This window comes from Triticum aestivum, chromosome 3B, assembly GCF_018294505.1.
Source record: "Triticum aestivum cultivar Chinese Spring chromosome 3B, IWGSC CS RefSeq v2.1, whole genome shotgun sequence".
In the NCBI taxonomy this organism is placed as follows: Eukaryota; Viridiplantae; Streptophyta; class Magnoliopsida; order Poales; family Poaceae; genus Triticum; species Triticum aestivum.
In genome coordinates this window covers 398,542,503-398,614,591 of record NC_057801.1, presented here as the reverse complement: position 1 = coordinate 398,614,591, position 72,089 = coordinate 398,542,503, and the positions used below count along the sequence as shown (strand labels likewise).

At 45.3% G+C, this 72,089-nt stretch overlaps 1 protein-coding gene and 1 long non-coding RNA gene across 21 annotated transcripts; one reads left to right on the top strand and one right to left on the bottom strand.

Moving 5' to 3' along the window:
- Positions 1–24,606: 24,606 nt before the first annotated feature.
- Positions 24,607–26,979, top strand: LOC123070051 (pentatricopeptide repeat-containing protein At3g49240, mitochondrial). Of its 2 annotated transcripts, XM_044493066.1 has the most exons (2): positions 24,607–26,535; positions 26,611–26,979. In XM_044493066.1, exons 1-2 carry the CDS (start codon positions 24,672–24,674, stop codon positions 26,682–26,684), a joined length of 1,938 nt encoding a protein of 645 aa, XP_044349001.1. In that variant the 5' UTR covers positions 24,607–24,671; the 3' UTR covers positions 26,685–26,979. The 2 variants fall into 2 exon arrangements, with proteins under 2 accessions (XP_044349001.1, XP_044349000.1); XM_044493065.1 differs by having other exon boundaries at positions 24,609–26,979.
- A 1,469-nt stretch (positions 26,980–28,448) lies between these two features.
- LOC123070052 (uncharacterized) lies at positions 28,449–37,032 on the bottom strand. 19 transcript variants are annotated; one of them, XR_006433317.1, is made up of 15 exons: positions 36,475–37,029; positions 35,818–36,337; positions 34,623–35,666; positions 34,136–34,223; positions 33,858–34,006; positions 33,511–33,644; positions 33,371–33,400; positions 32,953–33,245; positions 32,701–32,795; positions 32,542–32,603; positions 30,768–30,896; positions 30,209–30,567; positions 29,294–29,763; positions 28,822–28,917; positions 28,449–28,749 (listed from the first exon to the last, which is right to left on the bottom strand). It is a non-coding gene; the product is annotated as an uncharacterized lncRNA (long non-coding RNA). The 19 variants fall into 19 exon arrangements; XR_006433318.1 differs by having other exon boundaries at positions 29,657–29,763; positions 36,475–37,028; XR_006433316.1 differs by lacking the exon at positions 29,294–29,763 and having other exon boundaries at positions 36,475–37,027.
- Positions 37,033–72,089: the final 35,057 nt, after the last annotated feature.

The window sequence follows — 72,089 nt, the reverse complement described above, 5'->3', positions numbered from 1 at the left end:
AACATGTATAAGTCATGAAGAAAGCAACAGCAACATACTAAACGATCAAGTGCTAAGCTAACGGAATGGGTCAAGTCAATCACATCATTCTCCTAATGATGTGATCCCGTTAATCAAATGACAACTCTTTTGTCCATGGTTAGGAAACATAACCATCTTTGATAAACGAGCTAGTCAAGTAGAGGCATACTAGTGACACTATGTTTGTCTATGTATTCACACATGTATTATGTTTCTGGTTAATACAATTTTAGCATGAATAATAAACATTTATCATGATATAAGGAAATAAATAATAACTTTATTATTGCCTCTAGGGCATATTTCCTTCAGGGGAAACCCGATCCCACGGACGAAATGGGGAAGGAACACGACTCTCTCATGAGATTCCAGAGTAGGGACGACCTCTCCCGTCGGGGGAAGACGGTGGCCGATCTTCTGGGCCAGATACCCGGCTCGCCGGAGCTTCTTGATGTCCTTCTCTTGGACAGTTGAGGCCATCCATTTGCCTCCTCCTCCAGATCTTTAGAAAACTTCCCTTCGGTGGGGGAGAAGAGTGCTTGGGCGTTAGGGATCGCACAAAAGGGATTGAGCTAGCAGGAGAAGGAGGCGTGGGTAGAAGAGAAAGGAACCCGACTTCCTTATAAAGGCGATAAAGGTCTTTTTTGTGCTTCCCCGCTTGCCTGGTGGAACCCGTTCGCCTCCCACTCGCTGCGATTAGCGGCACGGTTAGATTACCCATGCCCGTATTGATGAGAATCCCGTAATAAGGGGACACGATCTCTGCCTTGACAAGGCGTGTCACAGAAACCGCCTCGTGATATGTGTTGTAGCTGGTTGTGTGGAAACGGTTCGAATAATGGATCCGATCGTAATAACGTGTCACGTCATCGGGAAAAGTTGTCAGCAGATTGCATTTGTGAAATGTCATTCTCTCTACGGTGGTATGCGAAGATCATTTTTTCAGATCTGGACACGATTGGAGTGTTCAATGATTACTTTGGAGTATTCGGGGGAGGAACCCGCCTTGCAATGCCGAAGACAATACTGCACGCCGGACTCATCGTCACTGAAGCCTGGTTCAGGGGCTACTGAGGGAGTCCTGGATTAGGGGATATCCGGACAGCCGGACTGTGTACAACGTCCGGACTATTGAAGCGTGAAGATACAGGACTCAAGACTTCGGCCCGTGTCCAGATGGGACTTTCCTTGGCGTGGGAGGCAAGCTTGGCGATCCGGATATTATATTTCCTTCTCTATAACCGACTCCATGTTAACCCAATCCCTCTCCAGTGTCTATATAAACCGGATAGGTTGGTCCTTAGAAGGTCGATCACAATTACATTCATACCATCATAGGCTAGCTCCTAAGGTTTAGCCTCTACGATCTCGTGGTAGATCTACTCTTGTACTACCCATATCATCAATATTAGTCAAGCAGGAAGTAGGGTTTTACCTCCATCGAGAGGGCCCGAACCTAGATAAACATCTGTGTCCCTTACTTCTTGTTACCATCAGCCTTGATGCACAGATCGGGACCCCCTACCCGAGATCCGCCGGTTTTGACACCGACAGTCATCACTAACCATATGATCAATATGAAATCTTTTATTCTTTCTACTTTGTCAAGATCATAGCAACATAGAAAAGCCCTTGACTCAACACTAATATTTATTATAGATAGCTCACGGACTCGATTACAAAAAGAGATCACAAAGCAGAACTCAAAACTACTTGATATCAAAACTTTAATCTACTAGATTAAGATACTACTAAAAGGATCGAACTAAATAAAACGGTAAAGATAGGAGTGTGATGGTGATACGATACCGAGGCACCTCCCCCAAGCTTGGCATTTGCCAAGGGAGTGCCCATACCCATGTGATTATGTCTCCTTCTTCACGGTTGGTGTTATGATCTTCTTGGCAATGATGCCCTTCAGGATACGATTCTCCTCCTCGAGCTTATTGATTTGTTGTTTGAGGTCCATAACTTCTTTGCGGAGCTTGCCCGTAACGGCTAAAGCTCCCTTTACCCAAGAATGTTGCATAGCTTCTGGAGAACAAGTGACGCTCTTTTTCATATTTTCATAAGAAAGAAATCTAAAGTTGGAAGGGATAAGCGAATTTGGAATAGCCGGGCTCTGTAGTTCCCCCATCATGGATTCTGCTTGGAGACGAGAGGTGACTTCTTGATCTTCCTCCATGGCATCTATCCTTTTCAAGTCAGCCTCCATCTCATCCTCCATTGATATTCCAAAGTGATAAGCGTCGCTACTTGCTCCTGGACCTGGTGTTGGGTGAGACACCCGACTCTCCCCGACTGACTCTTGAGAAGAAATCTTGCTCTTAATCTGCAACAGGAATAGCTTGAAACGAAAAACAGAGGATATTCGCGTGATACGATGGTCAAAACCTTCGGGAGTATATATAATGAATTTTTACTGACCAAAATATGTAACATGCAAGAAAACGGAGTCCGGGAGGCACACGGGGTGTCCACGAGACAGGGGGGTGCACCCGGTAAGGGTGGGCGCGCCCTCCACTCTCGTGGGGGCCTCGTGCTCCTCTCGGACTACTTCTTTCTTCCTAAAATTCTTAAATATTCCAAAACTGATAAAAAATGCCATTGGAGTTGTTTTGGAGTCGGTTTACTTACCGTACCACATACCTATTCCTTTTCGGAGTCTGGAACGTTCTGGAAAGTTTCCCTTATGTATTCCTCCGGGGTTACGGTTTCAATAATATTAGTTTCAACATTGATAGGATTACCTGAAATATAATGTTTAATTCTTTGACCGTTCACCACCCTCGGACTTGTGTCTTCGAAGTTGTTGATTTTTATGGCACCAAAACGTTAGACCTCCTCGATAACGTAAGGACCTTCCCATTTAGAGAGAAGTTTTCCTGCAAAAAATCTTAAACAAGAGTTGAATAATAACACATAATCTCCTACGTTAAACTCACGCTTTTGTATCCTTTTGTCATGCCAGCGTTTGACTTTTTCTTTAAATAGCTTGGCATTCTCATAGGCTTGGGTTCTCCATTCATCAAGTGAGCTAATGTCAAACAACCTCTTCTCACCGGCAAGTTTGAAGTCATAGTTGAGCTCTTTAATAGCCCAATATGCTTTATGTTCAAGTTCAAGAGGTAAATGACAAGCTTTTCCATAAACCATCTTATAAGGAGACATACCCATAGGATTTTTGTATGTAGTTCTATAGGCCCATAATGCATCATCAAGTTTTTTGGACTAATTCTTTCTAGATCTATTGACAGTCTTTTGCAAAATTAATTTGAGCTCTCTATTGCTCAACTCCACTTCACCACTAGACTGCGGATGATAAGGGGATGCGATTCTATGATTAACATCATAGTTAGCAAGCATGTTACGGAAAGCACCATGAATAAAATGTGAACCACCATCAGTCATAAGATATCTAGGGACTCCAAACCTCGGGAAGATAACTTCTTTAAGCATTTTAATAGAAGTGTTATGATCAGCACTACTAGTTGAATAGCTTCTACCCACTTAGTAACGTAATGAACAACAATTAAAATATGAGTGTAACCATTAGAGGCAGGAAAAGGTCCCATATAATCAAAGCCCCAAACATCAAACAGTTCAATAACAAGAGAATAATTCATAGGCATTTCTTGACATCTACTAATATTACCAATTCTTTGACATTCATCACAAGATAAGACAAACTTACGAGCATCTTTGAAAAGAGTAGGCCAATAAAAACCAGATTGCAGTACCTTGTGTGCAGTTCTATCTCCAGTGTGGTGTCCTCCATATGATTCAGAGTGACACTTGCGTAGGATCTGTTCTTGTTCATGCTCAGGCACACAACGTCTAATAACACCATCTACTCCTTCTTTATAAAGGTGTGGGTCATCCCAGAAGTAATGTCTTAAATCATAAAAGAACTTTTTCTTTTGCTGGTATGTGAAACTAGGAGGTATAAATTTAGCAACAATGTAATTAGCATAGTCAGCATACCAAGGAGCAGTACGAGAAGCATTAACGACCGCTAATTGTTCATCAGGAAAGCTATCATCAATAGGCAGTGGGTCATCAAGAACATTCTCTAACCTAGACAAGTTGTCTGCGACGGGGTTCTCAGCTCCCTTTCTATCAACAATATGCAAATCAAATTCTTGGAGCAAGAGAACCCATCTAATGAGTCTAGGCTTAGCATCTTTCTTTTCCATAAGATATTTAATAGCAGCATGATCAATGTGAATAGTAACTTTGGAATCAACAATATAAGGTCTAAACTTATCACATGCAAACACAACTGCTAAGAATTCTTTTTCAGTAGTAGCATAATTTCTCTGGGCAGTATCAAGGGTCTTACTAGCATACTGGATAACATTCAATTTCTTATCAACTCTTTGCCCTAGAACAGCACCTACAGCATAATCACTAGCATCACACATAATTTCAAAAGGTAAATTCCAATCAGGTGGCTAAACAATAGGTGCAGTGATCAAAGCTTTCTTAAGTATTTCAAATGCTTCTACACAATCATCATCAAAGACAAAAGGAATATCTTTTTGCAATAAATTAGTCAGAGGCCTAGAGATTTTAGAAAAGTCCTTAATGAACCTCCTATAAAAACCGGCATGGCCAAGGAAACTTCTTATACCTTTTATGTCCTTGGGACATGGCATCTTTTCAATAGCATCAACTTTAGCTTTATCAACTTCGATACCTCTCTCCGAGATCTTGTGCCCTAAAACAATGCCTTCATTCACCATAAAGTGGCACTTTTCCCAATTCAGGACGAGACTAGTGTCTTCACATCTCTGCAAAACTCGATCAAGGTTGCTCAAGCAATCATCAAAAGAGGATCCATAAACGAAGAAATCATCCATGAATACCTCACAAATCTTTTCACAAAAGTCAGAGAATATAGCCATCATGCATCTTTGAAAGGTAGCAGGTGCATTACATAAACCAAAAGGCATACGTCTATAAGCAAAAGTACCGAAAGGGCAAGTAAAAGTAGTTTTAGATTGACCCCCCACTGACATAGCTATTTTGAGAGAAACCAGAATAACCATCTAGAAAGCAGAAGTGTGTGTGTTTGGACAGTCTTTCTAGCATTTGATCAATAAAAGGTAAAGGGTAATGATCTTTCTTAGTAGCCTTATTTAATTTACGGAAATCAATTACCATCCTATAACCTGTAATAATTCTTTGCAGGATCAATTCATCTTTATCATTAGGAACAACGGTAATACCTCCCTTTTTAGGTACACAATGGATAGGGCTTACCAATTCACTATCAGCAATGGGATAAATTATACCTGCCTCAAGGAGCTTTAGTATCTCCTTTCTTACCAGTTCTTTCATATTGGGATTCAGTCGTCATTGAGGATCTCTAACTAGTTTGGCATCTTTCTCCACTGTAATTTTGTGTTGGCATAACGTGGGACTAATGCCCTTAAGATCATCCAGAGTATATCCAATAGCTGCTCGGTGCTTCTTCAGAGTTTTCAATAATCTTTCTTCTTCTTGCTCTGAAAGGTTAGCACTAATAATAACAGGATATATCTTCTTTTCATCAAGATAAGCATACTTAAGATTATCAGGTAATGGTTTGAGATCAAACACGGGATCACCCTTGGGTGGAGGGGGATCCCCAAGAATTTCAACGGGAAGGTTATGTTTCAGCATAGGTTCCTGTTTAAGGAACACTTCATCTATTTCCCTTCTTTCCTTCATAAACATATCATTTTCGTGGTCTAGCAAATATTGTTCTAACGGATCAGTAGGAGGTACAGCAATGGAAGCAAGACCAATAATCTCATCCTTACTAGGTGATTCTCTATCACGAGGTTGTCTATGAATTTTAGCAAAATTAAACTCATGAGATTAAGCCAATTGTGACAATATCCTTTTCACAACCAATTTTAGCATTAACAATATTTAAGAAGGGTCTACCAAAAATAATGGGACAAAAGTCATCTTGTGGGGAACTAAGAACAAGAAAATCAGTAGGGTATTTAACCTTCCCACACAAGACTTCAACATCTCTAACAATCCCAACTGGTGAAATAGTATCCCTATTGGCAAGCTTGATAGTAACATCAATACCTTCCAACTCAACGGGTGCAATATCATGCATAATTTCTTTATATAAGTCATAGGGTATTGCAGTAGCATTAGCACCCATATCACATAAGCCATGATAACAATGATCTCCTATTTTAACAGAAATAACAGGCATGCCTACCAAAGGTCTATGTATCTTAGTATCTGGTCTAACAATATTAGCAGTCTCACCATAGAAATAAATAACATGCCCATCTAAATCATCATCCAAGAGATCTTTAACCATAGCAATACTAGGTTCAACTTTGATTTGCTTAGGAGGTGTATAAGTCCTAGTATTACTCTTATGAATAGCAGTCGAAGTTTTAGCATGATCCTTTATCCTAACAGGAAAAGGAGGTTTCTCAACATAAGTAGTAGGAATAATAGGATCACTATAGGTGATAGTCTTTTCTTCAACTGTAATAGGTGCAACTCCTTTTACTTCAACGGGATGATTATATTTAAACCACTTCTCTTTAGGGAGATGAACGTGAGTAGCAAAAGATTCACAGAAAGAAGCTACTATCTCAGAGTCAAGTCCATACTTAGCGCTAAATCCACGGAAAGCATCGGTATCCATAAAAGATTTAACACAATCGGACTTAGGTGTCATACCTGACTCCTTACCATCGTCGGAACCCCAATCTTCAGAGTTGCGTTTAATTCTTTCCAATAAGTCCCATTTGAAATCAATAGTCTTCAGCATATAAGAACCAGCACAGGAAGTATCGAGCAGGTTGCGATCATTAAGAGAAAGCCGAGCATAAAATTTTTGAATAATCATTTCCCGGGAGAGCTCATGATTAGGGCATGAATATAACATTGACTTAAGCCTCCCCCAAGCTTGAGCGATGCTTTCTCCTTCGCGAGGCCAGAAATTATATATGTAATTACGATCATGATGAACTAGATGCATAGGATAGAACTTCTGGTGAAATTCCAACTTCAATCGTTTATAATTCCAAGATCTCGTATCATCACATAGCCTATACCATATCAATGCATCTCCCTTCAAAGATAAAGGGAAGACCTTCCTTTTGACCACATCATCAGGAATACCTGCAAGCTTAAATAATCCACAAAATTCATCCACAAAAATAAGGTGTAAATCGGGATGCAATGTTCCATCTCCTGCAAATGGATTAGCTAGCAGTTTCTCTATCATACCCAAAGGAATCTCAAAGTAAGTATTTTCAAAAAGTTCGGTAGTTTGAGGAGCAACTCTTTTCTCTTCTGGTCGGGGTGAAGATACCCCGAACAAGCACCTCAAAGGATTAGTTTCCATAGTGACAAGTAACAGAAAATTTTAGCACACTATATAAATGTTTCCTTACCAAGTTCCACTCACCAAAAGCGCTACACTCCCCGGCAACGGCACCAGAAAAGAGTCTTCATGACCCACAAGTGTAGGGGATCTATCGTAGTCCTTTCGATAAGTAAGAGTGTCGATTCCAACGAGGAGCTGAAGGAAATGATAAGCGGTTTTCAGTAAGGTTTTCTCTGCAAGCACTGAAATTGTAGGTAATAGATAGTTTTGTGATAGGATAAATTGTAACGAGCAACAAGTAAATAAAGTGCAGCAAGGTGGCCCAATCCTTTATGTAGCAAAGGATAAGCCTGGACAATTTATTATAATGAGGAAGGAGCTCCCGAGGACACATGGGAATTATCGTCAAGCTAGTTTTCATCACGCTCATATGATTCGCGTTCGGTACTTTGATAATTTGATATGTGGGTGGACCGGTGCTTGGGTACTGCCCTTACTTGGACAAGCATCCCACTTATGATTAACCCCTATTGCAACCGTCCGCAACTACAAAAGAAGTATTAAGGTAAACCTAACCATAGCATTAAACATATGGATCCAAATCAGCCCCTAACGAAGCAACGCATAAACTAGGGTTTAAGCTTATGTCACTCTAGCAACCCATCATCTACTTATTACTTCCCTATGCCTTCCTCTAGGCCCAAATAATGGTGAAGTGTCATGTAGTCGATGTTCACATAACACCACTAGAGGAAAAGACAACATACATCTCATCGAAATATCAAATGAAAACCAAATTCACATGACTACCAATAGCAAGACTTCACCCATGTCCTCAGGAACAAAAGTAACTACTCACAAAGCATATTAATGTTCATAATCGGAGGAGTAATAATATGCATTAAGGATCTGAACATATGATCTTCCACCAAGTAAACCAATTAGCATCAACTACAAGGAGTAATCAACACTACTAGCAACCCACAGGTACCAATTTGTGGTTTTGGATACAAGATTGGATACAAGAGATGAACTAGGGTTTTGAGAGGAGATGGTGCTGGTGAAGATGTTGATGGAGATTGACCCCCTCCCGATGAGAGGATCGTTGGTGATGATGATGGTGATGATTTACCCCTCCCGGAGGGAAGTGTCCCCGGCAGAACAGCTCTGCCGGAGCTCTAGATTGGTTCCGCCAAGATTCCACCTCATGGCTGCGGAGTTTTGTCCCGTAAGCTTGCCCATGATTTTTTCCAGGGTAAAAGCCCTCATATAGCAGAAGATGGACACCGGGGGGCCACCAGGGGGCCCAGGAGATAGGGGCGCACCCAGTAGGGGTGGGGGCGCCCCCACCCTCCTGGCCAGGGTGTGGGCCCCCTGATGTATTTCTTTTTCTCAATAATTCTTATTAACTCCAAAAACATGTTTCATGGAGTTTCAAGACTTTTGGAGCAGTGCAGAATAGGTTTCCAATGTTTGCTCCTTTTCCAGTCAGAATTCCATCTGCCGGCATTCCCCCTCTTCATGGTAAACCTTGTAAATAAGAGAGAATAGCCATAAGTATTGAGATATAATGTGTAATAACAGCCCATAATGCAATAAATATTGATATAAAAGCAAGATGCAAAATGGACGTATCAGACATGCATAAAAAATATGAACGGTGGCCAAGCCACAAATACTATGCCAACTACATGATCATGCAAAGCAATATGACAATGATGGTATTTTTCATAATAAACGGAACAGTGGAGGTTGCATGACAATATATCTCGGAATGGATATGGAAATGTCATAATAGGTAGGTATGGTGTCTATTTTGAGGAAGGGTATATGGTGGGTTTAATGCACCGACGAAAGTTGTGTGGTACTAGAGAGGCTAGCAATGGTGGAAGGGGGAGAGTGCCTATAATCCATGGAGTCAACATTAGTCATAAAAAACTCACATATTTATTGTAAACATTTATTAGCCATCAAAGAAAAGTACTAATACGCATGCTCCAAGGGGAGAGGTTGGTAGGAGTTAACCATCGCGCGCTCCCGACCACCACACAAAGGATGACAATCAATAATAAATCATGCGCTAACTTCATCGCATAACAATAGACAATACGTGCATGCTTCGGGAATCACAAAATTTAACACAAGTATTTATACTAGTCCACAATTACTCTTTTAGCATGACTATAATTTCACCATCTCTATATCTCAAAACAAATGCAAGGAATCAAACTTCTCATATATTCAATGCTCTTTATGAATTTTTTTATTATACCCCTCTTGGATGCCCATCATATTAGGACCAAATTTATAACCTAAGCAAATTGTCCTACTATTTTCAAGACTCCCAAAATAATATAAGTGAAGCATGAGAGTTCATCAATTTCTACAAAATAAAACCACTGCCGTGCTCTAAAAAGATATAAGTGAAGCAACAGAGCAACTACCTAGCTCAAAAGATATAAGTGAAGCACATAAAGTATTCTAATAAATTCATGATTAATGTGCATCCCTCTCAAAAGGTGTGTGCATAAAGGATGATTGTGGCAAACTAAAAAGCAAAGACTCATATAATACAATACGCTCCAAGCAAAACACATATCATGTGGTGAATAAAAATATAGCCTCAAGTAAATTTACCGATGGATTGAAGACAAAAGAGGGGATGCCATCTGGGGCATCCCCAAGCTTAGATGCTTGGTTGTCCTTGAATATTACGTTGGGGTGCCTTGGGAATCCCCAAGCTTAGGCTCTTGTCGTCCATCAAAACTTTACCCAAAACTTGAAAACTTCACAACACAAACTCAACAGAAAACTCATAAGTTCCTCTGTATAATAAACCAAATCAGCACTTTAGGTACTGTTGTGAACTCACTCTAAATTTATATTTGTGTTATATCTACTATATTACAACTACTCCATGGTTCATACCCCCCGATACTACCCATAGATTCATCAAAATAAGCAAACAACGCAAAGAAAATAGAATCTGTCAAAAATGGAACAATCTGTAGTAATATGGACATCTCGTATATTTCTATAACTCCAAAAATTCTGAAACATTAGGACAATCTAGCAAATTTGTATATAAATCTTGTGTAAAAAATTCAAATCAAAAGCACGCTTTTGTTATTTTATAAAATTCCAGCAGTGAGCGCAAAAGTTTCTGTTTTTCAGCAAGATCAAATCAACTATCATCATAGACCATCCCAAAGGTCTTACTTGACTCAAACACTAGTTAAAATACTAAGACACATTTAATACAAAAGTAATATTGTGTATTTATTCAAGAACATAAGCAAAAACAAAAAACACAAAATAAAATTGGGTTGCGTCCCAACAAGCGCTATTGTTTAAGGCCCCTAACTAGGCATATTACATAGATCTAGATATTGTAATCTTTGGTATTTAATCCATAAGTAGCCCTCATAATAGATTCACTTGATAACCTAATTTTATTTCTTGGAAAGTGTTCCATGCCCTTGAAGGAAATATGCCCTAGAGGCAATAATAAAGTTATTATTTATTTCCTCATATCATGATAAATGTTTATTATTCATGCTAGAATTGTATTAACCGGAAACATAATACATGTGTGAATACATAGACAAACTTAACGTCACTAGTATGCCTCTACTTGACTAGGTCATTAATCAAAGATGGTTGTGTTTCCTAACCATAGACATGTGTTGTCATTTGATTAACGGGATCACATCATTAGAAGAATGATGTGATTGACTTGACCCATTCCGTTAGCTTAGCACTTGATCGTTTAGTATATTGCTATTGCTTTCTTCATGACTTATACTAAGTTCCTATAACTATGAGATTATGCAACTCCCGTTTACCGGAGGAACACCTTGTGTGCTACCAAATGTCACAACATAACTGGGTGATTATAAAGGAGCTCTACAGGTGTCTCCAAAGGTACATGTTGAGTTGGCGTATTTCGAGATTAGGTTTTGTCACTTCGATTGTCGGAGAGGTATCTCTGGGCCCTCTCGGTAATGCACATCACTATAAGCCTTGCAAGCAATATAACTAATGAGTTAGTTACGGAATGATGCATTACGTAACGAGTAAAGAGACTTGCCGGTAACAAGATTGAACTAGGTATTGGATACCGACGATCAAATCTCGGGCAAGTAACATACCGATGACAAAGGGAACAATGTATGTTGTTATGCGGTTTGACCGATAAAGAACTTCGTAGAATATGTAGGAGCCAATATGAGCATCAAGGTTCCGCTATTAGTTATTGACCGGAAATAGTTCTAGGTCATGTCTACATAGTTCTCGAACCCGTAGGGTCCGCACGCTTAAGGTTTCGATGACAGTTATATTATGAGTTTATGAGTTTTGATGTACCGAAGTTTGTTCAGAGTCCCGAATGAGATTACGGACATGACGAGGAGTCTCGAAATGGTAGAGACATGAAGATTGATATACTGGAAGCCTATATTTGGATATCGGAAGTGTTCCAGGTGAAATCGGGATTTTACCGGAGTACCGGGAGGTTACCGGAACCCCCCGGGGGCTTAATGGGCCTACATGGGCCCTAGTGGAGAGGGAGAGAGGAGGCAAGGGGCTGGCCGCACCCCCTTCCCCCTAGTCCGAATAGGACAAGGAGAGGGAGGCGGCGCCCCCCCCCCCCTTTCCTTCCCCTCTTCCTCCTCATTCCCCCCTTCTCTTCTCCAACTAGGAAAGAAGGGAGTCCTACTCCCGATGGGAGTAGGACTCCCCCTTGGTGCGCCCTCCTTGGCCGGCCACCCCCTCCCCCTTGGCTCCTTTATATACGGGGGCAGGGGGGCACCTCTAAGAGACAACAATTGATCTCAAAGATCTCTTAGCCGTGTGCGGTGCCCCCCTCCACCATAGTCCTCGATAATATCGTAGCGGTGCTTACGCAAAGCCCTGCGACGGTAGAACATCAAGATCGTCACCACGCCATCGTGCTGACGGAACTCTTCCCCGACACCCTGCTGGATCGGAGTCCGGTGATCGTCATCGAGCTGAATGTGTGCTAGAACTCGGAGGTGCCGTAGTTTCGGTGCTTGATCGGTCGGGCCGTGAAGACATACGACTACATCAACCGCATTGTTCTAACTCTTCCGCTTTTGGTCTACGAGGGTACGTGGACAACACTCTCCCCTCTCGTTGCTATGCATCACCATGATCTTGCGTGTGCGTAGGAATTTTTTTGAAATTACTACATTCCCCAACAGTGGCATCTGAGCCTGGTTTTATGCGTAGATGTCATCTGCATGAGTAGAACACAAGTGAGTTGTGGGCGATACAAGTCATACTGCTTACCAGCATGTCATACTTTGGTTCAGCGGTATTGTGAGATGAAGCGGCTCGGACCGACATTACGCGTACGCTTACGCGAGACTGGTTTCACCGTTACGAGAACTCGTGCTTAAAGGTGACTGGCGGGTGTCTGTCTCTCTCACTTTAGTTGAACCGAGTGTGGCTACACCCGGTCCTTGCGAAGGTTAAAACAACACTAACTTGATGAACTATCGTTGTGGTTTTGATGCGTAGGTAAGAACGGTTCTTGCTCAGCCCGTAGCAGCCACGTAAAATTTGCAACAACAAAGTAGAGGACATCTAACTTGTTTTTGCAGGGCATGTTGTGATATGATATGGTCAAGACGTGATGCTATATTGTATGAGATGATCATATTTTGTAACCGAAGTTATCCGCAACTGGCAGGAGCCATATGGTTGTCGCTTTATTGTATGAAATGCAAACACCCTGTAATTGCTTTACTTTATCACTAAGCGGTAGCGATAGTCATAGAAGCAATAGATGACGTAAACGACAACGATGCTACGATGGAGATCAAGGTGTCGCACCGGTGATGATGGTGATCAGGACGGTGCTTCGGAGATGGAGATCACAAGCACAAGATGATGATGGCCATATCATATCACTTATATTGATTGCATGTGATGTTTATCCTTTATGCATCTTATCTTGCTTTGATTAACGGTACCATTTTAAGATGATCTCTCACTAATTATCAAGAAGTGTTCTCCCTGAGTATGCACCGTTGCGAAAGTTCTTCGTGCTGAGACACCACGTGATGATCGGGTGTGATAGGCTCTACGTTCAAATACAACGGGTGCAAAACAGTTGCACACGCAGAATAGTCAGGTTAAACTTGACGAGCCTAGCATATACAGATATGGCCTCGGAACACGAAGACCGAAAGGTCGAACGTGAATCATATAGTAGATATGATCAACATAGTGATGTTCACCATTGAAACTACTCCATCTCACGTGATGATCGGACATGGTTTAGTTGATATGGATCACGTGATCACTTAGATGACTAGAGAGATGGCTGTCTAAGTGGGAGTTCTTAAGTAATATGATTAATTGAACTTTAATTCATCATGAACTTAGTACCTGATAGTATTTTTCTTGTCTATGTTTGTTGTAGATAGATGGCTCGTGCTGTTGTTCCATTGAATTTTAATGCGTTCCTTGAGAAAGCTAAGTTGAAAGATGATGGTAGCAACTACACGGACTGGGTCCGTAACTTGAGGATTATCCTCATTGCTGCACAGAAGAATTATGTCCTGGAAGCACCGCTAGGTGCCAGGCCTGCTGCAGATGCAACTGACGACGTTAAGAATGTCTGGCAGAGCAAAGCTGATGACTACTCGATAGTTCAGTGTGCCATGCTTTATGGCTTGGAACCGGGTCTTCAACGATGTTTTGAACGTCATGGAGCATATGAGATGTTCCAGGAGTTGAAGTTAATATTTCAAGCAAATGCCCGGATTGAGAGATATGAAGTCTCCAATAAGTTCTATAGCTGTAAGATGGAGGAGAATAGTTCTGTCAGTGAACACATACTCAAAATGTCTGGGTATAATAATCACTTGATTCAACTGGGAGTTAATCTTCCTGATGATAGTGTCATTGACAGAATTCTTCAATCACTGCCACCAAGCTACAAGAGCTTCGTGATGAACTATAATATGCAAGGGATGGACAAGACTATTCCCGAGCTCTTCGCAATGCTAAAGGCTGCGGAGGTAGAAATCAAGAAGGAGCATCAAGTGTTGATGGTCAATAAGACCACCAGTTTCAAGAAAAAGGGCAAAGGGAAGAAGAAGGGGAACTTCAAGAAGAACAGCAAACAAGTTGCTGCTCAAGAGAAGAAACCCAAGTCTGGACCTAAGCCTGAGACTGAGTGCTTCTACTGCAAGCAGACTGGACACTGGAAGCGGAACTGCCCCAAGTATTTGGCGGATAAGAAGGATGGCAAAGTGAACAAAGGTATATGTGATATACATGTTATTGATGTGTACCTTACTAATGCTCGCAGTAGCACCTGGGTATTTGATACTGGTTCTGTTGCTAATATTTGCAACTCGAAACAGGGACTACGGATTAAGCGAAGATTGGCTAAGGACGAGGTGACGATGCGCGTGGGAAATGGTTCCAAAGTCGATGTGATCGCGGTCGGCACGCTACCTCTACATCTACCATCGGGATTAGTTTTAGACCTAAATAATTGTTATTTGGTGCCAGCGTTGAGCATGAACATTATATCTGGATCTTGTTTGATGCGAGACGGTTATTCATTTAAATCAGAGAATAATGGTTGTTCTATTTATATGAGTAATATCTTTTATGGTCATGCACCCTTGAAGAGTGGTCTATTTTTATTGAATCTCGATAGTAGTGATACACATATTCATAATGTTGAAGCCAAAAGATGCAGAGTTGATAATGATAGTGCAACTTATTTGTGGCACTGCCGTTTGGGTCATATTGGTGTAAAGCGCATGAAGAAACTCCATACTGATGGACTTCTGGAATCACTTGATTATGAATCACTTGGTACTTGCGAACCGTGCCTCATGGGCAAGATGACTAAAACGCCGTTCTCCGGAACTATGGAGCGAGCAACTGATTTGTTGGAAATCATACATACTGATGTATGTGGTCCAATGAATATTGAGGCTCGCGGCGGGTATCGTTATTTTCTCACCTTCACAGATGATTTGAGCAGATATGGGTATATCTACTTGATGAAACACAAGTCTGAAACATTTGAAAAGTTCAAAGAATTTCAGAGTGAAGTGGAAAATCATCGTAACAAGAAAATAAAATTTCTACGATCTGATCGTGGAGGAGAATATTTGAGTTACGAGTTTGGTTTACATTTGAAACAATGCGGAATAGTTTCGCAACTCACGCCACCCGGAACACCACAACGAAATGGTGTGTCCGAACGTCGTAATCGTACTTTACTAGATATGGTGCGATCTATGATGTCTCTTACTGATTTACCGCTATCATTTTGGGGTTATGCTTTAGAGACGGCCGCATTCACGTTAAATAGGGCACCATCAAAATCCGTTGAGACGACGCCTTATGAACTATGGTTTGGCAAGAAACCAAAGTTGTCGTTTCTTAAAGTTTGGGGCTGCGATGCTTATGTGAAGAAACTTCAACCAGATAAGCTCGAACCCAAATCAGAGAAATGTGTCTTCATAGGATACCCAAAAGAGACTATTGGGTACACCTTCTATCACCGATCTGAGGGCAAGATTTTTGTTGCTAACTTCGGATCCTTTCTAGAGAAGGAGTTTCTCTCGAAAGAAGTGAGTGGGAGGAAAGTAGAACTTTATGAGGTAACTATACCTGCTCCCTTATTGGAAAGTAGTTCATCACAAGAACCGGTTCCTGTGACAACTACACCAATCAGTGAGGAAGCTAATGAAATTGATCATGAAACTTCAGATCAAGTTACTACCGAACCTCCTAGGTCTACCAGAGTAAGATCCGCACCAGAGTGGTACGATAATCCTATTCTGGAAGTCATGTTACTTGACCATGGCGAACCTACGAACTATGAGGAAGCGATGATGAGCCCAGATTCCGCAAAATGGCTTGAGGCCATGAAATCTGAGATGGGATCCATGTATGAGAACAAAGTATGGACTTTGGTTGACTTACCCGATGATCGGCAAGCCATCGAAAATAAATGGATCTTCAAGAAGAAGACTGACGCTGATGGTAATGTAACTGTCTACAAAGCTCGACTTGTTGCGAAAGGTTTTCGACAAGTTCAAGGAGTTGACTACGATGAGACTTTCTCACCCGTAGCGATGCTTAAGTCTGTCCGAATCATGTTAGCAATTGCCGCATTTTATGATTATGAAATTTGGCAAATGGATGTCAAAACTGCATTCCTGAATGGATTTCTGGAAGAAGAGTTGTATATGATGCAACCGGAAGGTTTTGTCGATCCAAAAGGTGCTAACAAAGTGTGCAAGCTCCAGCGATCCATTTATGGACTGGTGCAAGCATCTCGGAGTTGGAATAAATGCTTTGATAGTGTGATCAAAGCATATGGTTTTATACAGACTTTTGGAGAAGCCTGTATTTACAAGAAAGTGAGTGGGAGCTCTGTAGCATTTCTGATATTATATGTAGATGACATATTGTTAATTGTAAATGATATAGAATTTCTGGATAGCATAAAGGGATACTTGAATAAAAGTTTTTCAATGAAAGACCTCGGTGAAGCTGCTTACATATTGGGCATCAAGATCTATAGAGATAGATCAAGACGCTTAATTGGACTTTCACAAAGCACATACCTTGATAAAGTTTTGAAAAAGTTCAAAATGGATCAGGCAAAGAAAGGGTTCTTGCCTGTATTACAAGGTGTGAAGTTGAGTCGGACTCAATGCCCGACCACAACAGAAGATAGAGAGAAAATGAAAGATGTTCCCTATGCTTCAGCCATAGGCTCTATCATGTATGCAATGCTGTGTACCAGACCTGATGTATGCTTAACAATAAGCTTGGCAGGTAGGTACCAAAGTAATCCAGGAGTGGATCACTGGACAGCGGTCAAGAATATCCTGAAATACCTGAAAAGGACTAAGGATATGTTTCTCGTTTATGGAGGTGACAAAGAGCTAGTCGTAAATGGTTACGTCGATGCAAGCTTTGACACTGATCCGGACGATTCTAAATCGCAAACCGGATACGTGTTTTTATTAAACGGTGGAGCTGTAAGTTGGTGCAGTTCTAAACAAAGCGTCGTGGCGGGATCTACATGCGAAGCGGAGTACATAGCTGCTTCGGAAGCAGCAAATGAAGGAGTCTGGATGAAGGAGTTCATTTCCGATCTAGGTGTCATACCTAGTGCATCGGGACCAATGAAGATCTTCTGTGACAATACTGGTGCAATTGCCTTGGCAAAGGAATCCAGATTTCACAAGAGGACCAAGCACATCAAGAGACGCTTCAATTCCATCCGGGACCAAGTCCAGGTGGGAGACATAGAGATTTGCAAGATACATACGGATCTGAATGTTGCAGACCCGTTGACTAAGCCTCTTCCACGAGCAAAACATGATCAGCACCAAGACTCCATGGGTGTTAGAATCATTACTGTGTAATCTAGATTATTGACTCTAGTGCAAGTGGGAGACTGAAGGAAATATGCCCTAGAGGCAATAATAAAGTTATTATTTATTTCCTCATATCATGATAAATGTTTATTATTCATGCTAGAATTGTATTAACCGGAAACATGATACATGTGTGAATACATAGACAAACTTAACGTCACTAGTATGCCTCTACTTGACTAGCTCATTAATCAAAGATGGTTGTGTTTCCTAACCATAGACATGTGTTGTCATTTGATTAACGGGATCACATCATTAGGAGAATGATGTGATTGACTTGACCCATTCCGTTAGCTTAGCACTTGATCGTTTAGTATGTTGCTATTGCTTTCTTCATGACTTATACAAGTTCCTATAACTATGAGATTATGCAACTCCCGTTTACCGGAGGAACACTTTGTGTGCTACCAAACGTCACAACGTAACTGGGTGATTATAAAGGAGCTCTACAGGTGTCTCCAAAGGTACATGTTGAGTTGGCGTATTTCGAGATTAGGTTTTGTCACTCCGATTGTCGGAGAGGTATCTCTGGGCCCTCTCGGTAATGCACATCACTATAAGCCTTGCAAGCAATATAACTAATGAGTTAGTTATGGAATGATGCATTACGTAACGAGTAAAGAGACTTGCTGGTAACGAGATTGAACTAGGTATTGGATACTGACGATGGAATCTCGGGCAAGTAACATACCGATGACAAAGGGAACAATGTATGTTGTTATTGACCGATAAAGATCTTCGTAGAATATGTAGGAGCCAATATGAGCATCCAGGTTCCGCTATTGGTTATTGATCGGAAATAGTTCTAGGTCATGTCTACATAGTTCTCGAACCCGTAGGGTCCGCACGCTTAAGGTTTTGATGACAGTTATATTATGAGTTTATGAGTTTTGATGTACCGAAGTTTGTTCGGAGTCCCGAATGAGATTACGAACATGACGAGGAGTCTCAAAATGGTCGAGACATGAAGATTGATATATTGGAAGCCTATATTTGGATATCGGAAGTGTTCCAGGTGAAATCGGGATTTTACCGGAGTACCGGGAGGTTACCGGAACCCCCCGGGGGCTTAATGGGCCTACATGGGCCCTAGTGGAGAGGAAGAGAGGAGGCAAGGGGCTGGCCGCGCCCCCTCCCCCTAGTCCGAATAGGACAAGGAGAGGGGGGCGGCGCCCCCCCCCCTTTCCTTCCCCTCTTCCTCCTCCTTCCCCCCTTCTCCTTCTCCAACTACGAAAGAAGGGAGCCCTACTCCCGGTGGGAGTAGGACTCCCCCTTGGCGCGCCCTCCTTGGCCGGCCGCCCCCTCCCCCTTGGCTCCTTTATATACGGGGGCAGGGGGGCACCTCTAAGAGACAACAATTGATCTCCAAGATCTCTTAGCCGTGTGCGGTCCCCCCCTCCACCATAGTCCTCGATAATATTGTAGCGGTTCTTAGGCGAAGCCCTGCGACGGTAGAACATCAAGATCGTCACCATGTCGTCGTGCTGATGGAACTCTTCCCTGACACCCTGCTGGATCGGAGTCCGGGGATCGTCATCGAGCTGAACGTGTGCTAGAACTCGGAGGTGTCGTAGTTTCGGTGCTTGATCGGTCGGGCCGTGAAGACGTACGACTACATCAACCGCGTTGTTCTAACGCTTCCGCTTTCGGTCTACGAGGGTACGTGGACAACACTCTCCCCTCTCGTTGCTATGCATCACCATGATCTTGCATGTGCGTAGGAATTTTTTTGAAATTACTACGTTCCCCAACAACCCTTCCTTAATGGAAATTGAAATCTAATGTTTCCTTCTTTCATATCAATACTTGCACCAATCGTTCTAAGGAAATGTCTACCAAGTATAATAGGCCATGAATGATTGCAATCTATATCAAGCACAATGAACTCTACAGGCACATAAGTCTTATTTTCAACAATAAGAACATCATTAATCCTTCCCATAGGTTTCTTAATAGTGGAATCCATTAGATGCAAATTCAAAGAACAATCATCAATTTTATGGAAACCTAGCACATCACATAGAGTTTTTGGAATCGTGGAAACGCTAGCACCCAAATAACACAAAGCATTATACTCATAATCTTTAATCTTAATCTTAATAGTAGGTTCCCATTTATCATAAAGCTTTGTAGGGATTGAAACTTCCAACTCAAGTTTTTTCTTCAAACAATTTCATCATAGCATCCATGATATGTTTAGTAAAAGTCTTATTTTGATTATAAGCATGAGGTGAATTTAGCATGGATTGCAACAAGGAAATACAATCTATTAAAGAACAATTATCATAATTAAAATCCCTAAAATCCAAAAGAGTGGGTTCATCACTAATTAAAGTTTTGACCTCGCCAATCCCACTTTTATCAATTTTTTCGTTAAGATCTTCACCCTCCAAATTAATGGGATGCCTTCTAACTAAAGTTGACTCATCTCCAGTCTCATCTTTATCAAGTTTTATATTAGCAAACAAAGATTCAATAGGAGTCACACCAATCACTTTAAGATCCTCATCATTATTTGAAGACTCCGGTTTAGCAGCTATCTTATTTATAAGCGTAGTCTGCTTGTCGGAAGTTTGGCCTACTAAATTTTCTATATGAGAAAATTGAGATTTAAGACCAAATATTTCCTTAGTAACATCATCAAGTTCTTTGGTGATATATTCCATCATAGTTTTTTGTTCTTTAAGTTTGTTCCTAAAGAAACTATTATGCTCAAACTGTAAGGAAATAAAACTTTTTTGTATTGTTTTCAACTTCTTCCAACTTTCTAAAGTAAAGATCAAGATTCTTGGGTTGAGACGTGATGGCAAGGAAGCAATCTAGCACACAAGCAAACAAAAGCAAACGAAAAGACGAATGAAAGAAGGTGAATAGAAAGGCAACTATTTTTTTGTTTTTCTAAAAATGTTTTAGAAGTGGGGAAGAGGAAAAAAAGAGACAAATGAAAAATAATGTAAGTGCAAGAGATGAGAGTTTATCATAGGTACTTGGTAGGCTTGATGTAGAACCTCCCCGACAGCGGCGCCAGAAATTCTTCCTGCTACTTCTTGAGCTTGCGTTGATTTTTCCCTTGAAGAGGAAAGGGTGATGCAGCAAAGTAGAGATAAATAATTCCCTCGGTTAAGAACCAAGGTATCAATCCAGTAGGAGGCACAAGCAAGTCCCCAATAGATGCACCTACACAAACTAACAAACACTTGCACACAACGCGAAAAAGGAGTTGTCAATCCCTTCACGGTCTCTTGCAAGAGTGAGATCAAATAGAGATAGATATAAAAGATAAGTAAAAGGCAAAATAAAGTAAATACAAATAAATTGCAGCAAGGTATTTTTGGGTTTTTGGCTTTATAGATCTTAAAATAATATGATGGAAAATAGACCTGGGGGCCACATGTTTCACTAGAGGCTTCTCTCTCGACGAAAGCATACAGGGGGTAAACAAATTACTGTTGAGCAATTGATAGAAAAGCGCAAAGTTATGATGATATATAAGGCAATGATCATGAATATAGGCATCACGTCCGTGACAAGTAGACCGAAACGATTCTGCATCTACTACTATTACTCCACACATCGACCGACTCTTGCCTGCATCTAGAGTATTAAGTTCATAAAAACAGAGTAACGCCTTAAACAAGATGACATGATGTAGAGGGATAGATCCAATCAATATGGTAAAAACCCCATCTTTTTATCCTTAATGGCAACAATACAATACGTGCCTCGCTACCCCTACTGTCACCGGGTGAGGACACCGCAAGATTGAACCCATCACAAAGCACCTCTCCCATTGCAAGAAAAAACCAATCTAGTAGGCCAGACCAAATCGATAAATTGGAGAGAAATCCAAAGCTATCTTAATCACGCATAAAAGAGTTCAGAGAAGACTCAGATAATATTCATAGATAATCTGATCATAAATCCACAATTCAACAGATCTCAACAAACGCACCGCAAAAGATGATTACATCGAATAGATCTCCAAGAACATCAAGGAGAACATTGTATTGAAGATCAAAGAGAGAGAAGAAGCTATCTAGCTACCAGTTGTGGACCCATAGGTCTGTGGTAAACTACTCACACATCATCGAAAGGGCAGCAAGCTTGGTGTAGAGGCTCTACGTGATCGAATCCCCCTCTGGCGGAGTGCCGGAAAAAGGCCCCAAGATGGGATCTTACGAGAATAGAAGCTTGCGGCGACGGAAAAGTTTTTTTGTGTGCCCCCTGACATAAGAGGAATATTTGGGAATTTAGAGTGTTGGAGTTAGGGTTAGAAGAGCTGCGAGGGGCCCACAAGCCTAGGGGGCGCGCCCCTAGGGCTTGTGGCCTCCTCGTGGGTCTTCTGGCCTCCCCCCGAAGCTTCCTAGGTGTCTTGTTGTCTAAGAAAAATCGTCAAAAAGTTTCAAAAATGATATAATATAGCATATTAATGCATGTAAAACATTCAAGATAGATAATATAATAATATGGAACAATAAAAAATTATAGATACATTGAGACGTATCACTTCATTGCATTTGATTTCTCTGATTCCTCCTTTAGGTTCATATGCAAAGTCTTTACTTTATGCTGCACAACTCTTAGACTTGCATGTGTAGGGTGTTACTTGACTTGGTAGAATTGATAAAACTTGCCCACAACTAAAATTAGGAAAATAATAAGTTTTATTTGATCAAGTAGTCTAATCACCCCCCTTTAGACATAGTTCCAGTCCTACACTTCTCTCTTCATTCGCATATTTCCTTCCTTGTGCACGCAACAGGCAAGCACCACTTCTTCCTTCAGGGTGTGTTTGGTAGAGTGCACAGAGGGTGCATGAACTCAAGAGTTCCCTCCCAGCCCACTTTTGAGTGTTTGGTAGCCCGCACGGAGCCTCCTCAGCATGCACGAGCTCAGCTCAAATAGCCTTTTAGCATGCACGAAGAGAGAACACCCCAACAGGCGTTCACTGGTCAGCATGCATGAGCGAAGCGAGTGACATTGTGTTTAAAAAATGTTCAGAATTTGTAAAAAATAATTTAATTTTCAAAAAATGTTGAGAATACCAAAAAATTGTTTGATTTTTTGAAAAATGTCCAGATTTGAAAATTTTGTTAAGTTTTTTGAAAAATGTCCAAATGTTCAAAATTTGTTAGATTTTCAAAAACTTCTTAGAATTTTAAATTTTGTTACAAATTTTTAAAAATTCGTTTTTTTAGAAAAAATGTTTTTTCAAAATAATTTCAGATTTTCAATTTTTGTTTAAATTTTTTAAAATATCAAATTTCAATTTTTTTTAGTTTTTTAAAAAAACTTTAGAATTTTAAAAATATTTTTTCCCATGTTTCAAAAAATTGATCACATTTTTAAAATGTTTTGTTCACTTATTTGAAAATACTGATTGCTACAGTGCCAACCGACATGTCTAAACAGATGCAAGCTGCCAAACAGAGTCTCAACTTAGCATGTCTCAGCACATACACTGCTACCAAACAATAACAAATGCATGTACTCAACATGTCCACACTGAACATGTATGAAAGGAGAACAACCATGCTAGGTTTGGAATGCTATCAAACACACCCTCAAGCGCAATTCCTCCCCTGTTGTCCCACATCACTGTCACCGGCGGCGAGCGCGTGCTCGCAGTTAAGCTCACCCGCAACATACCGTCGCATCTGTTGCAACACTGCTCCTAGCAGCAGCTTTGACGCTCCTCGCAACATCGCCTTCGAGCATCGCCGGTGGCCCTGCAGCATGGTCTTGCAGCAACAGATGCTTCCGACGAGCACCTCACAGCACCGGTGCTCCTGTCGGTGAGTGCCTCGCAACACCTGATGCTTCCGGCGAGCGGCCTCACAGAATCAAAATGCTTTTGGCGAGCAGCCTCGCAGCACTAGCGCTCCTGCCGGTGAGCGGCCTCACACCATCGGATGCTTCTGATGAGCGGCCACAGAGCATGACAGGTCGCAGCTTCGCCAATAATTGTTGCAACAACCGGTGGTGGCTTGGTAGCGGCGGCGCTGCCTGTGCAACACCGGCGAGCCCCTCACGCATGACAATGTCGGGACTAGGAGCACTGGTTCTCCACCAATGGGTGCTCTTCAGCTCCAGGTATGCAACAACGGGTCGCGAAGGCGAAGTGGCTGTTGAGATGGGTAGTAGAGGTGTAGTGACGGTGTAGCAAAAGCAACAGTGCGCCATGGTGAGAAGGTAAGAGAGAGGGCGTGCTTGGATGAGGAAATCTGAAGACGGAAGGATAAGTAAGGAGATACCGAAGCGACGGACATGGGCCAGGGATCGTTGTGTTTACAGCCGGATGAATCTAATCAATCCCCCTAAAAAATTCAAAATATCTCTTTTTATGATTGTTATTACATTTATTATTAACTAGCTAAGGGTACAGGTACCTGATATCCATCAATTTGCACCCCAGCTTCACATCCCTTTACCCTTTTTTATTTTAGCATCGACAGTGCTACTATCTATCTGCCAGAGCTATGAGTTGATCACGAGATCTTATAGATTTCACCTCTAGCTTACTTCAATTTGTTTGGGATTAAAGTCTTTGTTGTCGTCGTCGTTGTTGTGGTTGTTATCAACGGCGCTACTAGTCAAATTGTCCGGGTTTCTCGGCCTTGGAATCGTTATACACGCGTTCATGCGCGGAAGACACGGACGAAGGCATGTAGCCCAAGCCCATCATGGGATCTTGCCCAGCCCACACGTACCAGTAACGGGCTTGTATTCTCTCTGAAGAGTAGCCTATCGTGTTCGACTTCTCGCCATTTGCCATTTCCAGGAGAAAATATCCCCAAATCCCTAGCTAAACCCTCGTCGGCTCGCCGTCGTGCTCCGTGGCCGCCATGGCGCTCTCGAAGCCCCTCTTCTCCCGCCTCCTTCCCTTCTCCCTCCGCCTCCTTCCCTTCTCCCTCCGCCTCCCCGTCCGCTCCCAGCACCGTCTCCTCTGCCTCGCCACCCCCACCGATCTCCCGGATGCCCCCACCGACGCCTCCGCCGAGCGCCGCCGCCGCAAGCGCCGCCTCCGCGTGGAGCCGCCGTCCTCCCGCGGCCCGACTCCCCAGCGCACCCCTGGAGGGCCCCGCCCCTCGTCTAACCCCAACGCTCTCAAGCTCCCCGAGCCAGCGTCCGTCCTCTCCGGCAAGCGCCTCGATCTCCATCGCCGCATCCTCACGCTCGTCCGCGAGAACGACCTCGACGAGGCGGCGCTCCTCACCCGCCACTCCATCTACTCCAACTGCCGCCCCACCGTATTCACCTGCAACACAGTACTAGCCGCGCTCCTCCGCCAGGCGCGCTACGCGGATCTCCTCTCCCTGCACCGCTTCGTCACCCAGGCCTCCGTCGCGCCCACCGTCGCCACTCACAACCTCCTCCTTCAGGCCTACTGCGACTGCCGTCGCCCTGAAACCGCGCTGGAGCACTTCCGTCTCCTACTCAGGGACGACTCCCCTGTCCTCCCATCCCCCACCACATATCGCATCCTTGCCCGCTCCCTCGCCGAGAACGGCAAGCTCGATCTGGCGCTCGAGCTCAAGGACGGCATGCTCGAGCGTGGCCTTATCGCTCCCGACCCCCAGGTCTATGCGTTCGTCATGGGCGGTTTTGTCAACGCCGGGGATGGTGACACGGCGGTCTCACTGTACGAGGAGCTTAAGGAGAAGCTTGGTGGCGGGCTAATCCTTGATGGTGTGGTGTACGGGAACCTTATGAAGGGGTACTTTCTAAAGGGTATGGAGAAGGAGGCCATGGATTGCTACACCGAGGTGCTTGGAGAGGGATCCAAGGTGAGATTTGAGGCTGTTAGCTACAACATGGTGCTTGATGCGCTTGGTAGGAATGGGAGGTTAGATGATGCAGTCGAGTTGTTTGATAGGATGTGCAAAGAGCATGACCCGCCTAGGAGGATTGCTGTGAATCTTGGTAGCTTTAATGTGATGGTTGATGCGTACTGCCATGTGGAAAGATTCCAGGACGCAGTTGAGGTGTTTGGCAAAATGGGTGAGAAGAGCTGCACACCTGATGCACTCTCATACAATAGTCTGATTGACTGGCTGGGGAAGAATGAACTTGTTGGTGAGGCAGAAGGACTGTACAAGGAGATGGGGGAGCGTGGTATTAATCCTGACGAATACACTTATGTCTTGCTCATTGAGTCCTGCTTCAGGGTTGGTAATGTGGATGACGCCGTTGGTTACTTCAATAAGATGTTTGATGTTGGTCTCAGGCCCAATGCCAATGCCTTTAACAAAGTCATAAGTGTCTTGGTGAAGGTTGATAGGATTGACGAGGCACAGAGGTTCTTTGATCTGATGCCCGAAAGGGAGGTCAAGCCAAACATTGCTAGCTATGAATCACTGTTGAGAGCATACATCAATGTTGCAAGGTTGGATGATGCAATTAAGATGGCCAAGGGTATTCTTTTGGATGAGAGTATTGTGTTCACTGATGAATTGAAGGCACTTCTAGATGGGGCATTGCAGAAAGAGGGGAGAAACGGCGATATGACAAAGTTGTATGAGGATGTTGAGACGGAGAAAGCAGAGGCTGCAGCACGTGCAGCTGAAGAGAAGGCTAGAGCAGAGGCTCTTGCTAAAGAAGAAGAGGAGAAGAAGAAGGCTGAGGCTAAGGCTAAGGAGGAATCTGCTGCCAGAGCAAGTAGAGCAGCTATTGACGCGGTGCTGTGTCGCAAGAGCGGAGCAGAAAATGGTAAATCGTCTCAAGAAATGAGTGTTGAGGAGGCACAGGTTGTTGAATCTCACAGTGACGCTGTTGGTGCTGCAGAACAGAATGAAGGCGATGACCAGAAGAAAGAGTCTGGTGATGCAGCGTCGCAGGTCATAGCTTCATCATCTTAGAGGTTCTTTGTGCCTCAGTTAATGATTTTAGTTTCATTCCAATAGTACAATATGATTAGAAGAGCTTGCGTTATGAGAATGGTTAATGATTAGTTTCATTCCAATAGTACATCTAGTGATGCTTATGTTCATGGTTTGAATGGAATTTACATGTTATGAGAGCTCCCAGTAATTGTATGCGGGAACCATTTTGTACCACATCTCTTATTTCGGAGACAGTACAGATTTCTATGCCCCTGAAATCACTCAATTTATTATGTCATATGATCACAGACTAGATAAATTCTCCTTTTCACACTCTTTCTCCTGCAAGTGTAAAGTGATCAGCTTTTCATTTACTTAAGTATTGCTTATAATAAGACCCATAAGAGATGACTGATATTGCACTAGTAATTCTTCTTTCACCTTTTCTTATTTGCCCTTATACATTTTGTAAAGTATACTAGGTAAGTGCCCGTGCGTTGCAACGGGGAAACACTCTTGTATGCATGGGTGATATATTTATGATACTATCAAGAATCAACTCAACCAAAAACTTCATTTAGCTTTACCATCATGTAAATGCAATTTACTCATTTCCCAATTGAACCTAGGTAATTACCTTCAACTGGACAATATGTGACTAAATTTCAAAATTGAGCTTTACCATCATGTAAATGCAATTTGCTCATTTCCCAATTGGGCCTAGGTAATTACCTTCAACTGGACAATATGGGACTTACCTTCAAAATTGAGCTGTGTAAATGCAATTTGCTCGATTCCCAATTCAACCTATGCTTCGTTTGGATGTAGACATTCGCACGTAGAATTGGATATTGGCATTTGCCTACCCGAATGTGGCTGTTTGGATGGTCTTGGCATTCGCGAATGGAATCACACCTCGATATCGAACCATCCCCGACAACACTAGCGCCATCCCGTCCCGAATTCGGACCTCCACCCCTCCGATTTGCTTGATATTGCCTTGCCCCTGCGTACCCCTTCGCCTTTCCCTTGAAAAAGAAAAGGAAGCAGCGCTCGCACGGTCATCGGTCGATGCAGCTGTGCGGAACAGGCACTCCCACGCCAGCAGCCGCCGGACCTTCTCCCGGACCTGCAGCAGGGCCAGGCATATGCAGTGCTTGCGCAGTCAGCGGTTGGCCCTCTTCAACCCAAACGCCACCAGAACTCTGCTGGGATCTAGTCTGCATCAATCCGGTCGCCCCATGTCGCGGTGGGAGATTGAGGTGTGGTCACCGTTGCAAGATGCGAACATCTACGTCCAAGGCCTGAATCCCCAGGACCTCGTAGACGAGGAACAACAAGGGGACACGAAGATGAAGATGCACAACCATGTTTCGTGGCGGGGCAGCGCCCCCGTTGGGCTGATGATGCTACTGTTGTCCATGGCGGCCATCGCCGCCGGCAATAACCATCGGCCTCTGCCTCGACATCTCACTCCTAATTGAACGACTCCGCCGCCTCTTCGACCTCATGCCTTCACCTGTGCTGCCGCGGTTGTCCTAGATCGGCCGCGTGTTTGCTTGGGTTGACCGGCAAGGACTTGAGTCCGGCTTCGTGTGCGCTCGCGACTCTGGTGCGTCTCTCGTCGCTGTTGTGTGGTTTGGTTCCGCCTCAGGGACCACGTCATGGATGGGTGTTGTGCTTGTAATCTCACGGATGATCCAATTCAATACTTTGACCATCCAAACAAGAATTAACATCGGTCTCTTTTCTTGAATTCCAAGTGCCAAATGCTTACACATCCAAACAGCAGAATTCGGGTTGAATCTCAATATCAATGTCTCAGTGATTTGATATTGCAGCCAATTCAAATCCAAGGCCTCGAATGTCTACATCCAAACGGAGTGCTAGGTAATTACCTTCAAATTTGGTCAACTGGGACATATATTAATTACATTCAAAATTTCTTGACGACCTATATGGAGCCGTTACATCCATGAACTAATAAGGTATAGAGAACAAAACCAGATCATAATGCTATTTGTTAGTCAAGCATACTGACAAGTACCGCCTAGCTTCTTTGTGAATAAATTCGGTCACAGTCAAACCTCTGAAATATAGCCTGCACAATACATGTGGGAAATGTAACATATGGGATGGTAAAGTAAGTTCATTAAGTTAGTTGATTGGTTACCTCACGGATAAGCAAGGGAACTTGCAGCTGTACTGCTGTAGCATCTCACCCTCCAATTCTGAAGACTGTAAAACACACAAGTGAACTCATCTGGCCCTAAACAAATCAAAGGTAATGTATTTAAAGTTGAGAGGTTAAGGTAAAAAGGTATAGAAGATAAGATGAAAATATCAGATATGGAAAACAGTGCATGTATACTTCATACTTTAATAAATAAGTAAAGTCAAAATACAAATGGCAGATAATTCTACGTAGCAAGCTACAAACATGAAGGGCTGATTAAGATCATTTCATGTAATAAATATTGAGCGAAATTCCAAGGCATAAACCACAAAATTATTGCACCGTGATGGATCACACAACAAAATATCCCGCTAAATATTGCCAGCAAACCACAGTTTCACCACAACAGAAACTACCTCCAGTTTTGTTGAAGGACAATTACGAAAAGTATCTAAAGCTTTCAACTAACCTTCTGTCAAAATAACATCGGCCAAGTGTACATATGGATTTATCGAAGCAGTCGTCAAAATACTCCCCCCCAAAAAAAACGTCAGCTCATTAAGTGTGAACACTTTTTGGGTGCTGCAGTTTCTCCTAAACCATGAGAAACATTGTCTTAATTGGGCAGTTGCACATGGTCGTAAGACAAATTTATCCAAGTACTCCTACACTAGGCGTTCACTTTGCTCCAGCTCTACTTGGACTAGTAGAACGCCCATGCGTTGCTACGGGCAAAAGCCGAATACTCATGCATTGCCACAGAATAATAAAAATATGAACACATTGATTAAATTATTCTTCTAATTTAGAAATACGGGTTAAGCATGGTTACATCCGGTTTTCATCATGCGACGAAGAATATAGATTCTCTTCCACTTTTCTCCGCAATCTTCCTATCTCCTTAACCATCCAAATCGCTCGCCACCCAAGAACTCATAACTGCATATAGATTGTCCATTTTTTAATAGTATTAGTACTCCCTCTAAAGAAATATAAGTGACCTAAACGCTCTTATATTTCTTAACGGAGGGAGTATCACTCAACTTCGCACATCCACGTGTCACTATTACAAGGTACACAAAGATTGACAGACACTATTACACGGTACACAAAGATCGCCAAATTCATAAGCCTCTCATTTCAGCAATAATAGCACAATCGACACAACCTTCAGCAATAAGCTCATTATGTATGGGAAAGGTTTCATTTATCTTGAATCAAAAGTTTTCAATAATAAGTTGGATATGTATCTAATGTTTCCGAAGCTCATTGTATATAGGAAAGGTTCCATTTATCTTGAATCAATATTTTTCAATAATAAGTTGGATATTTATCTAATGTTTCCAAAGCTGAGGGATATGTAAACAATTATTATCTTTATTACCAACACAATGGTCATGACCACGGTCGTGGTCGCGACAGCAGGCGTCGAGCTATTCACGACGCCACCGCTCTCCTTCCACGTCCCCACCAAGTTCAAAGAAGGTGCGACGGCGGCGAACCTGTCACCGGCCTTTAGGTCTATCACCTTTCACACCGGCAACGGTGGCCAACCTCTCCCGGGGCATCGACTTCTTTAGCTACGCGATGGCGGATGCCTCGCTCTCCCTTGGAAACATCATGATGGCCACGGTCAACCCTGCCCTGCCTGCCGGCATGGTCGCTGTCGCACGCATCACCTTCCCCTCCAGCCTGTGCTCGCCGACCGTCTCTCGCACGACCCGCTCCACAACTACCCGGCTCCTGCTTGCATGAAAACGCCATATACTTCATATTCACCAAGAAGCAACAAAAGTAAGATCACTAATTAAATCCTAGTAGGATGAACCATTTATGCCGAAATAGATACAGAGCAACTCATAGGTTAAAGTTGAATCTAGCAATATAGTACACTTGGCACCGGAGTAAACCCCAGATTAAACAATGTGGTAGATAGTGTTTACCTGAACGCTGACGGAGGTATACCAAGTAACAAAGCTAGTTAGAGCGAAAGCTCAATGCCTCCAAGCCAAAGTTTAAGTCCTAACAGGAAATGTCTCCAAATCAAGCTAGCTACGGTCAAACTTTGACACCTAAAAAAATGGAGGGGATAACAAAATCATGAAAGGCAAGAGAAAGAAAGTCATATAGGAAAAAGTTACCTCACTGCTCCAAACATATACAGTACTACTAAGAAATCTCCTTATTAGTTGTTCTATAGAATTAACCCACTGATGAGATAAGATACTAAATATAGTTATTTATTACAACAATCTCTGGAAGATTAGTATTACAGCAAATTTTGCCGAGAAACATACACATTGAGAGTTGAAGTGGTTTTGTTTCAGAGAACTAACTGAACAAAGAAACTACAATTAATAAAGTAGCACATAGTTCGTGATGTAATTTGTAGCAGTCAGGTCCATTGATGTTATTGCATCAAGAAAGTGGTGCAATCAATTCTTACCACACGAATACAAATTACCTGAAGCCTGCCGATCAAATCGAGTATGATACATATTAAGAGAACTAATATGTGAGCCAAGGAAGCAACATCAAGGACACGCAAGGAAGTCACTTGTCAGTACATTCCCCTAGTCTCACCAATTATACACTGCATGCTCATACACTCTGTTTTTGCATCCTATATTATGTTTGATACCTCAATTGATCATGAATTACACCAGATAGAATATCAATTCTTTTGGAAAGGTAGACATCCATATAAAAGAAATGATGTTTAAATACTTCTGAAAGCCATTACTTGAGTTTGCATAAGCAATCGAAAAAATGATCTATGGTTTCCATGTGCTCTAGATTGTAGGTTTATCTCAGGTGCAACATGAGAAATTTAATTGCTTTGAAGAATGTAAAGATAGCAAATGAAGAAAAAATTGAACTATGCACCATTGAAAGAAAAATTAGGAAGTCATTCAAGATTTATTCACAGAAGACAAAAAAAGGTCGGTCGATTTGCAAAGCACATATATGCATGGATATGTCACAAGTATTGTATTAAGGTTACATAATGGTGACCAATTCTCAGGATAAAACTAACTGTAACATGCCTCTCATTCTTATTCTTGTTGCAGAAGAAGTTACATTTATTACGTACTAAAAGGCACCAGGTCGCATATTAGGTCATCACATAATCTTCTGGACCAAGTTCCTATTTCCTACCGCTTCACTGATTTCTTGTAGTTGTTGGAAAAATAAGATTTTTGTGTCAAACAGAAGCATCCTTCCGCCGGCCACTGCCATGCCACCGACGATGTGTGAATATTATGTGAGCAGGTACAACCTTTTCTTAACAATGAGGCGATGAGTAGCTACAACCTTCCTGGTCATCTCATTCTTCCAAAGAAAATAGGAACATAAATTCATGCATTTCAACCCAGCCCCTTCTTCACATAAACTTCCGGTTTAAATGAAAATACTGTTTTCTCGATGAAAGGCGCTTTATTACTTAAAAGGCTTAAGCATTACACCCGGCCTCTGCATAAATGAAAATACTAATAGCAACAAAAAAACTCAATAAGAAAACTCCGACAATATGGACCACGCGTCCAATCTTTGCTCAATGAGAACAGATGAAGAAGTCTGTAACTATCGTACACCACACTGATCATTGAATGACATCAATATTTCTCTTTATAGAACTAAATTTGGACAACCATGTAAGCTCTAAATATTGTTCTTGATTAAAAGGACAAAAGATAAAGAAATGGAAAATCTCACCATCAGTACTCAACAATGTTTGCGCGCGATATTGGCGGCGGCGTGGTACCCGGCCTTCAAACCTAAGGTATCAAATGTGCGGAATCTCTGTCAGGATAACAGAGGTACCTCTTATAAAGAAAATTATGTACAATACTAACTCTCAGTAAAATCGATTACCAATTTGTATCGCTCCATCAACAACCTGACATTACCATGTTCACCGTGATGCTTCGGTGCACCATCGTGCACTTGTCCTTGCTGTCCTAGCAGGTCTGGGAGATTCAAAAGGAGTTGCCACAATAGATAACTTCAGCGTTAGTCACACAAGCTCAGAGTTCAGAAACTGCTTTCATAGATAAGTTCAGAGGGCCGTTGAACTTGGCATTGAATAAACTACAGAAAGTAAACAATGTAAATTAATTAGTTCACCTTTGGAGGAGTGATTCTGCTTCATGGTGAACAACACATTCACCTCCGTCACTTTGAGCTGAAGAGCAGATAACTTATCTGCCATCTTGTTTATGTTAGTACGTACATGTCCTCCTGCATGAGGCTCAAGTGGGTCCCGGCGATTGCCACCTTCCCGTTGATCTCCGTGTACCAGCACCGCAATCCAGCAGTAGTGACAGCCGGACAGACCCACATTTGGCGACACTCTCCACAATGTCCTCCACCAGCCTTTTAGAGTTCAACTTCAGTATGAGTGAGTACATGCCTGAATTCTAAACACCAATACACACCACGTGACTGAACCGAACAATATATTTCTTACTCTCGGAGACTACACATACATAATGCTAAGATGTAGGCTACATAGATAGAAATCTAAAGCATCAAAATTGTGTACCTCGGCAGCTTGGGAGCCCTGGGAATCATCCTGCAAAGGAAACCCCAAATGAAAAAAGCTACTTAGTGCATCTACGCTAGTCAAGCAGAGCACATGTGAAACAAGGAGAGGAGAACTCTGCAGAAGGAGAAGCTGTATACCGATGTACCCGATGACACGGTGGCCGCCATGGAGCACCTTCCACTGCTGCATGTGCTCGTCTGTGCACATCTTCACCAGTGCCTCGTGCCCTGCATTGTTGCTGTAGAACATGCGTTGCAGTGTGTCAAGGAACCTGAATGTCAGCAGAAAATTGTGATTTTCCTCTACAACTTGATTCAATCACACAACTTCTCATATGGTAGATGATATCAATTGTTGTCCAGATGTTAGTTTTTGGATCGAAATTGACAAGAATACAAAAGAACTCATTGAAGAAAAGAACAAAACTAAAAGGACATGTATCAAGCGAATTAAAATCAATTAGTTTTAGGGGTTATGCACAAACCTTCAGTCTAGCCCGGCTGCTCGCTTCAGGCGCTTGTTCTAGTTCCCATATATTGTCGTCCAAAAAAGATATAGATCCATTTTTTAAGATGACATTCCATATTGAGATGATGTACTGAATGATTCTTCGACATCTGAAAGTAGTTTTCGCTATACCATAAAAGCACAACATTTCATTAGGAGGCAGACAGTTAGTTTTTCTTGTAGCATAAAGCACAACATTTCATCATGATTCAGAGTAATCCTCGGACTGTATGAATTAAAGCTAATTAGCATTACCTTAGCATACCAAGTGTACCCATCAAAAAGCAAACGAAGTGGAAAATAAAGAGTCACTGCTCCATGCATACACATTGTTGGATCTGATCTGTACAAAAAGTACACCACCAGGCAATCATCAGGGCTTTATAAAAAGACCAAAACACATGAGTACATATTTTCTCTAGAAAACATCATGAGTCAAATTGAATGTTGCACAAAAATTTCAGAACACGATCTCCCAACAATATTGACAAAAAAATTACATTTATACTGTTACATCAACAGGAAAGTCGAATGCACGCATCTATAGATGTACATAGAAGCGGTTGTGGAGCTAGACAAGTTTTTTTTGTATTACTTGTTTCAAGGTTTCCATGCATATGTTGCAATCCTTCCATCAATGGCGATAGTAGACCCTACTCGAGGAAGCAACATGCTTCTTCAATTTAAGAAAAACAATACAAAGAGTCATACCATTTCGAAATGCAACAGTATTGTCTAATACCTCAAGCAAGCAGTTCACCATGCCCTGTGTCCATCCTTGTTTGAGCACTCCCTCGCATAGTTGTTTCACTTGAAAATACCGCCTATTCCTTTCCATTTTTCCTTCTTATCACCAAGAAATAAAACAATATGGATAGGTTGTGCACCATTAAATTCATGATCATTGTATAGGTAGTAGGCCAGATTAAGATGTTAGTTCTAGGTTGCAGACTTAGAGTAGATAGATTCAGTTGCATAAGTTGAGAAGGTACTCAAACTTGCAACCCGTGATCTGCGATAGACACGACGACAACAATAGTAATAGTAAGCACGTCGATCACGAGCAGCTACTTGATAGGACGGACAGTACAATAACAAGTAAGAGGACATTCCAAAATATAAATACTAGAAAGATGACTTTTCCGTACACCATTCCGTAATTAGAAGAAAATAAAATAACCTCTTCCTTTGTCCTCTTCCTTTAACCTCTTCCTATGCATGTTTTCTTTCTAGTTAGTGTCTTACCAACTGATGTAGTTTATTCAATAGCCATTAATTGGTACTTCTCCATCCATTTACAGATTGAAACAGAACACTTGCAAGAGGGATGACAATTCCATATGCTCCAGCGGGCGGCACTAATTATTTCCATCAAGAAGGAGAGTTGCAAATGCCGCTTTGATACAACTAATGGCTACAAGCATAGATAACTGAAATTAGAAATCATCATTGCCTTGTTACATGCTAAACAGGATACAACCTGTGATCTTGGGGAAAATGAATATGATTTTGTAGTACCATTTGCAATATCAATTTGAGACCATATGCTTTCGGTAGAAAAATTTGTTATGATCAAGACATAAAGTAATAACCGTACGACTACTTAAGTGTGAGCTAAAGCTCATTTATGATAGGACGCTACTCATTTTGAACTTTGAAGAGCAAACATTTCCCTTACCATCACAAACCTTAGAGCATGTCTTGGATTCTCTTTGGCCAGAGACTATAATGTAGGGAGCAATAACCTAACATCTTGTCACCCTAGGCCAATGTTGTGAGCAATCACCTATATCCACAACCATTTATGTGATGCTTAGTTAGCCCGGCTAATTCACAGAAGATTTGACACTGGTTTGATTTTAGTTTTGAATTTAGAACAGTGGTAAATAAATGAAAAACAGAGAAGAAAAGAAAAGGAAAGAAAACCAAAAACATACCTGAAGCCAAGCCAGCCCACGGCCATGTCTTCTTGAACGTCTGCCTGTAGGCAGAGGCGTGTCGCGCGGGCTCACCCTGCTGCCATCTCCTGCTTAGCGCTGTCCCCCACGTCCTCGTCCCCATCCGCTCGCCTGGGAGATGCCCTGCACTCCCTCTCACTTTCCCGTTGCTCTGGAGCTCTCTCCATCTCCTCTAGCGCTCGATCTCAAGCTCGCCCGAGTGCACAGCCGTAGCCATCGTTGATCGTCCATGTGACCACCGCCGAAGAATCGCTGCGCCTTCATGTCCACAAGCATCACGAGGCCTCGCAGCGTCTCTTTGCAGAAGCATTCGAGCAGAAGAGCGTTGAGATGACGCTATCGACCACAACTTTGCCCCTCTGCCCGGCGATCGCCTCTGACTGATTCAGCCGCTGCAGAGCCTCCCCTAGCCCGATGAGCACCTCTATAGATTCCCCGTTAGGTCCTCTTCGATTCCAATATAGCCATCTGCTCAATTACGTCCTCTAGTCACGATCCCCTGCAAGTCCGATCACCATGGTCCCTATCACAAAATCTGAATAAAAACTGAATACACTACGATGGAGGTGCACAGGAGCACATGCGGTGGGAGGTACATGGCAAAGAGGTGGTGATTAAGAAGAAGAGGAGACTTACCATGGAGGAAGGAGTGGATGACGGAGGGCAAACGCCGGACGGAGCGCGACCACCATGAAACAGTCTAGGAGTGGATTGTGAAGGACAAGAGCTTGTCCATCCTCTGACCGAGCGCACCAACCTCATCTCTTGCCATTGGATTGGACCGGGAGGAGGGGTGGAGAGGGCCGGATCCAGCAGCAAGGACCGGATCGGCAGCATGGCGGCTGCAACCACCTCTCTTGAACGCCATAGAGTGAATACCCACCGTGGAGGCAGAGTTGTGCGGGGCTGGCAGAGAGGAGTGGCGAGGAGGAGAGAGATCAACAGACCTGAGGCAGTGTGTGACGGCGGCGACCTGGAGGAGGCGGTGTGTGATGGCTGCGACCTGGAGGCGGCGGCGACCTCATTCCCCGACGGAGGCGGCGGCTTCTCTCGGCGCTGGGGCGGCTCCTCTCAGCGGCGGCGGCGGCGGTGGCTCCTCTCGGGGCTAGGGCGTCTCCTCGGAGGCGGCGGCTCCTCTTCGGGCTGGAGGCTGAGATGAAACAGATCGAGATTGAGGGAGCCTCTTTGGTTGTTTGTTTTACGTGCGGGGTGAGATTCGAAAGAAAAAACAGATGAAAAAAAAACCATGAAAAAAATCCGGAGGAAAATGGTGGGACGAAATTTAACCGGTGAAGAGAGACTATCAACTGAGACATTAGAGTATCTTTAAAAAAAACTGAGACATTAGAGTAGAGATTTGTGCTACTACCTCCGTCTCGGTGAATAAGTCATTATTCACGTAGTTCTAGGTCATTAATTTGAGGAATTGAATATTTGACTCTATATATATATATATATATATATATATATATTGTCACATATAATACATATTTAGATAGTTAAATTGTTGATCTAGAACTAAGAGAATGACTTATACACCGAGACAGAGGTAGTAGTTTTTAAATTACAGATAATTCCGGACGAGGCAGTAGTTTGCAGAGATGCACACTAACCAATACCCTGGCCTGGACACAATACCATCGATTGTGCCTAGGCTAAAGATTGGTAGCTGGCTATATGATGTTGCCATGTCATATATGGTCATCATTTGTAACCACTCATACAATAAGGTTAGCTATAAAAGTACTACTTTTTTTTATCTTCTCTCTATCTTTTTCCTCACATTTATTGTATCTACTTAGAGCATGATTAATAGTATAGCCAGCCGCTGGCTATAAAAAAGTGCCATGTCATCTATAGCCAACCCTATAGCCAACATGTATAACAATTAGCTATAAGTATATGTTATTTTATTAATACATGACCCACCTTCCACTCTCACACAATGCCTAGGAGCACATGCTACAGCTGGCTCTTGCATGGGAGCCCGCTTACATTCTCTCTCCTATCCTCTCTCCTCCAACTAAGCATAGAAATATTATTGCACTCCTTATAGCCTGCTGATTGTACCTTATTGTACTTGCTCTTAGGAGCGTGTATATAGCTAGGCTCTTGCATGAAAGCCCACACCCCTCAATTTTTCATATCTCTCTCCTCCACATAGGCAAAATTGCCATGTAAGCAAGTTATAAACCCACTATTGTACTTACTCTAAGTGGCATAGGCTTGCATGGAGCATCGTTGTCCAGAGAGCTGATTTCAGAAATATGAAATTTATGGGTGCAGATATTTACCATGTTGCAGCCTTCATCAGTGGAGCGGCCTCTCGGGTTAGTCAAGATACCGCTCAAAAAGAAAGGAATTAGTCAAGATTTCTATGCTTTTAGACTGAGATTCACCTTGTATATCTTAGTGCACCTCCTCCAAGGAAAGTCATACTCTATCCTTGGGGGAGATGGACCTTCGCAAGAAACTAAAACGGAGGGTGATCTCCTTATCGGTCATCAAGAGAGCTCAAAAATGCCAGTGTGCTAAACTGACAAATCTGAAGGAGGGTGATGCAAAAACCAAATTCTTTCACCAGAAAATTAGTGCAAGACGTCAGAAAAATTATATCCACAGGCTCAAACACAACCAGGGGTGGATCACCGAGCATGAGAAAAAAGTGGAGCTCATTTTTTATCATTTTAGAGAGGTGCTGGAAAAAGGGGATCTTGGTCCCAGGACCTAAACTGAGATGAACTAAACTTTGAGACTCATGCCCTGTCAGAGCTGGAGGATCCCATCAACGAAGAGGAGGTGAAGGCGGCGATCAATGACTTGCCTTCTGACAAGGCTCCGGGCCTGGACGGCTTCACCGGTCTTTTCTTCAGAAAATGTTGGAAAAAAGTAAAGCGAGATGTGATGCGTGTGATCCGACTCTTTGAGGACCTTCATGGTACTAATCTCCATTGGTTGATTTCGGCCAACGTGGTGCTTTTGTTGAAGAAGGAGGGTGCAGAGGGAATCTCAAAGTATAGGACAATTAGTCTCATCCCCGCCATTGCGAAGATCATTGCGAAAATCCTTCAAACAGATTGCGTCATCACATGAATGGCCTCGTCGGTAATTCACAAAGTGCCTTCATCAAGAGAAGGATCATCCACGACAACTTCATGTATGTCAGAAACCTTGCTCGTAGACTGCATAAGAGCAAAACTCCTGTCACTCCTATTCAAGTTAGACATCCGTAAAGCCTTCGATTCGCTCAAATGGGAATACATCATCGACCTTCAAAAGAGAGAATTCCCCGCTAAGTTCAGAAATTGGATCACTGGCCTACTATGCACCTTTTCTTCCAGGTTCTTTCTAAATGGGGTGTCGAGGCCTCTGATCAAGCATGGATGTGTTCTTCGACAAGGAGACCCTATTTCTCCATTGTTATTTGTCCTTGCCATTGATCTGCTTTAGCAACTCCTGAACAACGGCACCTCAAAGGGCCTCCTACACAAGATTCGTGGTCGTGGTGCCATAGTGCACACCTCTCTCTATCCAGATGATTTGGCAGTCTTCATGGCGCCCATCAAGAGTGACATTGATCGACTCTGTCAGATTCTACTCTGTTTTGGCGAGGCCTCAGGTCTCGCAACCAACTTTCAAAAGAGCTCAGTCATACCAATCAGATGCGGTCACATAAACTTAACGCCCATCCTTCATAATCTGCCAGCTAAAAGATCCTCCTTCCCAATGAGATACTTGGGTCTACCCCTCTCGGTGTGTCAGCTAAAAAAAGTTGACTTTCAATTCCTGGAGGACTAGGTGGCGGCTAAGTTCACTCCTTGGGATGGAAGCAACATCACCGCAATTGGACATGCCATCCTTGTCAAATGGGTCCTCTCCTCCCTAGTGTTACACCACATTATGCCACTCATTATACCTCCAAGCACTCTTTGTAGCACCAATAAGAGCTTTCCTGTGGTCAGGATCGGACAAGACAACAGGAGTGAAATGCAAGGTGAACAGGGGCATGGTATTCAGGCCATACGAGAGAGGAGGCCTTGGAGTGCTCAACACAGACAAGTTTGCGCGAGCTTTGCGGCTTCAATGGCCTTGGTTTGAATGGAAAGAGCCTTCCAAACTGTGGATTGGCATGTACCACCCATGTGATGAGCATGATCTTGACTTCGTCTATGCATCCACCATCATCATATTTGGAGACGGAGCAAGAACCTTTTTTAGGAGGCTCCTTGGATAAATGATCGGAAGCCCAAGGAGATAGATCCGCTCATTTTTTTGAGGCTTCATCTCGCAAAAAACTAGAAGGTCAGAGAGGCACTGAAGAATAATGCTTAGGTTGCCAAGGTCAAAATTTCTGCAAACTTCACCATCACTACTAGGAAAAGGCCTACTAATGGCGCACCGGTTTTGCCTACTAATGGCGCACTACCGGTGCGCCATTAGTAGCATGCCACTAGTATTTTTTACTAATGGCGCACCACTGGTGCGCCATTAGTGTCTGGTATACTAATGGTGCACCACGCAGTGTGCCATTAGTATGTAAGAACATGCGCCATTAGTATGCCTCCCGGGGGGCCATACGTAACCATGTGCTTTGTCATACTAATGGCGCACTCTGAGGTGATGCGCCATTAGTATCCTTTGGCATACTAATGGCGCACCTGGAGGTGATGCGCCATTAGTATGAATATTTGTTTTTTTTCCTTTTCTGATTTTTGCACAGGTTACAAAATATATTATTGGACAAAATATAGACAGCAGCACACAACAACAGCAGATTCATCGAATACAATAGAAGATTAGTCTCCGAATACAATTCATCATATTAGTCTCCGAATTCAAAAGACCGAACAAAGATAAAACATTACAAGTCTCAAGACCGCGAGTATCGAGTTTGTCTTCACATTACAAGTCGATATCGATCATCTAAACTACCATCACATAGAAGAGAGCTGCGGTCATCACGATGAGCATCATCGCGATCAAACTGATCTTCATTCGGTTCCTCCAACGCTCCCTCCTCTCTCCCGCTAGATAGCGGGCGTATCTAGATTCGGCCTCCGCCCTAGTGGTGTACCCTTTGTAACTGTTACCGCTGAAACGGTGAACCTGTCTCCGACACTCCTCCCAGTCGTCGTAGACTCCGGGAACCTTACCCTTGTACACGACATACGACGGCATCTCTATGCACAAGCCAAACAACAGACAATACATAAGCAATATGTAAGTATGCAACAAAAGGATCGAAAGAGAAAAGCAAGACATTAATAGCACGATTCATGGTCCTACTAATAAATAGCATCGATTACATCTAAGTTGAACGACTGTCCAAACCAAAGAGACATACGAATTCATTAAAGTTTAATTACAACATGAGCCAATCAATGTTTCAGAACTACACATCACTACTTTCGACTCGACTCATCGGACAGGAGCGTGGATGAAGCCGTCGTCTGTCGTGATGGTCATGAAATCGCGGTCGTTGTCACCCTGCATTTGTAGCATTCCATCTATCTCACTGTTGGACGGTTGATATCTGCGGAAGAACTGCCCCGAGGTATGAAGGACATCTTGATGGATGATGTCCGCAAACTCCGACTGGATGCGAAAGAATTCTTGTCTGAGGTCCGCGTCCTGGGTTGCCGACAACCTCGCGGCCCAATCTTTGAGACTATCTGGTAGCAGAAGGTGATGATGGTCCCTTACGATCGCCCGCATGTGATGGAGGGCGTAGTAGGCATCCTTCTGACCGCCAGGCGGCTGCTTGACGCAGCAGAACTTCGTATTGTGTGAGAAGGTGTGCTTGCCGTACTTACGAACTGCCCTGGTGAAGGTGCCTCCAGATTTGGCGTAGCCGGGGAGAACATCATCAAGAACTTTCTTGACATTTGTGTAGTCTATCTTGGAGTTACGGTTCGGGTCGAAATACGTGGCCATGGAATATTTCGGGCTTAGGAGGATGAGTGTGCAATGTGTGTCACTGCACAGAACACGGAATGTTAGAAAAAAAAGAACGATCGAAATCTAAGAAATCATATGTTACGGGGCGGTTAAGGGATGACTTACTCGGGAAAGTAAGCCACAAGGAAGTTATCCTTATCTGGGTTTGCCAGAATGACGCCTTCGAGGTGTGAACTCGCAACTTGGCGGTCCCCAGCGCTGCTCAAGTGCTTGGCACGCATGTAGAAGGGGTCGACTATCACGATGTCCGGGGTCTTGTCTCTAATGATCCGCATCTCCATACTCAGCGAAAACAGCCGAACGAAGGTGTAGTGCAGCGGATGAAGGTTAAACATAGCAAAGATGTCATCAAACCGCAGGACGATCGTACCCCCGATGTCGCCATCCACAAAGCCCTTGCCCTCTGGCACCTTGGCCACGAAAACCGGGTATGCCACATCATTCTCTCTGAGACGCCGCTTCTCCAAAGAAAGAACACTGTCGTGCAGACTCCGCATAGCACCGGTTGCAGCATTGAGCATATTTGGCGGTAGCATCGCCCTACCCGCCACATGCACCCTCCTCGAGATATCCTTAGGTGAAGGTGGCCCGTCCTGAGCACGGATCGAACTCGGTGCCGGCTGGCTCGCACCGGCGCCCTTGTTAGTCTTTCGTTTCCGTCCCTTCTTCTTGATCTCCTGTAATGGGACCGAGTTCTGCTCACAGACCGCCTTCTTGAGCGTGTTGGGGCTGATAATATTTCGCACCTCAGCTATCTGAGGCTCGGTGAAGGCGGGAGCTGGAGGCGTCTCCTGAGAACTGAACGCAGACGACGCCTGTTGCAATTGGATTTCTCCGCCGTATCAGCTAGATTGCGGTCGTCTTGGTTGGGTTCTTGAGAAAGAGGCCCGCAGAACTCGTCAGCGTACCCATGTTCGGCAAAGTACTTATCGACATTGGTAAATGTACCGTCGTCGTTGTCGTCGTCGTCCGGATCCTGTGCCATAGGGATGTCCGTATCCTGTGCCATAGGGATGTCCGGCATAGGGATGTCCGGCAGGTCCGGTAGCGTTGCGGCGTTCTTGCCATGGCTTGGCGCCGGCACGACTGGCGGTCTTGTCTGTGGGGTGGTGTCCCCCGCCCCCAAACGAATCTGGCTCTTCGGCCAAAGCAGGGGCCAGTTTACGCAGGCGCTGAGGGTCATCTCATCTTCTTCGTCGGCCCCAGCGGGTCCAATCGGAGGTAACAGCTCGTCGCAGCCTGGCAGCACCCGAACCACTTCAACCCTATACACTGTGGGTGCCATCGGATTACCGTGGAACATGCGGTTGCCCGGTTGAACGATTCTGCCCTTGGCGACATCGACCAACTCGCCGCCCACGAAGTGCAGAAGAGTGCAAGGAACGTCGGCGGCGCCCTGCGAAAACATGTAGGGCGTCAGGGATGCCCAGTCAAAGGCAAGGAGATGAAGTCATCGGCCGAGAGGCTTAGTTACCGTGATGCCGTCGAGCTCGGCTAATGTTGAGGCACCGCCAACGGCGGGCGTGCAACTGACGGAGGGGGCGCTTGCTGGCGAGGTGCCGGCCGGCGTACACCCGGGTGCATTAAGCTCCAATGCCCGTGCCGGCGCCGGAGACACGAATACCGCCTCCGCCGGAGACACCAATGGCGCGCCGGAGACACCAATGGCGCCGCCTGCGCGCTGTGCGAGTTGCTGGCCGTGAAGCTGGGAACCGGGGGAGGCCCCTGTTGGCCGCCCGCAATCCACGTCGTCAGCCCATGAATCAACGTAGGCACCATGGCGTTGAGCTTCGTTCCCAGTTGTTGTTCCACTTGCTCTTGGACAAGCTCCGGAATCCGCGCCACTTGTGCCTTGAGTGCTTCAACCTCGCGCGTCTGGCTTTCCGAGCTGGTCTTTTTCTCCTTCCGCACACCAGCGGTATAGTATGACCCCCATTTTGTGGACAAGCCTTTGCCGGCCACACGACCAGCTGACGTCGGCTTAGTGAGCTTATCCTTGTTTTTCATTACATTCAACGCCCTATTTAAAGGGGTGTCGAAAGGGGAGCTCTGAGACGACCCCGCGCTACTGCTTTCAGTTTCCTGCGGAAGGAACGTGAACCATTTAGAAATATTGGGGATTAATTAGAGTGCAACCATATGGAGCTAATTACGCGGGGGTGTATTCCTTACCAGAACAAGCTCAAGCGCCCTGGTCTTCGGATCCGTGGTAAGCTCCTTTGTTATCGGGTCCTCCTTGTACCGGGCCCTGACAAAGTTCCTGGTCTGCTTGTCACCGCTGTATTTCTCGAAGCGGGGCGGTAGGCCTTGCTCGGCACGCTCCGCGTCCTCCTTGTCCCATATAGGCTCCGCCACTCTGTAACCGCCGGGACCGAGTTTGTGTTCCCCTAAGTTCAACTCCCGCATTTCTTTCCCCCACTGACTTGATTCGGAGGTTGCGCTGCTCTCACACTTGATCTTGAACTCCTTGTAGTCATCTTCGCTGATCGAAGAATATTTCGCCTTGATCTTCTCATAACTATCACCTTTATCAATCATTCTCTTCACCGCGCTTCTCCAAGTAGATAGGGCCGTGCTCATCCTCGTGAGGGCGGCACTGTTCACTTTATTCCTTGAGAGGCGTGTGTTTTCAAAATCGGCGGGGAACTTGTATCGTTCGTGCAGCTTCGTAAAGAGGAGGTTGCGCAAATTCCCTCGGTCCTTATGCCCAAGGTTCTCGGTGTTGATCGAGACGGTGCTCCGGAGAATGCACCCGAGCTGAAGCGAGTACCCCTTGACTATATGTTTGGGCTCCCTTGGATGCCCGTCGGAGTCCACTTGAGAAAATTCCTCCTTGAGGGTGCTAAGCGCATTCGGGCGCCGGTCCTTCCTTTGCTTCTTCGGTTGGCTGCCATCTGTGTGTGCGCCGCCATCATCAGTGGTGGCATCCTCGGCGGCACCATCAGTGGTGTCATCCCCGACGCCACTAGGGGTTGTGTAGTCAGGATCAGTGTCTTCCGTGGCGTCCTCATAGCGGTGAGGTTGTTCCTCCATCTCCTGGGACAGCTCCCAGAATTGCTTGCCGCCCGAACCGCCGGCCTCATCGTTGTGGGCCATGTTTCGCTCTAAATAGGAAAAAAGTTTGGTCAAAAAGTTGGTTATTGTCAAGGAACAAGATCATGGTCTCATCATTTAGGGTTTGTCGACACCGAGGCATCCTAAAAGCTAAGCTTTTATCATTTAGGGTTTGTCGACACCGAGGCACCCTAAAAGCCTAAGCGTACATCATTTAGATTCTCATCGACACCGAGGCACCCTAAAAGCCAAGGTTTCATCATTTAGGGTTTGTCGAAGCCGAGGCACCCTAAATGCTAAGTTAAGTTTTCATCATTTAGGGTTTATCGATGCCGAGGCACCCTAGGTTGGGCCTAATCACTTGGCACTAATCACTTGTCTCTATTGCCACATATGTTGGGTTTATCATCTAGGGTTTATCGATGCTGAGGAGAATTCTAAGTTGGGCCTAATCACTTGGCTCTATTGCAACCTATGGTTTAATGCAGCAAGAATAAAGGGACAGTTGATCCTACTTAATTAAGTACTAAGATACCCCGGCCCATGCATTAGTAGCAAGTACCCCATATGTCCGATTTTTAGCAAAGTCATGCTAAAATTCATGGAAAATTTCAGCATGACCTTTGCTGAAAATAGGACATATGGAGTACCCGAGTTTGCCGGCAAACTCAAGGGCCGCTTGGGGTACCTACATAATCATCACGACACAATGGTCGGAGACAAAACCCAGCCACAGACCATATGGTCCTCTGCTTTCATATGGACAAAAATCAGCTCAACTTATGTGAGCTTCCATTCCAGATATAATAGGTCACCCAACAAAAAATCATCAATAGTTTAGCAAGTCTGTACAAACACAGAAAGAATAGAAAGTTTGCTGCCTATTCAAACACAGAAACAAAACACTACTTGAAACTTCTGCTACATTTGGACCATGGCAATTTACTTTCATGGAGCATGACAAATGTATTTTACAGATCATGGCATTGTTTTTACTATATGCACCATGGCAAATTTCTTTTCTTTTTGCAACATGGCAAATTTCTTTTGCACCGGGCCATGGCAAATATAGTCTATGCATCATGAAAATTATAGTGTATGGATCATGGCATTTTTTATTCTACATTTTTATTCTATGGATCATGCCAGGAAATTATAGTCTATGCATTTTTTAATCTCTGGATCATGATCCAACAAAATTGCCATCTCCCATGGCAAATATAGCCTATGCATCATGGAATTTATACTGTATGGATCATGACATTTTTTGTCTATGGATCATGATCTATAGAACATTTTAGTCCATGTCATTTTTGAAACATATTTTTGCCATGGCAATTTTGAATCAATAGACATACTTCTCAAAAGAGGCATGATCAAATTCTGGTGCCCTTGAATTACTAGTATTTATCTCTTATGACTGATGAATGTGCATTGAGTCCAGAAGCAAAGACTCTACAGTGAAATGAAAAAAACCTTGGAAATATATTTATGATAACTCTAAATGGATCAGAAGGTGCAGATGCACTTGTAAAAAAAGGTATGCATTTGCAGCAGCTTTGTTCTGATTATGACACCATTCTGTTAAGAAGGCAAAATAACATTATCATCCCAATTCATAGTTGAAGTTGAAGACCCTAAGCTTTAAAATGCCATGTCTCACTTACGCATGTTAACTTATTTACCAGTTCAGAACTATCACCAGAAAATAGTAAATCCACATTGACCACATAATATTATTTTGCAACCACTCAGTTTGTCCTTGACTGGGACACTTGAAGCACAAAACAGAATTGAGAGTGCAGACCCTACCTTCCTAGCGGACCCTACCTTCTTCTAAATGGCTCTTGTGATTTTTTGAGAGTGCAGACCAATGAGATTAGCTTAACTAAATTATCTTGCAATTCCATTAGAGACTACAGCAGCAGCAAGAAAGCATCATGGTTCAAGTTATGCAACTACCAACCTGTGTTTTATTGAAACAGAAGAAACTTAGCTTAAGTACATCATCCTACTTTATCGAAAAAAGTACATCATCCTACAACTTCCTTAGAGACTACGGAAGCAGCAAAACGCATCATGGTTTACGCTTTGCAACTACCAAAATGTGATCTCATGCGAAAAAAGGACAATAAATTGTTCAGCTTAGCATCATGTTGCAGCTTACACAAGTACCAAAATGTAAGTGTAACCCATTGTTTAAAGGTTTCAGAAAAAGGATTACGAGAAAGGTCACCCATCGATGTGATTCAGATTGCAGATAGCAAAGCAAAGCAATTAGCTAAAGACCTTAATGATGCAGGCCCTAAACCAGCAGCGCCACTAAATTAACTAGCACTATTTTCTTCCCCCAAGAAACCCACAAACATTTAACATAAGCATCAAATTGGTCACCCAAATTACCCAAAACACATAAGAAGAGCAGTTGAGACTTCAGTCTACATGCTACAGCACCCAGGGCGCGGGAGGTGCACATGACAGTGAGGTAACGGTCCCACAAAGCATGGCTGGGCGTGGCCCGAGCATAGTGGAGGCGCGTCGCGATGCTGTGAGCGCGCCTGGGCGCGGCCAGGGCGCGGCCCGAGCGTAGTGGAGGCGCGGTCGTGGTGCGGTGAGCGCGCTTGGGCGGGGCCAGGGCGCGGCCAGGGGCCGAGGCTTGCGGTGGTTCGTTGGCGGCGGTGGAGTGAGGGAGGGTGCGGGGGGTCGGTGGCGGCGGTGGAGCGGGGGGAGGGTGCGGGGGGTGCTCGGCGGCGAGGGGGATCTGGTGAGAGGGATAGCTATCGAGAGGGAGGGGGATCGAGATCGAGTGTCCTCATGAATATTCAATATTTTTTCATATTGAATATGAAAAAATATTCATGAATTCAAAAAGTGCCCATGAAATTTAAAAATATTCATGATATCAAAAAGTTCCCGAGAAATGAAGGCTACAATTTAAATACAATCGATCTTAGCTAGCTATCTGTTCACAATCTTCTTGCCCTTCTTTTTCGCAAATGGAGTTCTTCTGTGGAACGGACGTCCTTTAGGTAGGGTGGTCCTGCTTCTTCTTGTGGTGTGTGCTGCTACTTCATCGTCATCATCATGTTCGATCTTCGGGTCGCCGTACTTGTCGAAGTCTTGCTCATTGGCTACTCCATCCATTCCGATGATCCTCCTTTTGCCTCTCCTCACGACAACACGACTGGGCTTTGGCGGGTCGGTAATGAAGAAGCATGGGTCCACTTGGGAAGCCAGTACCCATGGCTCATTTTTCGCGGTGACGTTTGCGCCCGCGGTCTTGGATTTGGCTTCGGGTATAACCATGGTGGTGAAATACTGGTCTTCTTTTAGGACGCTCTTGGCCCATCTGACACGGAACATCGGGACCTTCTCTCCAGCGTAGCTCAGCTTCCAGATCTCCTCGATCCTTCTGTAGTATCTGTCCTTGTCGTTGCCGGTGTAGGATTCCATCGTTACCCCGGAGTTCTGATAACCATCGCTCTTCATGTCCTTGTTCTCGGTGTAGAATGTGTAGCCGTTGATATCGTACGCCTCATAGGTCATCAGGTTGTGCTCAGCGCCCTGTGACAAGGCGAATATGAGTTGTTCTTCCATGGAAGAATCCTCATGTAAAGGGTACGATAGAAGCTTCTGCTTGAACCAACGCGTGAAACATGAGTTGTGCTCTTTGATTATATCTCCGTCTGTCCTCTGTTGGCCTCGGTCATTGTACGTCTTATCAATAAAGGTTTTGTGCTCTACCACCCAAGGATCAACCACGTCTATGTGTTGTAGCGCGACTAGGTTTGCTCTTTCAAAGTTGGCGAGTCGACCCTCGAAGTCGACATGCATTTCGCGGCGACCCTCACGGTGACCCCATCCAGCGAGCCTGCCGAGGTGCCTGTTGACGGGCAGACCAACGGGGTTCTCGATGCCTAGATAATTCATGTAGTAGGAGATGCACTCTTCGGTCAGAAAGCCCCTGGCTATACTTCCCTCTGGACATGACATGTTGCGAACGTATCCTTTGATGACACCATTCATCCTTTCGAACGGCATCATGCTGTGCAGGAACGTCGGCCCGAGTTGGATGATATCCTCCATGATATGGACCAGCAGATGCACCATAACATTGAAGAATGCGGGTGGGAAGTACATCTCAAGCTCGCATAGTATCACCACAATCTCTTCCTGTAGCCTTGTGAGTTGCCTCACGCCAATCGACTTCCGAGAGATGACGTCGAAAAAGTTGCATATGCCAAATAGCGTTTCACGGACGTGCGCGTCCATGATCCCACGGATTGCAACTGGAAGTATCTGCGTCATCAGCACGTGACAATCGTGAGACTTCATCCCGCTGAACTTCTGCTTCGCTGGGTCTAGGTATCTGCTTATCTTCCCCGCGTAACCGTAAGGAAGTTTTACTCCTAGGAGGCAGGTGAAAAACTGCTCGATCTCCTCCTAACTTAGAGTGAAGCACGCGGGAGGGTAGTCATTTCCAGTCTTCTTAGCCTTTTTGCCTTTGTGGCGACTTTCTGTGTCCTGCTTCGCCTCATCATCATCATCATCATCATCATCATCATCATCATCATCATCATCATCATCATCATCATCATCATCATCATCATCATTAGCGTGAAGCTCCTGCCTAATGCCCATTGATTTCAAGTCTGCCCTTGCTTTCAGCCCATCTTTGGTCCTCTCTGGCATGTTGAGCAGGGTACCAAGTAGACTCTCGCACACGTTCTTCGTGATATGCATGACATCAAGGCTATGAGGCACACGGTGGATCTTCTAGTACGGCAAGTCCCAGAAAATAGACCTCGTTTTCCATACCTTCAGCAGCGGCTCTGGCGCCTTTCGCTTCTTTCCCGGCTCTGGCGCCTTCTGCTTCTTTCCCGGCAGTGGGCGGTCTTTCCAATTTTTCAACAGCTCGTCTATTTCCTCGCCGCTCCTCGTACACGGGCGTTTTCGGGGTTCGGTTTCACCATCGAACAGATCCTTGCGTTTCCTCCACGGGTCATCATCGCGAAGCCACCTTCGATGTCCCATGAACATGGTTTTCAAAGACCAGGGATCCCTATCTAGCTAGCGATACATTGTGTCATCCATGCACCTTACGCATCCAGAAAATCCGTGGACTACTTGCCCCGCGAGATATCCGTAACCGAGATAGTCATGCACCGTCGTGAGCAATGCGGCTCTCATAGGGAAATATTCTTTCTCTGCGGTGTCCCACATATTGGCTGGCGTTTTCCACAGTGTGTCTAGCTCCTCCTTCAGCAGCCCCAGATACAGATTGATGTCATTCGCTGGTTGTTTCTGCCCTTCAATTAGCATACTCATGTGAATGTACTTCCTCTTCATGCACAACCAGGGGGGAAGGTTGTACATCCACACAAACACAGGCCAGGTGCTATGTGTGCTTCTCTGGCTGCCAAACGGATTGACTCCATCGGTGCTCGCGCCCAGCACGATATTCCTTGGATCCTTCCCAAATTCTGGGTATTCAAAGTTCAATGCTTGCCACTGGCTCGCATCCTTAGGGTGACTCAGCATCTTGTCTTTTTTATTTATCTCCGGATCATTTCCGTCATCTTCCCGCTTCTTCTCCTCCCTATCCGCGTGCCAACGCAGGAGCTTTGCTACCTTAGGGTCCGCGAAATACCGCTGCAGACAAGGAGTGATCGGAAAGTACCACACCGATTTTCGAGGAGCTTTCTTCCTCTTCTTGTATCGAGTGACGCCGCACACCGGACATATGGTAGACTCCGCGTGCTCGTCCCGATAAATGATGCAATTGTTCATGCACACATGGTATTTCACGTGCGGTAAATCCAGAGGACACACGATTTTCTTCGCCTCCTCGAAACTGGTCGGGCACTTGTTCCCCTTGGGAAGACGTTCGTGCCAGAATGACATGTTCTCATCGAAGCATGCGTCGGTCATTTTGTGTTTTACCTTCATCTCCAGAGCCATGAGCGTTACTTTCAGGCGGGTATCCTCGGGCCTGCATCCTTCATACAATGGAGTAACTGCGTCTATCTCCAGTTGATCCAGCTTGGCTTTCTCTCGGGCGGCAGCTCTTGCGTTATCCGTCTGCTTAAGAAGCAACTCTTGAATATGAGGGTCCTGCACCCAGCCTCCATCGTCGTCTGCTCCGGCATCTTCATCTTCATGATCATGCCCTTCGTCTTGATCTTCCTCATCATCATGTACGACATCTTCTACATGATGACTGTGTACAGCATCACCGTCGTGATCATGTCCTGGAGATTCTTCGTCTTCTCGCCCGTCCTCACCGCGGTGGTTGTCTTGTTGCCCTTCCTCATTTCTTGCCCGGCCCCCATGGACGACTTCATAGTCATCTTCATCACCTTGCCACCGATAGCCATCCATGAAACCACGCAAGAGCAGGTGGTCCCGCACCTGCCCGGAATCCGGGTCCGCAATAAGGCTCTTCAGCTTGCATCTTCGACACAGACATCTTATCTCCGTCTCGTTCTTTTGAAGCATCTCGGCCTTCGCGGAGCTCAAAAACCTATTCACGATGCCTTCGGTCATCGTGCGGACCATGGTCGCCTGCGGGGTAGAGCAAAACGATATTTTAGAACCAAGAAAAAATTTGGCATGACCTTCCCTAAAAATAGGACCAAAAAGAATGCATAGTGCCAAAATTCTCGCCGAAACGGAAATGAATCAACATTCCGTCAAAATATTGGCAACTATCGCATTTCAAATACTGGTACCTGCAAACACAAACATATATGCAACACCATAAACATATGCAACATCACAAACATACATAGATCTAGCTAGGCCACAAAAAGTGCATGTGCACGTTGTTGGAGCGAGCTAGGGAGAAAAAAAGTAGATCTACAACATGAAGATAGCTTTCCCCTTACTTACCTATCAAAAAAGGTAATTTCACCACTTAATTTTGATGAATCTATGGTGCAAATGAGGTGAGGAGGAGGAGGCAACCGAAAGTTTGGAGAAGGAGGTGGAGGGAATGAAGTGGGGAAAGTGAGTGGGTAGGTGTGGCTGTCCAAAATATCTTGTTGGGGTCCCAGGTTACTAATGGCGCACCACCAGCAAATGCGCCATTAGTATGCCTGCTTACTAATGGCGCACCTGCAGGTGGTGCGCCATTAGTAGTTCTGCAAAAAAGTAAAAAAAATACTAATGGCGCACTGTCTTCCTAGTGCGCCATTAGTAGTTAGAACTAGTAATGGCGCACTTCGGTAGGATGCGCCATTAGTATGTATGTAAATATGAAAAAAAAACTTTATTACTAGTGGCGCACCGTTTTTCTGGTGCGCCATTAGTGTCTTCCACACTAATGGCGCATCACAAACTAGTGCGCCATTAGTATATAGTAGTGGCGCACTACAATCCTGATGCGCCATTAGTGTGAATCCTATCTATAGCCCTTTTCCTAGTAGTGCATGGAGCAACTCCATCAATTTGTGGCCCTCTGGACGTCCATCCAAGGTCTCCATGTTGATGAGCATGCTAAAGATGACATTGTGTGGAAGCACATGGCCAACGGGCATTACTCGGCGGCCTCTGCCTACACGGCCCAATTTTTGGGAACGGTATACTCTCCCATAGAGCACACGATATGGAAAGCTTGTGCCCCTCCCAAGGTCAAGTTCTTCGCTTGCTTGGCTAACCAAGATCGTATTTGGACCATCGATAGACTGGCCAAGCAGGGATGGCCTAACTGGGGTATGTGCCCGCTATGCAAGCAAGTTCAGGAATTCAGGCCACACATCTTATACAAATGCTGGTTCACGCTTAGACTTTGGAACTTGATAAATGAATGGCTACACTTGATTGACTTTGATACTTCAGATTGGCACCTTGAGGACTCCGTTACCAAATGGTGGTCCAAGAGATCCATGACAGCATGCCCAAGAGGAAGGCCATGGCGTCCCTAACAATGCTTATGGGATGGACCATTTGAAATGAGTGGACGCCCGTGTCTTTGAGCACAAGAATACACTAACACCAATCTTGTTCAACAATATTAGATGTGAGATCAAACTTTGGATTTCTGTCGGAGCAAAGAAATTGGGAACTATTGTACCGGGAGAGTGAGGCCTTTGTATTTGGGTCTTGTAACACAAATTATATCTACTTCTTAATTAATATATGAGGTAAATATTTTGCCTCCGTTTAAAACAAAAGAATTCCTCCTCCTCAACCTCGAAAGGCCATCTTCTACAACATCGAAAAATCTCTGCTAGGGTTCGAGGAAATCACAGAGTTATCTGTTAGAGAACTCAAGCGTGCATCCAGCTAGATCGAGAACAAAATTAAATAACCACCAAAACCCATAGAAATCAGCAACGAAATCACGTATGTATGTGCCTCCTCATTAGAGACGGTTGTGCATCATTCCATTGTAGTCGAGGCAGTGGCGGCAAGAACCATCGATAGTAGAAGCTAGTTTGTCTGACGGATACTGGGGAATGGGGAAACCTCTTTCTCCATTTGGGTTGGGGATGGGTGGGTGAGGGGAGGAGGAAGTGATGCAGAGGATCCTACGGACATCACCATGTCAAGAGTCCGTTTGGAAAGTGACACATGCGACATCTACTTCACATACATAAAGGTGAATCATCTCCTTTACACATGTTCACTTGACCCCTTCGAGGATGGTATACTACTTGGCACTCCTTTCGTGTGCGTACATAGGTATTGTCAAAGCATCACGGATAACGAGGAGGAGTTGAAAGTGCAACTACTCCCAGGGTGGTTTTGGTAATCCATAACAACATATAGCTCATTGAACTAATATCTATTCAATTTAATGTTTCAGAAAGTTCAATGATAGGCATGGCATGGACTAGAGATGTGGACCCCTCAAAATGCTAAGGACATGTATTGGCAAAAGCTCAAGACTCTTCATTTCCATTTTAGTGATCCAAGATCACATTGAGTCCATAGGAAAAACCAATACTATTAAAATGGTCTACTTGCTCAAAATGCTTAGTGATATGCTCCAAAGCCCTCAACTACTTTCTCATTTCCACATTTGTCCTAAACCTAAAGTCAAACTCGGCCCCACCGATTTGATCCATCCGGCGCCACCGAGATCACTTGACATAGCCATATCCAGAAACCCTAATCAGTTCGATCTCACCGATAGGGATCTCGGTCTCACCAAGATGGGATTGCAAACTCTCTGTTTCCCTTCGTACCGTTTCGGTCATACCGAGATGAGTGATCGGCCCCACTGAGTTCGCAATGCAAACTCTCTATTTCCTTTTCTTAACATTTCGGTCTCACCGAAATAAGTGATCGGTCCCACCGAGTTTGCTTGACCAAGTCTCTGCTTGCTTATTGCTGAAAGCGGTCTCACCGAGTTCATGCGATCGGTCTAACCGAGATGAGATTTTGCCCTAACCCTAGCGCAGCGGTCCCACTGAGTTGATCTCATCGGTCCCACTGAAAATCCTAACGTTCACATTTGAACTAGACCGGTCCCACCGAGTTTCTGCATTCGGTCTAACTGAGTTTGGTAAATTGTGTGTAACAGTTAGATTTTGTGTGGAGGCTATATATACCCCCCCACCCCTACTCCATTTGTGTGAGAGCCATAGAAATGTGCCTACACTTCCACTACTTATTTTTTGAGAGAGAACCACCTACTCATGTGTTGAGACCAAGACATTCCGATCCTACCACAAGAATCTTGATCTCTACACTACAAAAAGAAGACACATCCGTGAAATTTTGGGCCGAACAATTTTTTTCTGTCATACTTATGACACTTCTGTGACGATAATTATGACAAAACCCGGTATCATCATAGATGTGGCGGGCTCCTACTTCTATGACAAAAAATCATGATAGAAAATGCGCTTTTTGTCCTGGGCAGGCCTGAGATGCACCTGCATGACATTCTTTGGTCCGTCCATGACGGAAAAATTATGGTAGAAGCGAGGGCGAGGAAAATTTCGGGGAGTTCCCGGTTATGGTGGGCCGTCGGGGCCAAGCGATGCATTGAGGTTTGTACATTTCTCTCATACACGTATGCATGTGTGTGCGAGGCTTTGTGCTCTAACTGAACCCAAGCGAGGCGTTCGCCTACTGAACCCGAGCGATTGCACTGCAGGCTATGCGTTACTGAACCCAATGATCGATCAATCCCTGGCTGTTAACTAAACCCGATCGAGCGATTCCTTCGCTAATGCTGCTAACTAAAGCCGACTGAACCTGCTACCTCATTCCCTTGATGAACAGTGAGTGTTGTTGGGGGGGGTGTCGGATTTCGGGTTCCGGCAGACCCTTGAGGTTCGAACACTAGGGTGCACGCGGAGATCACACCCTCAGCCTACCCATGTTTCACCGCCTCGCTAGGATCTAAACTACATGAAGAACAACACTAGGGACACAAGATTTATACTGGTTCAGGCCACCATTGTGATGTAATACCCTACTCCAGTTTGTGGTGTGTGGATTGCCTCTGGGGCTGATGAGGAACAGTACAAGGGAAGAACAGCCTCACGAGGGTCTGTTCTTGGTTGGTGCGATGAACTGCTAGGGGGTTCAGTTGCCTCTCTCTCTCTCTGTGTGTGTCTTGGGTGCGGATCCGATCAGATCTCGATCCCGTACCCTGTGGGTGGCTAGTCCTATTTATAGGCGAAGGCCCCGGGCCTCTTCCCAAATATTGAGCGGGAAGGGTGCCAACAATTGGCCGTTTTGAAGGGGAACATCTAGTACACTTATCCTGACTAAAGTTGGTCCTCGCCTGCCAAAGGACCCTGACGATGACGCTGGCTTGGGCTCCACGATGACCTCCGTTCTGCCGTCCTGCTGGTCTCGGTCTTGTTGCACCGAAATGGTTGCCTTTAATTGATACCCTCGCCTGCGCTTGCCCCCTTTGCACCAAAGGGGAAACAAGGATTCTGCGCAGGCCGGCGCCCGCCTGGCGTCCGCCTGGCCTTGGTCGTCATGGCTTGCGTCACGGGCACCTCGTGAGGTACCCCGCCTTGATCTCTCCTCCTCCTCACGAGCCAGCCTGATGAGGCTACGCGATTCTAACTGCTCTTGGTTTTGTAACTCACTGCTCTTGGTTTTCTACGTGGGAGTTGGTCCGGATAACATATCTTAACGAGGGATATAAAAGGGCGAAGGTCAATGAAATGGGGTCCTTATAGGTATCTGCCCATGTTCAATCACTGAAGTAATGAATCTAAACAAGAAAACGAAGTAGAAGTGAAAAGCTTTTCGAATATATTTTTATATCTCTTTGCTCAGTTTTCCCCTTTAATGTCCCTCTCCATTATTATTCAGAGTAATGTGCTCCTCGCTGAGCTTTATGATTTCCATTGTCATTCTTCCCTCTCCTCTCTGATTGCTTTTCATCGTCTCTTTGCGTTTACCCTATTTTCGTGACTCTCCTCTCTTTCTTCTCCCCGTACCATTATTTTGATCGTTTCTGAATCTTGAGATTGCTTCAATGCATGTGATCCCTCTCCTCAGCCTTCCCCTCCTAAATCTTAGAATCCTAATGCCGCAGGTGCTATGTCGGAAATCCATTTTTTTTATCCCCAAGGAAAATCAAAGAAGAAGAAAGCCCTGGTATTCTCTACTTGAATTCAGGAAGATTCAGATACCGAAAGCAATAGGAATGGGAAAGCGGAGCGGGCAATAGGTTTATGACTGAGCACTAGAGCCTGGAATAGCAGGAATGAAGGTTGGGAAATATGCCATGCAGAATTCCAATAAGTTGGCACTGCTTTCCCTTTCCATATGAAAAATGGAGAGGAAAAGCATGGGTGGACCAAGCGTTTTAACCGGAATCTAGTGACGGAGAAAGAAGAAAGAATGGGAAGAAAGCAGCCATGGGCAAGCTTTAATGAATAGAAATAAGTAGGAGTTACAGCCTTTAAATTCGAGTGAAACGAGCCTTTGACGTAGTCACAAATTCGACTGCCCTTTCACTATTATTATTATTTCGAGTAATAGCGGAAGGAGTGCCAAAGCCCATTTTAGTAGAAAGCTGCTGCCCTTTTATAGTAATGCGGAGTGACATAATCAATCGAATTCGACTGGTTGGTTCCCCTTATTAGTCAATTGCTTTTGACGTATCAGGTGGGAATGGGAGAGCCTCTTTTCTTTCCGCAATGGAATCGGCTTAAGCTCGACCTTTTCTTTCATTTCCTATCATAGGGATATAAAAATAAATCCAATTGCGTTTTTCTTAGTTTAGAATATCAAAAGACATCCCACAACCCGGTCTTAGGTTCAGAGTCGCTTTGTGGGAACTTCAAGAGAGAGAAGAGAGATCATAGCTTAATATCAAAGGTCAGGTATACCTGCCTACGTTCGGCATACACATTCACTAGTTCCATTCGGAACCTTTCTCTAGATGGAATCCTGATTCGACTTTCAAATGCAAGAGCAAGAATGCCGTGAGGGAGCCCTATCTAAAAAATGCAAGGCCAGATCCCACTTTCTTTAATCGAGCGGGCAAGGGATCGCAAACATCTTTTCTTTTCAGAGAAAAGGTTTTCAAAAGATATCCCGAAGGGGTCTTAGGTAAGGTAAGGAGTGACAGCTCTATTCAATAAGCTGGCTCTTTAAGGGAAGATAGGGCATCTCCTAAAATGTGGAAGTTTGGTGCTTTAGAGATAGGGCCGGCACGCTTTGCTGGAAAGCAATAAGTCAACAAAACAAGGTAGGTCTACCCCCTAATAAAGGTTTCGCTCGACGACCCTGTATCCATTCTCGATTAAAGCACGGAGAGTTAGGTTTATTATCTCCAGTTTGATGCTATCTTCTCCACGACTTGGTTCTTATGGATCTCCTCCAGGTCCTAGGCATCTTGTCTCTAGCTCTGCTCTCTATCGGTAGTAAAATCAGTACTTTGTCTTTGCCTGTCTCTGTCCATTCCTTCAACACTGATGGACTCGGAGTGGCATAACCCCTTTAATAAGAAGCATAAGACCTAAAGCGAGGAGATAGAATCGAAAGAATGATAGCAAGTTCTTTGAAAGTGGGAAGAAAGCCAAGGATACGGTGGTGTGTAGGGTCTTTCAAATCAACCAGGAAAGCGTGAGCTGAGAAGGAACACGGCTTTCCGCGCCTTGACAAGTGGATCTACCAAGAATAGCTTTTTCAGCCGTTACTTATTATATAATAGCTCGATCCGCTCACGCATGTGATTGATTTCTCCCCTCTCTTTCGAAAATCTTCCATTCGAACAGGAAGATTCCCTTCTCGCTGTGTATCCAGAACCTGAGGATGATGAGGATCTATAAAGGTTCTTTGATCGAGCTCTCGCTTCGGCTTCTTTTGTTGCCGAAGACCAGGACCCGTCTTATTTGCTGAAAACCTGTCTGTTTAGGGACTCTTTCCTTTCAATGGACATACTTGCCTGGAACTGATTCTACCTTGAGAGCGCTTCCCTCTTTTCTGATTCCTTCCCTTTGACCACCGAAAATACAACTTCTAATAGCCATTTCTATTTTTTAGATGTTTCAAACAAGTGATTTTACACTTTTATCCTTCCTGTCTTTCCCCGATAGAGGAGTTTGACCCTTCCACTTCTGCCTTTGCCCTTTGTTTCTGATGAGGCTTGGCCCCTCGCGAGGGTCTTGAGCATGTGTTGACAAAGATGGGTCGTACTGGGCCACTCCTTGAGCCACACTGCAGGCCGCAGGCAGGCAAGTCTGGGTACCCCCGTTCCCAGAACGCCGACAGTAGCCCCCGGGCCCAAGGCGCACTTGGACTTGGCTTAGCAGAGAAGCGAAGAGGCAAGTGCGAAGCGTCGCGGGCCCCAATAGCCTGCGGCCTTGGGCACAGCGTGGTGGTTGATTGGACGTGGGCGTCCTGGCTCCCCCGCGACGCCTCGGTGGCTGCACGATTTGACAAGTCCCTGCATGCAAAACGGGTCATGATTACCTGTGATTGTGGAGGCCGTCGGTTGGCCTCCCTCAGCTATATGTATGGAACGGCGTGAGCCCCTCTGGTTCATCCCTCCTTGCTACTCTCTGTCTTCTTCTCGGCCGCTCGCCATCCCCATGGCTCCGCCGAAGAGGTTCCCGGCCGCGGAGAAAGGGAAGGCTCGCCAGGAAGGGCCCGGCTCCCCTCCGACCAAGCGCGGCCGGGGCCGCCCTCGTAAGCATCCCACTGCCCCTGCCGCGGCTTCCGGGGGCCGTGGAAGCAGCCCTCCGCGCAACGGTGGGCGCCCGGCTGCCATTGAGAGGTACGCTGGGGCTGCGCGACCCCCAAGGCCGCGCTTCCGCTTGGCGGAGGTGTTGCCGGAGTTCGTCGTGTGGTCGGCGGACCCGACCGGCACCTGGCTCCAACTTCCCCGTTTCTTCATAGGTGAGCTTCCGGCTGGTGCCCCAGGCGGCCTTTGGCTTCAGGCAGATGGTTGTTGCAGCAGGACCTCTTAGGCTACCCTAGAGGTCTCCACCGCCGGGGAGGCAGCCTTGACCCGTGGCTGGCAAACATTTGCCCCCGCGCGCGGCCTGCGCCGACGTTGCACTCTGCACTTCAAGTTCGATGGCGACGCCACCCTCTACGTGCGGTGTTCGGGGAAGACGGCCGCCATGCCGGATGCTGTCCCGAAGATGATGACCGCGGTCACGCGCCCAGCCCCGGTGTTGGTCGGGGTGAAGGGGGCGGAGGGCGCGCGGGCAGCAGTGCCCGAGATCTGCCAAGCTCCGGCGACTCCCCTTTGGGTAGCAGCTCCTCTAGTGGTGGTCGCGACCAGCCCCCTCGTCGTCGCCCTCGTCTGGGAGAGGGCAGCAGGTCGGCCCGCCGCCGCGCTCCGGTGAAGCGGGAGGCGGAATCCAGCTAAGCTTCGGAGGCAGTACGAGCCTTCGCTGAGAGCTGGTGCCGAGCAAGTCGTCCCCCCTTTTGCTTTCCTTTCTCTCCTGCGCGAAAAGAATGTAATATGTTGCCCCGAACTGTTGTTGTTTTAATTGGTGCGTTGTTTCTACTGCTTATGTGCTATGTTTTCATTCTGTGTGCCTATGCGTGAAAACTACTTATCTTGGGGGGGCTCGTCGCGGTCCTCGCCTCCCGAGGCCAGTGCCTCGTCCTGCGCCTTGTGTCCTGTAGAGTTTAGTCAGCAGGGGTAGTGTCACATCCCTAGCTTCTGGTAATGCACTAGGCTAGACCTCTTGCTGCATCATGTCTAAATTCAAATGAAATTTGAATTGAGGAATTTTCAAAGCCTCAGAAACCTCTAAAAATAACCAACAATTAAATCTTCTCAAATGTGTCCAAGAAAATGTTCCTGATATCCTCTGGAAATATTGGCAAGAGGTAAAATCCAAACCAATAATTTTGGTGTCTCAGAAACATTTAATTTGGGCATTTGAATTAAAGCAATAATTATTTGAATTGGATTTATATCTACTATTAAATAAATATAGGTCCAATAATTCTGAAATATTTTGTGGAGCATTGTTTTAATTCTTTTAGCTCCTAAAAATATTGTCAGAAGCAAAATAAATTGAATTGGTTTCAAAACCAAATTCAAAACAAACCTGCAAAATAGAAAACAGAATTAACAAAAGAAAGAGAGAGAGAGAGACTACACGGGCCACTTACCTGTAGCCGGCCCAGCTGGCCAGCTCCTCCCGCTGGCCCAGCCCACCGCCGCCTCCCTCCCCTGTCGCCTTCCTCCTCTGCCAGGAGGACGGGCACGCGCCCGGCGCGCGCGGCCACGCGCCCCGGCCACCTCCTCCCTGCTTCGGTCACCTCCTGCCTCCCTGCTTGCCTCCACTACTCCCTGGAGACGCCACGCGGCCCCACGAACTCTCTCACTCTCCCGTATCTCTCCCTCCGTCCCTATCCCCTCTGCTCTCTCTCTCTCTCACGATCGACCACGAGCACCCGAGAGCACCGACGAGCTCCACCGCGGCCAGTGTCCACCCCTCGCCTCGGCGATGCTTCCAGAGGAACCGTCGCGCCTTCCTCTTCGTCCCCACCAACTCACGTGACGCCGGGAGCCCTGCATCGCCGGCCACGTCGCCGTTCCCCTCCTCGGCCACCGGAACTCGCCGCCGTTCGATTTGCCGGCTCCGGACCATCCCCGGCCTCGTCTCCGCCTCGAATGGATCCGCTGTGAGCCTCCGCTGCCTCTCCTGTGCTCGCCCCCTCCGTTCTCGCCCCCTAGCCCCATCCCCCACCGCGGCCGAGAGCTTCTCGCCGCCGGCCATGGCGTGGCCGTGGCCACAGCCACCGCAGCTCGTTCCCGAGCCCACCATCGTGATCAGCACGATCGCATGAAACCGTAGACACCCACAACGCCTCCTCCCGTGCTCTGTAACGCCACCCCGAGATTGCCCGAGCTCCGGCAGCCGCAAAAGAGCTCGCCGCCGGCAGCTCCGGCCACCCCAGCTCCTCCCACTTGCACTACCAGACGCGCGCGAGTCTGGGCTTCGCGTGGGTGGTCTCCGCCGCCCGAATGGTCGCCGGAGCGGCGATCCCGAGCCCCTCCGCCGCGTTTGCTGTCGCCGGCGGCTAAACGCCGGCGCATTAGCCCCGGTTGACCAGGGGGTTTGACCTCCCCTGGGTCAATGACATGTGGGCCCGGCCCTGACTAATTCTAGTTTAGGATTAGTTTAAATTTAATCAACTCTGTTAATTAATCCTGACACTGATCAGTGGGCCCGACCCCCGCTAACCTTTTAATTAAATTAAATTAACCCCTGTTAACCCCCCTGTCACTGACGTGTGGGTCCCACACGTCAGATTTGACCTGGACAGCCGCGTTGACCCGCTAATGTAGTGATGACGTCATGCTGACGTAATTATTTATTTTCTGGAATTAAAATAATTCAGAAAATCCAGAAAATGATTTAAACTTCAAAAATTCATAACAATTCAACCGTAGCTCAGATTTAAATAATTTATATATGAAAAATTATCAGAAAAATGCAATCTTTCCATCTGTACTAGTTTCATGCATGACAAACCAACTTATACATGCTGAATTTGAGGAAACACATTATGGCATATATAAGAGACCTAATTTAGAAATGCATTTGAACCTTTGGTTCAAATGGACTTCAAGCTAATTGAACACTAGTTGCATTAGCTCAACAGCATCACATCTACATGCCATGTTCATGCATCATATTGTGCATTGCATTGATTGTGTTCCCTTTTGTGTTGCCGGTATCTGTCCCCTCTCGATAGACGTGATACCGTTGATGTGATCGTTGACACTGATGAAGACTCAATGTTATCTTCAGAAGTGCCAGGCAAGCAAAACCCCCTTGTTCATTCCGATAAAATCCCACTCTCTCGCTCCTGCTCTCTTTTACTGCATTAGGGCAACAACGACATATTTGATACTTGCTGCGGTAGCTGAACCCTTTATCCTTTGCATGACCTGTCATTGCCACAGTAAATAGATGAAACCCACTAGCATGAGTAGGAGTTGTTTGAGCCCTGTTGTGCCTACTCATTCATGCTTGTTTGTCATGCCTGCTACTGCTTAGAGTTGAGTCAGGTCTGATTCATCGGGGATGAATCAGAGGCGTGTGAACATGTCCCCATGTGTGTGAGCTAAGTGTGTGAACACGTTTTGGTAAAGGTAGCGGTGAGAGGCCATGTAGGAGTACGTGGTGGGTTGTCTCATTGCAGCCGTCCTTAGGAACTGAGTTCTGTGTTTGTGATCCATGACCAGCTACTACCACACATTGGAATGCTTAAGTGCCCCTCTCGACTATTAATCAACATGATCTCTGTCCAGGAGTTGCAACTAGTTTCTGGTGTTTGTAGGTAGTGTTAGTAGCCTACCAAGTGGCACTCGGTACAGGTGGGCTTGGGACAGACTAGGCACCGTGGCACGGTGTACCAAGTGGCACCCGGTTGGTGGGCTTGGGAACCCTGCACACATCGTTTGGGGCCGTGAGCGACACCCCGGCCGGATCTCCTTGCGGATGGAACCCGAATAGGCGATAAACCTGGACTAGAGACTTGTTCGGTTAGTCAGGTCGTGGCCGACTCCCTCGCCCGGCTTCCGCTTGAAGGTTGCCGAGGTACATGACGTGTACAGGGCGGTAAGTGGCGGGAGCGTGTGTGAAGAAGTACACCCCTGCAGGGTTAACATCATCTATTCGAATAGCCGGATTCCTCGGATATGGAAACTTGGACCCCTTGCATAGTTCATAGACAAGTGAAAGTGGATACTCTAAAATACGCAAGATAAGCGTGAGTGCTATGGATGGCGTTCTCGTAGGGAGACGGGAGCGGATCCATAGTGGTGTATTGATATGGTGAATATGTGGACTCGTGTGCGCCACCTCAAAAGAGTTACTTGCAGTCGTAGTTCAGGATAGCCACCGAGTCAAAGCTGGCTTGCTGCAGTCAAACCCCACCATCCCCTTTGTTGATAATGATGCATATGTAGATAGTTCTGATGTAAGTCTTGCTGGGTACATTTGTACTCACGTTTGCCTATTTTATGTTTTTGCAGAGAGACTTCAGTCTCACTAGTAGTTCCACGTGGACTTCGACGTTTAGCTTGATACCTCAGCTACGATCTTGTGCCCTCGGCAGGATCTGATAGATAGTCAGGCTTCTCAGCCTTTTTCATTTATAGATGTCTGTACTCAGACATGATAGCTTCCGCTTGTGCTTTGACTTGTATGCTCTGATTGTTGGGTCGTGAGACCCATGTTTGTAATGTCTCGCTCCTCGGAGCCTAATGAATAATTACTTGAGTCGTAGAGACATGTTGTGATGCCATGTTGTATTTGCACATATCGAGCATATTGTGTGTATGTTATTGAAATGCTTGGTATGTGTGGGATCTGACCATCTAGTTGTTTATCTTTAGTAGCCTCTCTTACCGGGAAATGTCTCCTAGTGTTTCCACTGAGCCATGGTAGCTTGCTACTGCTCCGGAACACTTAGGCTGGCCGGCATGTGTCCTTCTTCGTTCCTGTGTCTGTCCCTTCGGGGAAATGTCACGCTTTGAGTACCGGAGTCCTGTTAGCCCGCTACAGCCCGGTTTACCGGAGTCCTGCTAGCCCAGTGCTACAGCCCGGACCCACTTGCTGATGACCGACACGTTCGAAGCTGGGTCATGGATGCCTGTCCCTGTAAGTCTGTGCCACTTTGGGTTTACGACTAGTCATGTCAGCCCGGGCTCCTTATCATATGGATGCTAGCGACACTATCATATACGTGAGCCAAAAGGCGCAAACGGTCCCGGGCAAAGGGTAAGGTGACACCCGTGGGGATACCGTGCGTGAGGCCGCAAAGTGATATGAGGTGTTACCGGCTAGATCGATGTGACATCGAGTCGGGGTCCTGACAGCGTTGGTATCAGAGCTTGACTGCCTGTAGGATTACCAAGCCAAACTGATCGAAGTTGAGTCTAGAAATGCTTTAGTTATATGTAAGGGAATTGATTGTGGGATGGAACGTAAGGCTCTTTTACTCCTTATACCTTATGCCCTTCTGATCTGAGTCATCATCTTATCTTCTACGGGGATTAAGAACTAGGCTATCTCTTCTTTCTATCAGGATCACGTGTTACTAATCCGTAGACTTATAAGATTGTTGATTCAAGCCTCAGTTCAGCTCCTACTATTTCCGTATGTTAACTGTTGATCTCGAAACCTTGACATTGTGCTTCTGAGTGGTTATGCCACCATTTTTGTGAATGTCTCAAATCTTTTCTGAGCATTTACAGCCGTTATGCTGTCCGAGTCATTCCAGGTTTCTAAATAGTCTGATGCATTTGCAAAATCCTTTCCCTCTGGTTTCGATGTTCCTTTATGCCAGCTCAATCACACTAATTGTTGAGTTGAGGTATTCTATTGCCTTGACATTATGTTGGAGCTAGTATTATGACCCTAGGTGTCTTAGGGGATCATCTAGTAATTTAGCCATGATTTGTGTTCCCAGTGTGATGATTCTGGCCATCATTCTCGAAAGCATCCCGTGATGCTACTTAGTAGTAGGTATTCTATTCCTGGGTTTTTGAACCCGAGATTCACTCTACTTAAATCATGTTGATAGTGTTGCTAGTTCCTTCAGGATATTAGTAACCCTTGCATTAGTCCTCGAGGTCCGTGGTATTTCCTTCTTCCAAATACTATGAACCGTTTATGGCAGATGTTCCTCGCTGATCGAAAGATCACAATCAGAGTGCTCTCGATGGGTTCTCGATTCTATATTGTGACTCTGCCAGTTCTACCTTTCTGCATGGGTTATCCGGAAGAAATATGTTGAATTCGTTCGACATGCTAGTCCATGCATCCACAACTTGGAAAATCATATGTTCTTTTGAGTTGTCCCTCTTTAGTTGTTTCTGGCCCTCGTCTATCAATTGATAGTCAAGAGTATGCGTGCATTCGTTCGTCGATGCCTATTACCCTTGTGGTCCGCCAAGCCATTCTATTTCAGAATGAATAGGAGAAACAAACTCCAGTACCTCATCCATATTTAGGATTGGGTCAAAGTAGTTGTGTTCCACAGATCAAGTCACAATCCAGCTTCTGGTCTGCTCTACCCTGAAGTATTACCATCATTATATCAGGAATATCATGGGAATTGCACCACTTTTTGTGAATTCTTGACATAGTGATACTTCTCGCCATTTTTTTTCATTCCTCGGTTCCGTGTTGTTGCAGCCGGAGTGCCGACAAGTGAATCATGATGTGTGAACTCAATACTCCTAGCAACCCCATTGCTTGGTAGTTAAAGGACAATAATTTCATTCTTAGTGTGTCGGTTTTTGAATCACCATTCTAAGATTGATCGTGCTACCTAGTCCTTATTTCCTGGTGCACTCTTTGATTCATGAGTTAGGATTTTGTCAAGTCCTCGCTCATTTGATCATATCATCTTGCCCTGAAAAGCAAGATTGTTCCCGAGCTTAGTAACATATCGGTGGTTCGTGATTTTCTGAATGTCTTCTCAGAAGTATTACCAGGTTGTCACGTGACCGCTATGTTGAGTTCGTGATCAAGTTGGTTTATCCTGTAAACCATCCTTCTCCAAGAATCCGTGTTGGATATCCCTGAGCTAGTTGGTTAAGCTAGACAACAACTTGGAGGGTTGGAAGATAAAAGCTTGCCTGACTTAGTTCGTTCCAAAGGGATATTCTTGTGTAGTGTGTGTTGAAGAAAGATGATATCTTCATCGATTGGTCCCTGTGATCAGTTGCTGGACCTATCGTCTTATCAATCCTTTGATTTGAGTGTGGGCTATCGTCAAATCAAGTCAGAACCAACGATGTTCGTAATGTTGTCTTCCTCGTGGTTGATCCCTCGAGCATACACCATTATATCTTTTGGGTCTGACCAATGCTATCACCGTGTTCACACGATGGTGGAAGTTCAGTGATATGGAAATTCCGATGAGTTGTTGTTGAGCCCATTGACAACATTCTTATCTCCTCCATGATGTTGTTGAACATTAAGTTAGTGTTGGAAACTTTTGAAAGCATTTTCTTCATGCTAGTTCATGAAGTATATGTTTGGATAAAAGAAGTGACTTCCTTTGATTCACGTGCATTTGATGTAAGTTGCCGACGTGAATTCGAGAAAGCATGTTTTTGCCTCCTCTGGAACCATCCCAAGTCAGTTATGCACGTGCGAAGTATTCTGTGGTTCGATAGACTGATCATCTTCATTCCATATGTGTATCCTAGCACATCAAGCCACCGACTGATTTGTTCAAGGAGAAGGAGTATCTTCATAAGAGCTAATCCGGACTTATGAAAGAACTTCGATATCCTCGATGATGGCTCCCAACCAGAACTCGGTAGTGTTTTATTGTAAGACTACCATGTGGGCATGCTTGTCTGGAACAACGTGTTCACATGTTTGTAGCAGAACCAGCTCATGTTTTGGAGCTTGCTATCGTAGTTCATACCTGATGAATCCCGCAACGTCATCTCGTCGATTTGTGTTGCAAACTTTCATTTTTCTTCCTAGACTCGATGAGTCTAGAATAACCTGACACCAACCAGATCTGAATCTCAGGCAGATATGATGGTTGGAACATTTCCCAAGAACTATAATATTGGTCCCTCGATAACCGGTAAAGTGGATGTCATGGCCAACACACCCAGCCGGAAGGCCTATTATTGTAGTATCTTGTTCGAGGAAGTTGGCCACCTCCCCATAAGGATTTCGTAGGATTTACCTCCCTAGTTGTTCCTTATGGATTCTTGTGCTCCCGAAGTCCGACCTTTTACTTGATGTTCTAGATACCAAACCATATCTATGAATGGGTTACACTAGCACATCAAGGAGAACATTAGAAGCGGAGTGCTAAATGTCTCTCGGTCGATCATCCAGATTTTTATTTCCTTGGCCTCGCTAAGGTGAAATCTGAGAAAGTGTTATCTTCCTTTGCATCTGCATCATCCATCATCATTCATCATGGTAGCAAGTTGTGTTACCGGACCCTTGCCACGGATGTGGTAAAACCTTGATGAATATGGAAATGCTCAAGTTCTTGAGAGCACGCACAAGCGCTACGTGTTATCATCGGCACTAACTGGGTTTGCTCTCAGTTTCCTCGGCAATGCTATGATCTTTTCAAACATAGAATTCACTCTCTGTTGTTGGGTTCTTCCCGAGTTACCAGAATCATTCCAGCATTTGCATTTTGTTCCCAGCTTGCACCACCAATGTGCCATTCTACCATGGGTCTCTTCCATCTCCGGTGGTAAGCAAATTCATCCATTACGTTGTCTTCAACAAGGTAATTCACATCATCCAAGTCCGGGTATGCCATTCTACCGACCCCTCCAAACGATCATTGTGAATTGCCTTATGCTGGTATGAAGAGTTTCAATGATCTTTGAATCAAAGGTAACTCTTTTTGCCACTTAAGATAATACCCTACGATCACCCTCCTCCAGGATGTTTCGTCGTGGTATCATGGCAATTCAACTCCTCGCTACGTTGACAATCGTTTGCCACCTTCTTAGGTATGAAATTGTTGTCTACCTAGCGAACCTTCGTCATCTGTTCCACTCCATCCCTCTAGAGGTGTGCTTCGTCTCTCAGCTCGAGAGATATTGTTATGTCTCATTCCGTGAGTTGTTCGATCTTCGAGAAGATCGACCCTTCTAGAGTCTCCTTCTTCCCTCCATGTCATGTTGACAGGATTTCTCAGAGCAAGACGACAAGACAAAGATGGTGAACAAATCAACGTTCAGTTGAAGTGCAACCTGGATCGTGAAGATTATACTAGTTGCGTTTACCTTTCACCTTACCCTACGCTTGAATCTCGAGACGAGATTCTTGTTTAGTGGGGGTGAGTTGTCACATCCCTAGCTTCTGGTAATGCACTAGGCTAGACCTCTTGCTGCATCATGTCTAAATTCAAATGAAATTTGAATTGAGGAATTTTCAAAGCCTCAGAAACCTCTAAAAATAACCAACAATTAAATCTTCTCAAATGTGTCCAAGAAAATGTTCCTGATATCCTCTGGAAATATTGGCAAGAGGTAAAATCCAAACCAATAATTTTGGTGTCTCAGAAACATTTAATTTGGGCATTTGAATTAAAGCAATAATTATTTGAATTGGATTTATATCTACTATTAAATAAATATAGGTCCAATAATTCTGAAATATTTTGTGGAGCATTGTTTTAATTCTTTTAGCTCCTAAAAATATTGTCAGAAGCAAAATAAATTGAATTGGTTTCAAAACCAAATTCAAAACAAACCTGCAAAATAGAAAACAGAATTAAAAAAAGAAAGAGAGAGAGAGAGACTACACGGGCCACTTACCTGTAGCCGGCCCAGCTGGCCAGCTCCTCCCGCTGGCCCAGCCCACCACCGCCTCCCTCCCCTGTCGCCTTCCTCCTCTGCCAGGAGGACGGGCACGCGCCCGGCGCGCGCGGCCACGCGCCCCGGCCACCTCCTCCCTGCTTCGGCCACCTCCTGCCTCCCTGCTTGCCTCCACTACTCCCTGGAGACGCCACGCGGCCCCACGAACTCTCTCACTCTCCCGTATCTCTCCCTCCGTCCCTATCCCCTCTGCTCTCTCTCTCTCTCACGATCGACCACGAGCACCCGAGAGCACCGACGAGCTCCACCGCGGCCAGTGTCCACCCCTCGCCTCGGCGATGCTTCCAGAGGAACCGCCGCGCCTTCCTCTTCGTCCCCACCAACTCACGTGACGCCGGGAGCCCTGCATCGCCGCCCACGACGCCGTTCCCCTCCTCGGCCACCGGAACTCGCCGCCGTTCGATTCGCCGGCTCCGGACCATCCCCGGCCTCGTCTCCGCCTCGAATGGATCCGCTGTGAGCCTCCGCTGCCTCTCCTGTGCTCGCCCCCTCCGTTCTCGCCCCCTAGCCCCAACTCCCCACCGCGGCCGAGAGCTTCTCGCCGCCGGCCATGGCGTGGCCGTGGCCACAGCCACCGCAGCTCGTTCCCGAGCCCACCATCGTGATCAGCACGATCGCATGAAACCGTAGACACCCACAACGCCTCCTCCCGTGCTCTGTAACGCCACCCCGAGATTGCCCGAGCTCCGGCAGCCGCAAAAGAGCTCGCCGCCGGCAGCTCCGGCCACCCCAGCTCCTCCCACTTGCACTACCAGACGCGCGCGAGTCTGGGCTTCGCGTGGGTGGTCTCCGCCGCCCGAATGGTCGCCGGAGCGGCGATCCCGAGCCCCTCCGCCGCGTTTGCTGTCGCCGGCGGCTAAACGCCGGCGCATTAGCCCCGGTTGACCAGGGGGTTTGACCTCCCCTGGGTCAATGACATGTGGGCCCGGCCCTGACTAATTCTAGTTTAGGATTAGTTTAAATTTAATCAACTATGTTAATTAATCCTGACACTGATCAGTGGGCCCGACCCCCCCTAACCTTTTAATTAAATTAAATTTACCCCTGTTAACCCCCCTGTCACTGACGTGTGGGTCCCACACGTCAGATTTGACCTGGACAGCCGCGTTGACCCGCTGATGTAGTGATGACGTCATGCTGACGCAATTATTTATTTTCTGGAATTAAAATAATTCAGAAAATCCAGAAAATGATTTAAACTTCAAAAATTCATAACAATTCAACCGTAGCTCAGATTTAAATAATTTATATATGAAAAATTATCAGAAAAATGCAATCTTTCCATCTGTACTAGTTTCATGCATGACAAACCAACTTATACATGCTGAATTTGAGGAAACACATTATGGCATATATAAGAGACCTAATTTAGAAATGCATTTGAACCTTTGGTTCAAATGGACTTCAAGCTAATTGAACACTAGTTGCATTAGCTCAACAGCATCACATCTACATGCCATGTTCATGCATCATATTGTGCATTGCATTGATTGTGTTCCCTTTTGTGTTGCCGGTATCTGTCCCCTCTCGATAGACGTGATACCGTTGATGTGATTGTTGACACTGATGAAGACTCAATGTTATCTTCAGAAGTGCCAGGCAAGCAAAACCCCCTTGTTCATTTCGATAAAATCCCACTCTCTCGCTCCTGCTCTCTTTTACTGCATTAGGGCAACAACGACATATTTGATACTTGATGCGGTAGCTGAACCCTTTATCCTTTGCATGACCTGTCATTGCCACAGTAAATAGATGAAACCCACTAGCATGAGTAGGAGTTGTTTGAGCCCTGTTGTGCCTACTCATTCATGCTTGTTTGTCATGCCTGCTACTGCTTAGAGTTGAGTCAGGTCTGATTCATCGGGGATGAATCAGAGGCGTGTGAACATGTCCCCATGTGTGTGAGCTAAGTGTGTGAACACATTTTGGTAAAGGTAGCGGTGAGAGGCCATGTAGGAGTACGTGGTGGGTTGTCTCATTGCAGCCGTCCTTAGGAACTGAGTTCTGTGTTTGTGATCCATGACCAGCTACTACCACACATTGGAATGCTTAAGTGCCCCTCTCGACTTATTAATCAACATGATCTCTGTCCAGGAGTTGCAACTAGTTTCTGGTGTTTGTAGGTAGTGTTAGTAGTCTACCAAGTGGCACCCGGTACAGGTGGGCTTGGGACAGACTAGGCACCGTGGCATGGTGTACCAAGTGGCACCCGGTTGGTGGGCTTGGGAACCCTGCTCACATCGTTTGGGGCCGTGAGCGACACCCCGGCCGGATCTCCTTGCGGATGGAACCCGAATAGGCGATAAACCTGGACTAGAGACTTGTTCGGTTAGTCAGGTCGTGGCCGACTCCCTCGCCCGGCTTCCGCTTGAAGGTTGCCGAGGTACATGACGTGTACATGGCGGTAAGTGGCGGGAGCGTGTGTGAAGAAGTACACCCCTGCAGGGTTAACATCATCTATTCGAATAGCCGGATTCCTCGGATATGGAAACGTGGACCCCTTGCATAGTTCATAGACAAGTGAAAGTGGATACTCTAAAATACGCAAGATAAGCGTGAGTGCTATGGATGGCGTTCTCGTAGGGAGACGGGAGCGGATCCATAGTAGTGTATTGATATGGTGAATATGTGGACTCGTGTGCGCCACCTCAAAAGAGTTACTTGCAGTCGTAGTTCAGGATAGCCACCGAGTCAAAGCTGGCTTGCTGCAGTTAAACCCCACCACCCCCTTTGTTGATAATGATGCATATGTAGATAGTTCTGATGTAAGTCTTGCTGGGTACATTTGTACTCACGTTTGCCTATTTTATGTTTTTGCAGAGAGACTTCAGTCTCAGTAGTAGTTCCACGTGGACTTCGACGTTTAGCTTGATACCTCAGCTACGATCTTGTGCCCTCGGCAGGATCTGATAGATAGTCAGGCTTCTCAGCCTTTTTCATTTATAGATGTCTGTACTCAGACATGATAGCTTCCGCTTGTGCTTTGACTTGTATGCTCTGATTGTTGGGTCGTGAGACCCATGTTTGTAATGTCTCGCTCCTCGGAGCCTAATGAATAATTACTTGAGTCGTAGAGACATGTTGTGATGCCATGTTGTATTTGCACATATCGAGCATATTGTGTGTATGTTATTGAAATGCTTGGTATGTGTGGGATCTGACCATCTAGTTGTTTATCTTTAGTAGCCTCTCTTACCGGGAAATGTCTCCTAGTGTTTCCACTGAGCCATGGTAGCTTGCTACTGCTCCGGAACACTTAGGCTGGCCGGCATGTGTCCTTCTTCGTTCCTGTGTCTGTCCCTTCGGGGAAATGTCACGCTTTGAGTGCCGGAGTCCTGTTAGCCCGCTACAGCCCGGTTTACCGGAGTCCTGCTAGCCCAGTGCTACAGCCCGGACCCACTTGCTGATGACCGACACGTTCGAAGCTGGGTCATGGATGCCTGTCCCT

What these genes read in the sequence shown, in the direction of transcription:
- LOC123070051 (XM_044493065.1), top strand. Translation starts at nt 24,672, where the DNA reads ATGGCGCTCTCGAAGCCCCTCTTCTCCCGCCTCCTTCCCTTCTCCCTC.